At 32.4% G+C, this 72,089-nt stretch overlaps 5 protein-coding genes and 2 long non-coding RNA genes across 7 annotated transcripts; 2 read left to right on the plus strand and 5 right to left on the minus strand.

Annotated features, from left to right (window-relative positions):
• The first annotated feature begins 1,158 nt into the window (after positions 1-1,158).
• LOC142637224 (uncharacterized) lies at positions 1,159-2,863 on the plus strand. The gene is made up of 2 exons (XR_012844583.1): positions 1,159-1,476; positions 2,541-2,863. It is a non-coding gene; the product is annotated as an uncharacterized LOC142637224 (long non-coding RNA).
• Positions 2,864-7,599: 4,736 nt separating this feature from the next.
• LOC142635876 (uncharacterized) lies at positions 7,600-8,974 on the minus strand. The gene has a single exon (XM_075809935.1). The coding sequence runs from the start codon at positions 8,972-8,974 to the stop codon at positions 7,721-7,723; it is 1,254 nt and encodes a 417-aa protein (XP_075666050.1). The 3' UTR covers positions 7,600-7,720.
• Positions 8,975-9,798: 824 nt separating this feature from the next.
• LOC142636870 (uncharacterized) lies at positions 9,799-15,278 on the minus strand. Its single transcript, XM_075811159.1, has 3 exons — positions 14,562-15,278; positions 11,113-11,212; positions 9,799-10,159 (listed from the first exon to the last, which is right to left on the minus strand). Exons 1-2 carry the CDS (start codon positions 14,998-15,000, stop codon positions 11,142-11,144), a joined length of 510 nt encoding a protein of 169 aa, XP_075667274.1. The 5' UTR covers positions 15,001-15,278; the 3' UTR covers positions 9,799-10,159; positions 11,113-11,141.
• A 1,170-nt stretch (positions 15,279-16,448) lies between these two features.
• Positions 16,449-26,727, minus strand: LOC142636403 (uncharacterized). The gene is made up of 8 exons (XM_075810618.1): positions 26,574-26,727; positions 25,105-25,415; positions 24,812-24,897; positions 24,490-24,636; positions 23,258-23,360; positions 19,995-20,107; positions 17,762-17,886; positions 16,449-16,918 (listed from the first exon to the last, which is right to left on the minus strand). The coding sequence occupies exons 2-7, from the start codon at positions 25,325-25,327 to the stop codon at positions 17,794-17,796; spliced, it is 765 nt and encodes a 254-aa protein (XP_075666733.1). The 5' UTR covers positions 25,328-25,415; positions 26,574-26,727; the 3' UTR covers positions 16,449-16,918; positions 17,762-17,793.
• An 18,669-nt stretch (positions 26,728-45,396) lies between these two features.
• On the plus strand, positions 45,397-56,336 carry LOC142636289 (mediator of RNA polymerase II transcription subunit 8). Its single transcript, XM_075810459.1, has 12 exons — positions 45,397-45,691; positions 47,401-47,525; positions 48,773-48,897; positions 48,981-49,164; positions 50,273-50,380; positions 50,487-50,551; positions 50,936-51,235; positions 51,790-51,846; positions 53,306-53,515; positions 54,790-54,834; positions 55,696-55,756; positions 55,852-56,336. Exons 1-12 carry the CDS (start codon positions 45,447-45,449, stop codon positions 56,049-56,051), a joined length of 1,725 nt encoding a protein of 574 aa, XP_075666574.1. The 5' UTR covers positions 45,397-45,446; the 3' UTR covers positions 56,052-56,336.
• A 1,240-nt stretch (positions 56,337-57,576) lies between these two features.
• LOC142636290 (uncharacterized) lies at positions 57,577-59,298 on the minus strand. The gene is made up of 2 exons (XR_012844297.1): positions 58,833-59,298; positions 57,577-57,897 (listed from the first exon to the last, which is right to left on the minus strand). It is a non-coding gene; the product is annotated as an uncharacterized LOC142636290 (long non-coding RNA).
• Positions 59,299-68,350: 9,052 nt separating this feature from the next.
• On the minus strand, positions 68,351-69,101 carry LOC142635961 (large ribosomal subunit protein eL39x). Its single transcript, XM_075810010.1, has 3 exons — positions 68,994-69,101; positions 68,777-68,880; positions 68,351-68,644 (listed from the first exon to the last, which is right to left on the minus strand). The coding sequence occupies exons 1-3, from the start codon at positions 68,994-68,996 to the stop codon at positions 68,596-68,598; spliced, it is 156 nt and encodes a 51-aa protein (XP_075666125.1). The 5' UTR covers positions 68,997-69,101; the 3' UTR covers positions 68,351-68,595.
• Between the last annotated feature and the right edge of the window lie 2,988 nt (positions 69,102-72,089).

Raw genomic sequence — 72,089 nt, forward strand, 5'->3', positions numbered from 1 at the left:
GAGCCTTAACGGGTTCGTGTCATATTCGGGTTGACACGGCTAACCTATTTAATAAATGGGTTGGGTTAGTGTTGAACACATAGAACCCGTTTGACCCGTCTGACCCGTTTAATTAAATGATATTTTACCAATATACCCTTCAAACTCTGGGTATATAAACTTATTAGTTGTTGTGATTTATTTTCTTTGACATATTGTGATTGATTATTTGTGATATTGAGATATGCTTTAATTTTGAATGATTATTTGTGATGCAGTTACTCGTTAGTTCTGAATTTTATATTAAAAGTATTTATTTGTTTGTTTTTTCATTAATTTTTATTTTTCATTTTGATAAAATCTGATAAACAGGTTGGCATGACTGACCCGTTTAATAAATGGGTCGTGTTAGGGTTGAGGAATTTTGACCCGTTTAATAAACATGTTGGGTTAGTGTTGACTTATATAGTCGAATACTCATGACTTGACACGACACGAACCCGACACGCGAACACGAATTGCCACCCCTATTAAATACTGTGTTCCTGTTTTAAAATTCAATTTTCTAAAACTTGAGTTTCAATGGAACTCGATTTTCTAAAATATTTAGCACAAGGTCCCTGTTTTGAACCTATTAAATACCATTTCCTTGCTTTGAAACTCGATTTTTAGAAAATCGAGTTCTAAGTAAGTTCAATCACTTAAATTTTTTTGAAAATTTTAGTAGAACTCGACACTGTTAATGTTGAGTTACACTTAAAAAAAAAAAGTATACACATAACTCGATTTTGAGGATATCTTATTTTACACAAAACTCGATTTTGTTAAAATTGAGTTTTAAAAACTTGAGCATTTCAAAATAGAGGTATTTTAATGCACAATTTTAAAATTAGGAGCAAATACCCATTTTTCCCAACATATAACCTAACTAGGATAGAGTTCATGTAGGCTTTTTTATTTTGTGAAGTATAGTAGTTTTCACTTTTTAGCAAGTGAATAATTATTCAGTTTTCTCTCATTTACTGCACTGTAATTATAGTCCAAAAATGATTCTATAAAATAAATAAAAAATCGTGCTGTAATAATCTTTGCTAACGTGTACATCAACAAAAACCATGCGGAGGCCACGTTTTCGACAACAGTCCCTTGTTCTTTGGTGCACATCACAAACGTGTCCACAAACCATGACCTTTACAAAAGCCTCCTCTTCTTTATAATAATGCTCTTTGTCATTTATCTAAATCTAATGCTCCCAATAATAATGGATAGACTTGGGTGTTCTTCCATTTTCATTTTCTTCATTTTCACCACCTTTCTCTTTACAGTCGGAGATGGAGATCAGCAGAACTTGGAGGGCCATAAAAGATTACTATCTTTTCCTGCTGAGAGGCTAAGAAGTATGTTTTCTTTTCCTAAAACTACAAGTACAAGCTATTGGGAGAAGGTTAAAACGCTCATAAATCAAGCACATGCCTACTTCTTTCCTCCAAATTTAGAGTAAGTTTCCCAAATCACTAACACCGTTTTGTATTCACTACCTAAAATTATGAGTGATCTGTTTGATATTTGCAAAATGATAAAGAACTAGAAATAGCCCTGTCTAACATAAAGAGGAAAATTGCAATCGTTGGATGTCTCTAATAATTCAAATCTCCTTTTCTATCTTGTCAAAAACATTTCAAAAAAAAATTGAGAGGAAAAAAAATAAGAAAAAGAAAATTATATATACTCAATAAAGACTAACATATCTACTTGGCTGTATTGGTTAGTCCTCCTAATTTTTTAAACAAAAACATGTAAACAGAGTCTCAAAAAAAAAAATTCTAACACGAGCGTGTATAACTTATACTTATCTACCAAAAGAATAGTTTTTTATTATTATTATTTATTGTAAAACTATCTTCTTTCATCAATAATTTATACTATCAGGGTTGGTTTGTGTGAAAGAGTGGGAAGAGAGAAAAGAAACCCAAAATCAGTGTCAAATCATTAATCTGTGCCAACACAACATAAATAAAAAGGAAAAAAATAAAAATTTGTTCAATATCCTTAGAGCAATATTATTCATTGCTCCAAATGGATAATAGTGTTATAATGAATTAATAAAACTCAATATTATATATGTGGGAGGTGTTAATATTACTCCCAAATTACTGAATGAATAATTTACTCATGAAGAGAACTTCTTTCTCTAGAATTCACAATAATCCTTTTGGTTTTGAGCAGTTCAGAAAAATAAATTAAGCCCAATTTTGAATTTAAAATTTGTGCTTTATCTAACACAACCACTAGTGGTCAAATAATTAAAAATAAAAAATAAAAAATTAATGAGATAGTATCCTTCAAGATCTTTCACAGAATGTGTGTTTTGTACGTGGTCATATGAGACCGACTTATGAGATACTTTTCGCTTGATTTCTAGAAGCAAAAAGAACATATATACATGAAGCTTTTTTTTTTTTTTTTTCTTCTTCATGTTTTATTTTTATCCAGTGTTCATTTCTCAGCACCCACAACTGTGTGTGTGTGTTTCCAAAGTTGAAAGTTGTGGTGGGTTTTAGTTTTAGGGGTGGATACGAAGCTGAAGCCAATGAAGCTGCAGGTAGTGCTGGAGTGAAAGTGAAAGAGGCTGTTACCCAAAGTTTGGGTAAGATCAAAGCAACTGTGGAGGATTCTGCTAAAACTGCCGCAAAAGTAGTGGGTGAAACGGTGAAGAACACAAAAGAGAAGGTGAAGAACAGCTTGCTCGAGAGAGACGAGCTCTAGTAAGTTACAATATTCTTTAGGTCTTCTAAATATTGTAGAGGCAAGTTGTTTTTCTGTTTTATTTTTTAGTAGATATTATTGGTTTTGTTCATAATAAAACGCACGAGAGGGTATTCTATAATTTCTATTTCTTGTAATCGACTAGAGCTTTGTTTTATTTCTTGTAGTAAATTTGTTGATGGTGATGGATATATGTATATATAAATAATTTACCGTTTTATTCTGAATGTTTTAATTTATACTTTAAATATCACAATTTGTCACATATCCTTTTTATTTACTTTTTCTTCTTTATAGATTGAAGTTTAAAAAATCATATATATAGAGGGCGTTTGGATTGGCGTTCACGTCCACGTCTGAGTCCAATTTTTTTTTTTTTTTTTCCAAGCGCATCTGTCATTGTTCATTAGTCATGAACAGTGATTTTAGGCCAATGAACAGTAATTTTGACATGAACAGTGCTTTTTAGACATTAAAAAATTATTTTGATACAGTGTTTTCAGTTTTCAGCAATAAGTTCTATCTAAACAGACCCATAATATACTACATTTGGTGTAACGTAACATAATTAAAGTAAATTATAGTCAGCCTTACACGAAGGATTGTCATTCGAATGATGTATGGTTGTAATGAACAACATGACGGCTTTAGATGATTAGGACTGTTTTTTTTTTTTATGACAAAGTAGTTTTTTTTTCCTCAAAAAAATAAAATAATACAAACCTGTATATTTTAATACCGTAGTGTAATTGCAACGTAATTTAATAGCCATGTCAATCTTCTAGACATATGAAGATGTCTCAAGAAAACAATTTAGGGCATGTATTATTAGGGGTGTCACCGCAGACTAGACTCACCTGGCCAAACCGACCAGCCCCAATCCGTCTGCCGTTCGACCCGACAACCTGGTGGTCGGCGGTGGGTCCTTACCATCTCAAACTGATTCCGACGGGTTGAGGGGCAGGTCTTCTCTTCCAAAACCCGATCCACCCGACTTGATTGTGATATATAACCCAATACTTAACAAATCTCAATTCACCCATTCAGTTCTTTAAGTTCACTCAGTCTCTCTCACTCTTTCACTCTCTCGATCTCTCAATAGCCAAGAAGCTCCACCGATCTTTAGAACTTTAGATCTTCGAACCTCCACCAATTTGCGATTCTCCTCGATCTGTGATTCTCCTCCATCGCACCATCGCCGATCTGAAATTATCTCTCTCAGGTTTGATTTTCAGTCAATTGGTCTCTTTATTTCTTTGTTTCAATCTCTTGCATGTTTAGATCTGCTATCAGTTTTCTTATCTCTGTTTGTGTTTTTCGAATTTGTGGGCTATTGGTATTTGGGTTTGTAGATTTGTTCTTTTAGATTTGTGGAATTTGTTTCAAGTATGGTCTTTGATTTTTGTCATTTGGTTGGAGTTGGATCTGACCGTTGTTAACCCAAGCCCGATCTGACTCGATCCATGATATTTCACGGTTGTCAGCGGGTCCGCCATCCAACCACCCGACAAGATCGGGTCGGTCCTGGGTTGAGCCCAAACCCAGACCGACCCGATCCGTGGACACCCCTATGTATTATATATAGTATAATACATGAATAATTCATGTAATAAAAAGCAGGTTTAAACTTTAAACTCTATTTTGGTGCTAAAGTTTACCCAAGTTTTCAATTACATTCTTGTATTTTAAAATTTCTCAATTAATCCATGTATTTTCAAAAATTGTCTCAATGTCATCCTGACGTTAAAGAGACTTACAAAATGAGACTATATATGTGGTACAAAATTGTACTTTAACCTTCAAGGATGCTATAGGAAAGTTTGGCAGGTTTTCAATTCATCGTAACGCTAATAGCGTGGATTTGGTATTTTTCAAAAAGCGAATGAGATGGATTTGGTGGTTCTCCCTTTAAAACTCGATCGATATTGATAATTTGAGACGGATTTAGGTTTCAAGACTCCCAATTATAAAAATTGACTGATTTTTAATCCATAGAATAAATTTTTAGTGTTATATTCAAATGTGACAAGCAAGCAAAACATGAATTGGAATTGTTACATATTCCATTTCAACAACTTTTACTTTTTCAACAATGCTGATTCCTATTCAACGTATAATAAATGTTCACATTATAATCAATGTTCAAAGGGTAGTTTAAAATGGTGTTTACTATTTAGAGTAACGATATAATTACAAACTATTTTACAACATATTTACCAAATGTTGACGTGGCTAACCTCTTATTAGTTTTAATTTAGGTCCATCATTAATATCATTTTTTCATTTACCAATAATCAGTTAACTACTTACCACATCAGCAGTTTGTAAAATGGATTGTAGGCAAAAATGGGGATTTGCCCCTTTCTGGCAAAAATTCTAACAATATGCCCCATTTCTGAAACTATTTAGCTCCGTACCCCTGTTTTTGAAATTCGATTTTTTGAAAATTGAGTTATAGGTAAATTTAAAAACTTAGAGGGCGTTTGGATCCGCATTTGTGTGTCCACGTCGCGTTTTTGCTTTTTTTATTATTATTTTTTTTTACCCAGCAGCATATATTGACTTTTCAGCCATGAACAGTGCACAAATGCACTGTTCACGGGTCCCACAAATTTCACTTTTCAACAACTTTTTCATTAAAAATAGGTCCCACAGAACTATTCACACATTTAAAAATTATTTTGTTACAGTGTTTTCAGTTTCAGCAAAATAAGTTCTATCCAAACGGACCCTTAAAAAAAAAATTATGTGGAACTCGAGTTCCACTTAAAATTTTTCAATAAAACTTGATTTTGCAGAAATCGAATTTCAAAACAGAAGCATAAACCTAAATAGTTTTAGAAAATGGGTATTTTGCTGGAATGTTTGCTAAAAATGGGCAAATCCCCATTTTTGCCCAAATATGGATGATCAAAATCCACCCAACCCATTTTGGAAATCCAATATAAAGGCAATGGCTTAGCCTTGTCTCGTTTTGAGTTTAAGCGCCCAAAACTATTTCAACATAGATTTGGTAAGTAGAAGAGCATGTTTCCATTTTTAATGTCATGGACTTGAATTGAATGAAGTGATCGATCACCCATATATTTGGACTTAAAAATTATCAAAACCCACCCTACTAAAAAGACAATGACCTAGCTAGCCTTGTTGGGTTTTGAGTTTAATTAAGCCAGACCTATTTTATCAAGGATTAGTAAGTAGAAAAGCATGTTCCTTCTTCTTCTTTTGAATGCCATGGGATTTAATTAATTGAATGGAGTAATTAATAATTTGGCATTAAGGTTTTTCTGCTTCTAATGATCCTTAGGAAATAATCGTGTGAATTAGAATTTCATTGTTAGTACTGTCTGTTCATTGTTCATTGATATGATCATGCATTATTTGATCTTGCTAATGCATCATTTAGTATATTTTACATGATTATCAATTCGAAAAAATGATGAAGACAATGATAGCATGTAGGTATATTAGGGATTAATAGCAAGATGGTGAGTCAAAGAATTTCTAAAGCTTTTGCTTGAATTTTCTTCTAGATCTAACCTTGGGTTTGTTTATGATGATTTCAGGTTTTAATATAACATTTTCTTTATGATTCTTTATTTTCTTTATCCATTTCTTTAGTTTAGTATGTGGTGTGCATGAGATTGTCTATTGTTATTCTCTTTTTCTGATTATTTGATGGTTGTATATAGTAAGATTATTGATCTAAAATTTATGCTAATGTGATTTAGGATATGGGAGAATGGCTTCGGTTAAAAATCTGACAAAATCGAGATATGGGAAGGTTAAAAAAAAAGTTTAATATTGATAGCAGTATAAAAAAATATGGGTGATATATAGTATATTATTATATATATATATATATAACCACTTTGCCCAAGCATGGTGTACATAGTGAATAAATTTTATGATATTAAAAGTGCAAAATAAACTATAATACTGTATATAATTAATTAATTAATTAAAATAAATATTAAACTTACTTTAAATTACTTTAATTTTAATTGAAGTAGAACTTTAAATTTCTTAAAATTTAGGTAATAAATTAGTTTAATCTAAAATAGACTATTAGTATTACCACAAAAAATTCTCCATTTAGGTCAATAGTGATATATCGTGGTTTGTTTACAGTTGGATTTTTTTTTTTTTTTTGGTTAAACACCGTTGGATAAATAATATGTTATACCAAGGTATATTTGTTTTAGTTTACTAATCAATTATTGGCAAATTATTGGTTCTTTCCATGCTAAGAAAACATACGTTAATTTGTTCACATCATATAGTATTACTTAATAAAATTTGCAAGTATATAAGTTCATTAATTATTAATAATATAGTTTATGGTAAACTAAACTCTATTACCAACACTTTACTCTACATAAAACTCTATTACCTAAATTCAAAGAAATTTAAACTTTTATATCAACTAAAACTCTATCGCCAAAAGTTTGATTATTAAGATATTTTAATCTAAATTAAATTATATTTTTAATAGTTTAGTCTACATAAAACTCTATTACAAACTTTCAATAGATTTAAAATTCTATTTCGATTAAAATCCTATTAACAAAATTCAAGAACTCATAATTTTATATGTATATATATTATATAAGGTAAATTTTTTTTTAATGTGTTCATTAATTATTTATATAGTTCCAATTTATTTACATATAATTTTTAATTAAACTATACATCGTACATGCATGATGCTAGTTCACGTCTAAGGCTCTAAACATCGATAAATATTATTCATAAAAAAGCCACAACAATATCCTTATATTTTAAAAAAAAGTTCTAAACATCCATATATATTATTCATGAAAAAGCCTCCACAAATTCTAAATATCTAAAAAAAAGCCTTTGCAAGATCTAACTTTCCATAGATCATAGAACTACACTACCTAAAAAGAAAAACAAGAATTTGAGACACTAAATTAAACTTATTAGGCTTGCCTGATACTTTGAGAAGCTGCTGCTATGTGCTTTGCTTGTCATCACTATTATTATTAGCCTCTGAACTTCTAACAACAACGAGAGCCAGACAAAGTTGATCATCTTTCTCAAGCCGGAATGACCAAACTTGTACCACATCGTCTTCCTTAAGCTTATTAGCCATGACAATGTTATTCCAATTGTTCTTCAACACATACATTGAACTTTTTTTACCTGAAGCCTTTTTCATGTCCCATTGCCTTAAAAATGCCTTGTTGAATGTACCCGATGGCTCGATGAATGGAACTTCTAATTCCATTTGGTGTTGATCAAGATCTTGTTTCTCTTCCTCTCTCAAAAATTTTGCTCTAATTTGGCCTAGAGGCATTGATAAACGGTTCTCCATTTTTGCTATGTCAGTTGGGTATAGTGCCTTTTGTATCAGCAACAACTCTTCAAATCCATTCAATGCCTTGATAAAATTCTTGTATTCAAAAGGCAGGTTTAGTTCAACTGGCACACCTAACTTTGACCTCTTGTTCTTTCTATTATTGGGTTTTTCCTCAATCTTTGATGAACATTCCCCATCAAATTTACTTCTCTTTGCATTGATCATCTTTCTTTGGGCTTTCATGGCAACACCCATTATTTTTTCTCCCTCAAAACCCTTTTCTCTTTGACAAAACAAGAAGTCAGGACTCATGGATTTTTCCTCTTTCATTGCATGAAATCCCCCATCAAATTTAGTCATAGGTCGATGCCTTTTTATTTCATCCATCTTTCTTATGGCTTCTATGGTAGAACCCATTAATTTTTCTCTCTCAAAACCCTTTTCTTTGCGTAACAACGAGTCAGTCATGGGTTTCATCAAAGCCTTATTTCTCAACAATCTTTCTTGTTTAGACAACACAATTGTTTCACAGCTCTTAGTGATACTCCTTAATGAAGAACCCATTAGAGTGAGCTTTTCTTGTTCTGTTGTAGTCACATGATCATAGTCCTGTCTAGTATTGATCTTATCAACTTGAGTAGCAGAACCACACATATTTCCTATTTCAACTATGGGTTTCCTCAAAGCCTTTTCTTTCTCTTGTTTAGGCTGTGAAGCACAACCCTCAATGATGTTAGAAGAAAGGCCCTTTTTAAGCTTTAATTCTTCACATCTCTCAGCAGCAACACTTGAAAGCACCAGCAATCTTTTAAGTGAGAGACAATTTAGAGCAGCATATGCAGCATATTTCTTATTCTCGGAATCTTTGAGACCCTCAAAATCCTTGAGGGTCAACTTGGACTTCATGTTTTTACATAGGGAATTCAGGTTTTGATGGGGTTTAAAAGTTGGGGTTGAGGGTAGTATTTATAGTAGGCTAATAATGGCTAAAGAGAATGGATTCAATTGAGGTAAGGTAACGTTAAGTTGTATACTTTTAATAGATTACATTAAAGACTTAAAACTCTATTGGGAAACAAGCTCTTCTATTACCAATAGATTACATTAAAGTTAAAACTCTATTGCAAAATCCCATTAGATTTGAAATTCTATTTCAACTCAAATTCTATTAAACAAGATTCTCAAAAAAAAAAATTTAAAAAATCTATTAAACAAAAATTTCAAAGTACTCGTAATTTATGTTGAAAAGTGACTTAATATATGTACACATATTATGCATCGTAATTTTTGTTTTTTAAATGTGGCTCTGATTATTTATATAGTTTTAATTTATATTCATATAATTTTTAATTAAGCCATACATCATACATGACTTTTGCATCAGCAACAACTCTCCAAATCCATTCTTGCATTCAAAAGGCAGGTTTTGTTCTATTAGCACGTCTAACTTTGAGCTCTTGATCTTTCACACCAAATAATAATTGACCGCAATCATTGCACCTAATCCACATAAAAAAGTAGACGTAGAAGGAATGGTTTGAAACGGCTAATATTGCTTATGAACCACTGTAATTAACTTGATTTAATAATTGATGGCAGGCTCCTTTTGTAGTCAAATGAGTCTATATTAAGATGTATCACATTCTTATGGCCATTCTCCACTTTTTTGCAGTGAAAATAAATATGAGAAAGGGGAAAAGATGATTGATTTGAATGTAACAAAAAATAGATGAAAATCCAAATCCGACTTTAAAATTTTTAAATAAAAACAATTGCCAATGTGTTTAACTGTCATATATACATGTACCCCCAAAGAAAAGCAGGAGAAAAAAAATTGAGAAAAAGAAACTAACATAGTAGGGTGGATACACATAACATACAAGTACAGACAATTTATTCGATTTTTTTTTTCTAGACAATTTATTGACTTTATAACACACAAGTTATACAATCAGAAACTTAAGCTACTGAAAATTTGGAATGGAATTATTTGCTCCTTACTTAACTGGTTGCATCTGTACAGCTCCTCCCCATTGATTAAAAGGTTCTTTTATCCTTCTTTCTACATACAATATACATATCCGGATGAGCCTGCACATCCACAAAGGCAAGCTATCAATAGTATACAATCAATCTTTAATAAGACTTTACTTTTTTTATCCCTTCTAAATTAAAAGCAAGCAATGTCATATCAAGGATATTTTTACTAGATGCCTTTTTTTTTTTTAAGCTTTCATGTGAGGCTCAAAATAAGCTTCCAACAAACCAGTTCCACCCGACTAAAAGTGATCAGACTAATGCAGCAGGCTTCTTAGTTCTTGCATTACAAATAGGTTTCTTCATCATCACACAGGTCTGAGCCAAACTTATGTTTCTAATAAAGTTTTACTTGCTTTTAAAAAAACAAAGGGTCTGAGCCGAAGTTATTTATCTACTATTTCCAATTAAATCAAGAAAGAGTGCCTTTTTCCATTAAAAAGCTGCTGCCACTTAATAATCAGTCATTTAAGATGACAAAGACCCTTGAATATCTCTATCCTAAACATCCATTTTCGGAACAACTTCATAATCAAAAATTAAAATTATAAACTGTATTTGAAATTCAGTCCAGAGGTTACTGACAGTCTAATTCCAGAATCTAAACAAACAAAACACTTAATAACAGTACTTTTTTTTTTTTGCTGGTCATGCTGATTCAGTGCTCTTACAGTCTTGCACAACATGATATATAATCCATATATTATAACAATAGGCCCAAGAAAATTGCAATACCTACAATGTGGACAATATCTCCAATTTGTGTGTTTTACTCCTGAGAAAAGCCTAACCATTTGAGATAGTTGTTTGGGGGCTTCTCTCTCTATCGCTCAGTTGAATTAGTTTTCCTAGTCACAGGCCAAAGACATATGAACCAGAATTTCTATCTCTCTCTGTATTGGAAATCAATTTTTTCTCTAAATATTTTTTATGATTACCATAATTTGTACCACTTTAACAAATTTAAGTTCTATAGAAATAAAGACTACATAAAAAAGAAAACTCACCCTAGATGCCAGTAGAAAAAACTGTTACATCAATCCTCATCCTCAGGTTGAGATCCATTAATAAATATTGACTCTCCTTCCACAGGATGTGGTGATGCACCTAGAACCAAAGAAGAAAAAGCAGTGTAAGCAACATTATATAATATATCCACTGCTTTTTTCTTTTTTCTTTTCTTTTTTTGGGATAAAAGATTAGAACATTATATCTACAGCTTGATCATGCTAAGATTTGATTTTTGTAAATTGAAGTTGCAATGAAACTTTCAACCCTCAGAATTTTCTAGACTAGTACTAAAATCCCTGTGATTACAACAAATGCAGGTTAGATATCTTCCAATGTAGAAGAAAATCTAGACTAGTACTAACATCACTGTGATTTATACCGAGCACCAATTAAATACCTTTAAAATATGAATTTTCTCAACAACATTAAACAGCCATGTGTAACCAACACCAACTAATGGCGTAGAATGATGTTTAAGATATGTGAAACCCACGCCCCTACCCAAAATGAAATAAATGTCAATACAAGCCCTACCCAAAAAAAAAATACTTGTCAATACACAGATTTAAAATACCTGGAGACTTATCAAAGCACATATAAAATAGGTTAGAAATTGTTCAACGCTAAATGTTTCTATCACTTCTATAGCTTCTATTATCAAGAGCTTTTGGCACTCCTAGTACATGGGACAGAACTTTTCAGACACAAAATTCAACATCGAAAAATTTCATGAGACTTGAATAATGAAGAACCAGAAAACAGCTAAAACTGAAATTTCAAGGCATTTAGGTTCATCTTGCAAGAACCTTACAATTCAACTATCAGAAATTTAAAGGAATTATACACGTGTTGACTGTCAAGTGACCATGGAGAGAGAATATTTATCACAGAGAGAGAGAGAGAGAGCTTATATGAAAAACACTTCGTACTTTGTAGGAAAAATCAAGCATAAAAACCCCTGGTCATAAGCAGATGGGTCTTTTGGTTGAATTGGTTTATGAGAATGCTACTACCAGACTAAGAAGTCAGAACAATTCAATTTTTTTCTAATTTCCTGTCAAAAATACCAAAAAACAAAATGATCCGTCAATGGATATCCTTTTTACATACAACAGCAAAAAACAAAGCCTTTCATAATTTTGGGTCAACTATGGATCCTCAACTAGAACCTCAACATATTAGTTAGGGGCTGGTCATATGTATTCTTTGCCTCCATTCTACTATCTAAAGTCATTTTCTCTATTACTCCCTTAATTGACATGTCATTTTTTATTACTTCTAATGTGATTTTTGGTCTTCCTCTACCTTTTTCCTTTCCCTCAACTTGGATAATCCCACTCTTTCTTATTGGTACATTAGTTACTCTCATCTACACATGACCAAATCATTTTGACTCTTTTTTTGCATCAATAGGGGTGGGAGAGCAAGGGCCAAGGTTAAAGTTTCCAGGAGAGAACTTCACACACATAAACACTTAAATTAAACTAGAGTAGGATATTTATCTCACATCAAAATAATATTTAAAAGTCATAATTATATCAATTTTGACTCAAAAATGATCTTAAAATTCCTTTTTCCAACGGAGGAGCATTTAGAAGCCCAAAGTCCTAGCTTGAGTGGCATTCTTTGTATGGACAGCAGCATTAGGGCAAATCTTAACAATGGAGAATATGAGTAAGTGCAACAACAATGGAGAATATGAGTAAGTGCAATATTGTTGTTGATTGGTGCTGTATGTACATGAGAATAACAGTAAAGGTACAGACCATTTGCTTCTTTGTTGTGATATTGCTACAAAATCTTAGGGCCTTAGGCTATTGCATTTTTCCTATTTGGGGTCCAGTGAGATGTTCCTAAACGTGTGATTAATTTATTGGCGTGTTAGACATGGAATGCAATTCCTCTTTGCCTTGTGTGGTGTATTTGGAGGAATATATTCCAGAATCTTCAAAAAGTGTGAGAGATCACTTTTTGAAAGATATTGTTTCTACAATCATAATCTGAGTGAAAGTCTGCCAACATAAAGCTTTCTTTCACTAACTTACTCGAGCTTACAGATCTTTGTAATTTTAAGTGACATTTGTAGGTGTAACACTTCCCATGTATTTAGGTTGCACCCCTTTTGCATCTATTAATGAAATTGTCTGCTTATCTGAACTGCTTATCAGAAAAAATATATGTCACTTTTTTATTGTCCTATAAATCATGCATCACTAGAAAAAATTGGCACAGATTTTAACCCAGACACTCATCAAATGTAAAAATGTTAATCGTTATCACTTCCTAAACAACAAAAACAAGCAAAATGTTTGCTTTTTTTCCAGTTCAATCAGATCTTCATAATCGCTATATGGATAAGATAAGACCACAAACAAAGAAAAAAGTAACCATTTTCTTAATTTATAATGAGTATTTCACACACAAAAAGCTAATTCCACTGACTGCAGACAAAATACCTATCTAAACAATCAGGAAACAACAAAGATCAAAATAAAAGAAAAAAAAACCAGAAAGCGAAACAAAATAAAAACTAAAAAAAATACCAGCTTTATTAATTAAGACTCTTATACCATAGTCACTACATAAGTATGACATTTTGACAGAATTTCACATACAAATAGCCAACTTCACTAGCTGCAGATAATTCGTATCAATCTAAAAATCAGAACCCAGCAAAGATTAATTAAAAGCAAACCAACCCAGAAAGCCAAACAAAAGAAAAACTAAAAACCATAACTGCTTTTTTAATTAAGACTTTCATGTTTATAAGTATCAAATATACAGAGGATTCGTCATAAAAATGGTTAATTTCACTAAAAACACAAACACAAAGATAAACAATGAAAACCCAATAAAAATAAAAGGCATCCAGATAAGCATTATCACAATTTTTTATAGGTGAAATTGCTTGGAAATGATACAATGAGAATTTCACACACAATACAAACTAGCTGCAGATAAATATCTATCTAAGCAGTCAGAACCCAACAAAGATTAAGTAAGAGCAAACCAACCCAGAAAGACAAAGATGGCTAATTTAACTAAAAAAAATAAGAACCCAACAAAAATAAAAGTCACCCAGATGAGAAAAAAGAACAAAGCAACAATGAAAACAACCGCTTTCTCAATCAGACTCTCAAATCAAGTATCATATAAACAGAGGATATCTCATAAAAACGACTAATTTAACTAAAAACAATGAAAACCCAACAAAAATAAAAGTCACCCAGATGAGAAAAAATAGCAAGTATCTGGTAAAAATGATAAAAATGGCAAATTTCGCTGAAAACAAGGAAATCCCAACAAAAATAGAAGGCACCCATATGAGAAAAGTATCAAAATATACAGAGGATATCTCATAAAAATGGCTAATTTAGCTAAAATCAAAGGAAAACCCAACAAAAATGAAAGCCACCCAGATGAGAAAAAAAAGAAGCAAACAAACCATTGATGAAGTAAGAGGAAGAAGGCCAGCCACGTTGGGAAGCAGCGGTGGAAATGACGGTGGGGCCACCACCGACGACGACAGAGGAGGAAGATGAAGAGGCAAACGACACGTCGTTTTGCTTAGCGAAGTGGTGGACCAAGTGGTTGAGGCCGTGCGGAGGCGGCGGGACCCAGTAGGAGGAGCCCGGTAGGAAAGGGAGCCAATCGGGTGCGGAGCGCCGCACGATTATGCGGTGGATTGCGTCCTCGAGCTTGCGAAGCAGAGGATCTGAAGAAGAAGATGATGAAGATGATGCAGAGTCGGCAGCAGAGGGGTTGGGAGGTAGGAGGGGTTTAGAGGATTGGGTTCGGAGAGTGAGGAGGCGAGAGCTTGTGGAGAGACGAGGGAGGTGGTGGTGGTGTTGAGTTATGGAAGATAATGATCTTGCCATGCTCATACTCTGTCTCTCTCTCTCTCTCTGTTTTTCTCTCTGTTTTTTTCTCTCTCTAGAACTCTCTCCTCCCTCTAATTAACAAGAGATGGTAAAAAATGGGGGAATTGGAAAAGGGTGGAGAGATCTATGGGAGAGAGAGAGAGAGAGAGAATGTGGAATTGTGGATAGGTGAAGAGTTGTGTTTGTGTGTGATGCTTTTTATGAGGGAATGGGGGTTGATGGGGTGTGAGTTTTTTTTGTCAATGGATGGGTGGATTAGATCTATGGGAGGATTTTTTAGTGGTAAATAATTGACTCTTGACTTTGTTTTAAATAGGGAATGCTTATAATGATAGATATCTCTATTATTTTGGTGATGCAAAATTTGGATCATGTTTGATTTCTTGAATAAGTAATGAAATATTATTAAACACTTGTACACGACTTTTTTCTTTTTTTTTTTTCTTTTTTTTTGAGAAAGCACTTCTGCACGACTTGGACCAAGAAGATCAAAGGCTGTGAGAAAAGGGATTTTTAAAAAAAAAAATTAAGTGTGAAATGGGAGATTTGAGGGTTTGATGGGAATGAGTGAGAATAAAAGAATAAAAATATATTGGATGTTATTAGGTTGTTGCGTAGATGTGTAAAAATATAATGGATCATATATATGCATCATTTTCACTATCTGTATAATATACTAGGTGATTATAATAATAATAGTCAACATAAAAATAAATAAACACAACATTGTAAATTTTTTCTAAACTATAACAAAAAAGAAAAAAAAAATGGTGGATTGTATGTCACGATTGTGTTGTAACAATGATTGATTTTAGTATGCCAAAAACTTCTCAAATGACTTGTAGCTGCAGGGCAGCTATGGTGTTGCAGGTGGTTTTTGGTCATAAATACCTGCCTTTTATTATATGCAAAGATATCATATGCTTTCTTGTGTTGTCTACCTTATATGGAAGGAACTCGAGCACCTTTAGTAACGAACAGAAACCTGATATGCTATGCTACATGAGTTATATCTTGTGTGTGGATCAGATAGAGCAATCTTAACAGAGTACAGAAGGATGATAAGAACAGATGGTTGCAGAGATCTTGGCAATTCCCATATGCAGTGTTTGGCGATGTTAACACTTTATTCTTATTTTTTGGATACCATAGCCAAAGTCCACAACCATATCAGATAGGTACAAGTATAAAATCAGTAAACTCGGAAATACAAAAATAAGATAAGTTAAAAAAAGGAATTCAGTAGGAATCGTAGGATGCCAATGGAGTTGAGTGATTGAGTAAGAGGCTTCAACTGCTAATCTTCTCTGGTTCAGGTGAGGCACATTACAGGTAAAACAATGTTAAGAAAAGGTGCACTATTCTTATCTCTTAAAAGAGCACAATGTTGAGCAAATTTTTTTTACTAATTTTATGTGAATGTTTTGTCAAGCATGGAAAGAAACCAATAATTTTCCAGAGAATCAATGTGTAAATAAAACAATTGATAACTTGGTAACATTTTCTACTGGCAGGAAAAAAGAAAACATTCTGGTGCATTATGAAATTCATCAGGACAATTCACCAAGAAAAATGAACAACTTTAACCCATTTCAACTGTAATTCTCTCTACAAAGAAAGAATGTGTAACATCAGTCACAAAAAGGAATACACTAGCTGTTCTTTGTTGAATCTGTATATATTAATACTAAATATATATCACTGTAGAATTGAGGCCCAAGATAACACTGGGGAGTGCACTTGCAGGTATAGAAATTCGTGTGGTATATCACAAACCATGCACTCCTTATGTATATGCAGCCTGACATTAAGGACAATGCTGACAACATATCAAATACTTGGCAAAGAGAAAAAACCAATTGGCCACTTCAATATTCACACGCCACATCTGAAATGATACCAGCAACAGGGAACCCAAATCCTGAAAAGAAAGACAGGATTGTAGAGATTAGAGACTGATTCCAATGAAACTTCAATTCATGGAGCACGCATAGAGTGCATCCAAAAGTTACAAAACAGTCCACAGAGTGATATTGGTTTAATACATCAAGAAATGTACACATCACTCTAAAGTATTACCAGCCACAGCACAACAAACCCTGAAAATAAAATAAAAAATTCTTGAACTTCAGACTTCCTAATGACACAGTTTGTTGGGACATAAATGCAGAAATGGCATCTAAAAGTTTACAAACATTGGGCAACAAGAGCAGCTATCATAGTAAGCCCTTGTATACGGCAAAAAATTTACAATGGAAGGTTATGCAAACATATGTGCATCAAAGCATGTGTGTGTACGTGTTCATTTGCACGTCATTTAAAAAAGAAACTGCTTAAAATATTCAGATTTTCTAATTTGAAGCATTTTTCATCTTATTTCCTTTTCTTCTTCATGGGATTGAAATGGAGGCTTTCAGTAAATCAAAGCAAAATGTGAAAAGAAATTTAATGTACTGTCATATCTTCTGAATTCTTAATCACTCAGACAAACCTCAAGACACTCACAAAAGCAGAGTTCTTTGTTTTGCATTTTGTTCCCCGCTTTGAGAAAGTAGAGTCAATTATAGAGACACGAACAGAATATACATGCAAAATCAAACTCACAGCAGCTTGAAAAATGAAATGGCAAATGCAGCTTGAAAAATGAAATGGCAAATGCAGCTTGAAAAAAAGGGGTGTTTGGGGGGGAAGGGGGAGGAGGAGGAGAAAGTAATGGGTAGCAAGAGAGATTAGTATGAGGTATACTGAAGATAAAGTAGCTTACCAGAAAATAAGTGGGACATGTAGACTTCCAAATTAATAAAGGCCCAACATCCTGAGCTCTGTAACATGACTGGGGTCAAGTTCAGGGACATTCTTATTATCTTCTCGGTCTTCGACCACATACTCCTTATATTAAGAAATTATCAAAAACCATCAGTAGAATGACATATTAATGGTGTAAAGCTTTAAGATGAAGTTTTCAGTTAAACTTTGTAAAGGAGTATCACTCATTTGCAAAATTAATATGAATAAGATCTACATCTTAAAATCACAGTTTTTGAAGATCAAAGGGTATGCATGTTTTACAGATACATGAGACTTCCACAAGTTATTCCAGTGCTGCTAAACTGTAAAATCAGTAACTCAGCTAACCTCACTATGGAAGCCAACCAAATGCCTTGACTGCTAGCATATTTCTAACGCCTTGTTCCCAAATTGCTTCAAAAACATTTGGTTCAATTTGCTAAATTATTTTCATTATTAAAGACTATGGGCCTACTCAGCACTAAACTTAAGTTAGTAAATTAAAACATTCAGCCATCACATCCCACAGTAGTATCTCAAACCTTTTTTTTTTTTAAGTAATAAAAATATATTAAAAAGAAGAAGGGTGTCACCTGAGTATACAGGAGGTATACATCAGGGACAAAAACAAATCAAGTGCATAGAGTACAAAAGTCCATGAAACCATGGATTGAAGAAAAAGAACGAAAGCCTAACACTGCAACCCAATCCAGAAGAGTCTTAAGGAAGAAGAGTTTAAGATCTGAAATTGATCTCTCTAAATCTTCAAAATGTCAGTTATTCCTCTCCCGCCAAATGCACCACATCAAACAATGGGGCATAACCATCCAAATAGCAGCATTCCGATGCCTCCCAAACTTTCCTTGCCAGCAAGCCAATAACTCCACCACTGTTTTTGGCATAACCCAGCGAATGCCAAACAAAGTAAACACCATAGACCACAAATCAAAAGCAAGAGGGCAATGGATAAGGAGGTGGACTACTGATTCCCCACTTCTTTTACACATACAACACCAATCCAAAATCAAATCTTCCGTTTACACATACAACACCAATCTCAAACCTTAGCTGTTATGAAATCATTTAACCATGTGGAGCAAACATTGTCATGCATAAACTAGGAGACCTAGTATAACCAACCAAACAAAAATAGTATAAATTATTGTTCTTCAGGACTGTATTTTAATTTAAATGGGAAAGTTCGTAGTCCACTGTCCATCAAAGACAACACCATGAAAGAACATTTTACTGAGAGACCCTAACATGTTACACCCAAATATTATTCTCTCCTTGCCACCCAACAACTAAATATGTAAATTAAAAAAAAGGGGGGGGGGGGGTGGTGGGGGAAGAGATTAAACTCACTATAAAAAATTGGAGGATCTGTCAACAGCTTAATGGATCTTGGACCTCTGGTTTATTCAAGCCCAAACTAAATGTCAAATGTAAGCAATCCAACATGGCGAATGTCACAATCATACCGAAGAAACCATTCAAAGGAAGGAAGTAGCAGAAAACATCTTAGAAAGATGAATTCTTACAAATTAGTATGAGAGCCATTTAAAATGATCTAGCAGTGCAAATAACTACAGAAAACAGCCTATACATCCTCCACTTTACTTTGCAGTCAATAAAGTAATATTGAACCTTATACAATATGCTTTACATTGGCCAAACTTTTATGACTCTTCTCTTCCCACAAACCATAGCACTCATTTTGTTTTTTGTTTTTTTTTTCAAGTTTGATGTCCACGGAAAACTATATATAAGTGGTGGAACAAGGATTTTGCTTGAAGGGCCCAATGAGTTGATCTATCATAGCAAGTCATTCTGACATCCTTTTATCAGATTGATGTATATAACATAACTAAATATGATTTCAAGTAAACATAAAGTAATTATCCACAAGAAATCAAAGAAAAACAAATTTCAGACATATCAAAGAATATTGTAGTCATGGATTGGGAAAAAAAATCTTAAATATAGTTGAAAAGTCATGAAGAAATCCACAGTTAACTCCAGCTGTCTCTAGCACCATTAAGTTAATGCATCTCCAATTTAGTTCACTATCTTTTATGGAGCTCATCTAATTTGCATGCATTTTACCGAACATTATTCAACCAGAAATTTTACAATGAATTATGACTCTAGTCAATTTCAGTATGATGATTTGAAAAACAATTGTATGCTCTAAGAAAGAGGTACCATACTTTTGTTAGTTCTTGTTTGGCAAGAACATGGTAATGGCGTTCATTGATCCTCTGTCCGCATATTATCGCTATAAAGAAACCGTAGAGCAAACCCACCAAAACGATAGCTAAAACTGCACAATATCAAGTTGGTAAACTAAACCATAATCTGTTAAAGCATGCCAACCATAAATGTTCTTATAATCTTCTAATTACATCAACAAAATGGATCATAAATAAGCTAAAATAGTATTAAAAAAAAAATGATACATTACGTTATATAGAACATTGGTCAGGGGAATTAGAATGGGAATAATGAAGAGTTAGAGCCTTAGAGGTGGTGTGACACAATAGCACATAAGCATCAGTCTAAGGTCAAATATCAGCAGATTCCTAAGAGTATCACCCATTTCAGAATAAAAGTTGTCTAATCCAAAGAGGCACTTCATATGTTGCCATGTCGAAATGGCATTGTTTTGGGATTGATTAACAGGGGCAAATGTAACGGAGCATGAAAGAAGTGGCATATTGACATTGTGGTAATAGTTGAGGGTGTAAATTCTAAATTGCAAATTTTTAATAATTGAGAGAACGATCTAGAAGCAAGCACAAAGTTAAAGGGAGTAAAGTGCATTTTAGCCCTAAAACAACAAGAGACACCCAATAAGACTCTTCCTACCGAATATAGTATCAACGTGTATACTAAAGCTACAATAACTACTAGGAACACAGAAGCTCTCTCTCTCCCTCTCTCCCGCTCTGACTTTAAATTTGTTGTTTCTCAAACCTCAAAACATTCAGGTATTCCTTGATCAGGCAAATAAGCAAATGCATTAGCAATCCAGCACAGGCCATTTAACAGGCACAAAAGCTTAAGCTCTGATCTAATATTGGTGTAACTAGCGCTAAGGTCTTCAGAGCAAGGAAAGCAAACAAAACCTTGAACCATTGTGTATCATTGCATGTCTACATAAAATAGAAATATAGATATAAATATGACGAGAAGTAAAGAGAGAGCAGGCAGAAAAGATAAGCAATGCCAACAAGAAAGAGAAAGAAGATCTAGGGTTTGAGGTCCTGCTACACTACCTATTCAACAACCTGAATGATAGGATACTGCTGTACTCTAAGGCTTGTTCTCTTTTTTTCTTTTTCTTTTTTTAGTATAAGATGGCTCCAGCATCAGATTATTCTCATTTTACATTAAAAATGCTTTTGAGATCCTGCATAAAATTTTCAGAACAACCAGGTGCACCTTCAGGCCCTTCTTCTCCAACATAGTTACAAATTGAACTAAAATTACCTCATTAAAATGTGAAAACCACAAAATATATATGTATTATACAAGTATATGGGTATGGTTCATATACACTTGACATAACTCTTTGTTAATATTATACCACTCAATAACTAAAATTTTTATCCCCTCTTTTGGGGAATTTTTAGATTTGTGTTCTTTTGCTTAGTGTTTTGTTTCCTTTAGTACATGTCCTGTACCATAGGAACAGTCTGTATGCTTCTCTTCTTCTTTTAATAAAGTTTTTTTAAGTATCAAAAAAAAAAAAAAAAAAACCATCAATTGAATTATTGTTTTGACAATCCCACATTTATGTTACTTGTTCTCTTCATACTTAACACACAAATAAAGTTTTAAATCAGTCAAATGTCATTTACTATCTAATCCATATACTTATGTTTTTCATATAATCTTGCAATACAAAAAAACCTGAAATTTGTTCATTTTAGAGATCATATAGTTATTAACCCCAAATTATCTTGATATTTTGCAAGTATAAAGGGTATTAGGAGATAAAATAATCCAATATCAACTTGTCAAAATACTCATATAGTGAAAATTTATCAAGTGGTATAACATTGCAAAGAATTACAAGTGTTACTTGAACCCATCCTGATGTGTGTGTATGGAAATTATCAAATAGACTCTAAATTGGACCCAAATTGGCAATCAACATATCGAAAATACAGCAATCTTTCGCTGTGCCCACATTATTTAGGCTCAATTCAAACAATGGCCATGACAAGAGAAGCACAGGTTGCAAAATTTGGGAGAATTGATATTTTTAATGCAAAACAAATTTATACATGATGAAACCTGAAGACACCAGTGACTTAATTGCATATAATTTCCAAATGACATAACATCCAAAGCAATGATTCCCAGCTAAAACTAAGGTGGGTTGATTAGGTTGAATGGCGTAATTTGAGACAAGCCAAGATATTGAGAAAAGTTGGTTTACACTTTCTCATCCTCTGGTTGAGCCTGGGATGAAATCTTCAACCCATACTCTACTCAACTTGACTTGCCACTAGACTTTCATTGACCCAATCCTAGTTGAGCTTGCCATATTATCAAATTTCTTAAGTCTACATCCCTATGGTTGACCTTGTGAGGATCTCCAACCTAACCTGAGCTTCCCACACTGTGTTTTTAACTTACCATAACTCTAAATGATTTTAACTCACCACTCTCCCTTCCCCAAACACAAGAAGAAGAAAAAAGTGCCTATAATTCCTCAATCACTAAAATACTTCCACTTAAAAAATCAAAAGATTTAACATTAAATTATTTCCCATCAATTTATTATAGTTGATCTTCAACTGTTGCCCTTACCCCTAATTTATGTTCTCTTCCCCCCACCCCCAAAATGGGGTACTCAACTCAACTAAATCTTAATCCCAACTAAACTAAAGATAGCTCCAAGAATTCTTTGCAATTCTTTAAAGGATACATTCATTTCAAGTGACACTTGCCATCAACCTAATGCATACCCTCCTCCTTTATCCGGGCTTGGGACCGGCTGTGTAAAAAATTAAGGCAGTAAATACTAACACAGGCGGAGTTAATGTGGTGAGAAATGGTACTGCAGGAAATACACTTAAGTTTCTTTATTTTGTAATGGACAAATTTTTAAGGTAGCAGAAAAGGCAAAGCAGGACCATCTTCATTGGACTGGATTGTAATTCACTAACAATGATGGAAATGTTTGGAGACAACCCCAGACACAGAGAATGTCGTATATACTGTGTGAATGATTGACTTGTATCAGACATACTTAAAACAATTATAAATTAAGGTATTCAAGAATAATGCACCAGCTGGAGGGATTCTACCAACCATGGCATGAAGTCACACAAATATGTATATATTTGTTTATAAATTTTGTGTTTGTGCATCATATAATGTGTGTGTGTGTGTGTGTGTGTGTGTGTCCATATTTATGCAAGAGAGAGACACAGAGAGGTCATTTGGAGAGAAAGCATACCAGCCATTATGTAAAACCCATACGGGTGCTCTTCATATCCAAACATTTCCCTTAGTTCATCTCCATAAAATTTGTATACTAATACCCCCAAGCACGCCACAATCTGTTATAAGCATACGATCAAAAGAAATTATCAAACATTTGTTCTAACAAGAGCCATGGAACTTCAAGAACAAAATAACAAGTGATTCAGTAGCATGCATGAAACATGGGATAATATAAACACTGCATTTTGGACAATCAAGGGAGTTGAAATGTACAAAAACAACAAAAGAAGTTTGAGCATAAATCAGCAACCTCCAGATTAAAACTATTCAATTAATGGACCATCTGATTGTCATCCAGTTTTCTCAAGCAATCAACCTGACCTTAATGTTTTTTAGAAGCTCAGCCCAAATGAAATCATATTACGGAAATAACCATTTTCACAAATATTCAGTCTCTGAATCAGCCCGTATCAAATGGGAAAAATGTGTCTCTAACTCCAGGCTGCAATTAATATTCTTACATCAAGAGACTTATATTAATTGCCTCCCCCATAAAGCACACACGATTGACTGCATGGTCTTGATTAATTTACATATCTAATGTCATTAGTACTTGATGTACAAAATAACTAGAACAAGTCACAGTCAACATTTGACAGCACAGTCAAAAAAACATTAGCACCATGGGAAAAATACATTTGAAGCAATCTTGAGTTTGAATATCTCATTAAGAGAAGCCTTGGATCTCATTCCCAAGTTTAGGTTTCTGGTGGAACTTTTGCTTGTCAAAATACAAATAAGATCAAAGCTCTATTAGCTGGACTGCTTTACTATACAGCTATTTGTACAATCTAAAGCTGATCCATCTGAGTTTATGAAAAGACTCTTTTCTGTCAGAAAAGCAAAAACAAAAAAGTTAACTTTATCAGCTGTGTATTCTTCCATAAGATCTGCTTAACTTCATATCAGAACATACTTTTGTATAATACCACAGCAACTGCTGTGCACATCCAACTCCCATAAACAAATGCAGTCATCTAGATTTATTATCAGAGTTTGTAAGTACTGATTGGAGGAATAACAGATTCATATAGGGAAATTTCCAATTGTAGTACCGTCTAATAACTTCATTATGGAGATACACCAAATCCTACATGTGAACTTTATGCTAAACCAACAAAGGTGAATCAACATATATGCAAAAAGTACATAAAAAAAATTATGTGAAATAGTAAATTATCATACCAGCTGAACAATTATAAAAATGAGCGCATGGTCCCTAGCAACAAGAAACTGAAATTTCAATCTCAACCACCAGCGATCAGGTGGGACATTTGCACGTAATATGAACACGGCCCTACACTCTGTACAGTGAGCAAAAGCAAAACCCTCCTAAGACAATGAAGGGGATGAACAATCAGTTTGTGTGCCTCAATACCAGAAACATCATATCAATTCAATATTATCACAAACTACAAGTCAGATAAACAGCAATGGAAAGATTCACTGAATTATCTGCAATCTCATGATTCTAGAAGCAGCATTCTAAAATATCCAGAAAAATCACCTTAGTTGACCTCCAATTATCAAGACAAGATCTATGGACATACTTCTGGGTGCCTTTGCAATGGCATGGTGCAATTAAGTCTTCACCTGAAAATGTATAAAGATTTACCCAAGATAAGTACATTTCTTAGCACCCACGATCGTGTAGTAATTTAAGTTGAGATGTCATGTGTCAACCACACGTTATATATGCACCCACATAACCTTTTTTTTTTTTTACCTCAAACCATCTCAAATGATGAAATTAATACTCAAAAAACAAAAAAGACAACAAGAAAGATAGTTAGTAAAGACCTCCAATTTCAAGGCATATACGGCATTGCTGTTGGTCTGAATTCACTAGAGGACAATCTTCATCAAGTTGAAGATCTTGTAAATCATCATTAACAACAGCACAATCCCCTCCAATAGCCGTTATCTCACACAAAGATGAAGATTCTACAGAGCCCGCTTGATGTAGGATTGGTTCGCTTTCTGAAATACATTCCCTATGACTATCGTTTAAGACTAATTGCATGGCGAAGAATCCGAAATCAACACAACACTATGACTGTCATTGCCAGAGCAACAGTTACTAGTGACCATTCCAATAAAAATTAAGGAACCTACAAAAACAAAGGAAAAGTTGCATTAATTAGGAAAGATGGCCTGCATTAAACATCAAAATGTAATAGACAAACTGTCAGTAAGACAGGCCACATACAAAAATGTAAAGGACCAGCCACAGCCAATGAGATTGGCTGAAACGTCCCCCCACAATTGTAAGCAAGACAAATAAATGAAGGGTATAAACAGACTTCTCCAAAATGTTACACTATAAAATGTAAAAGTGAAGGAAATCACAAAAAGAATTACAATCTATGTTTCCAAGAACTAGTTTTTAGAACAATCAAGCAGGCAAAATCTATATAGGAAGAGCTCCTTGGTTATGAGCTCCATTAGCCATCCCTAAATTAGCATTGACATAAAATGGAACAAAATACAACACAATGAGCTTCATTGCAATATATAGCTGCACATCTCCTATTAAAATACCAACATTGCCAAATCCCTTACAGTTACCAATTCAGTACTAGGACGTGTATTATGACTTCACCAAGACTCTTGCATCCAATTCTCAAAATAGCACATTACTCTAAATTGATGTAAATCAACACACACACACACATACGCACACACATTCTTCACATAAACACAACCAAAAAACTGGACAAGTAATCATTCCATTCGACACATTAGAGACTAAAAGCGATCACTTTAAGTTTGTTAGAGACTAAAAGTAATCACTTTAAACGTTTGGGGCTAAAATTTAGGACCAACAGAGTATTTTGGCCACACAAAAAAAAAAATATATATATATATATATATATATATATATATATATATATATATATATCTCCCCAATGGTGTGGCTTCAAAAGCAAAAGCAGGCCAAAGGGTCCTCCATTTCACTCTCCAAAAATACATTTTTGAACAAATTACACAAATCCAAGAATACCCAGATGCTCAATTATGTAAAAAATACGAAATTTATTCATCAAACAAACAGAAAACAATTTACAAATACAAAGTACAGGATGTAGGCAGTTACCAACAAATACAGCCCATCAATCAAACTTTTACATTATCAACAATAACAAATACAAAGAAAGATTCAAAATTTAAATGACCCCTCAAAGATTTCAGCATCAGAAACGTATCTAATTCACAAAATCAAAACTCTAAAATCAATAAGAAAATTGAGAAAACAATCGTGAGCTTGCCTGATGCTTAGAAATCTAATACAGGCATGTCTTTTGGAAACAGTAATAAAATAAAGGGTTGCGTGAGAGAGAATGGTGAATGAATGAGAGAGAGAGAGAGAGAGAGAGAGACTTTGAACTTTTGTTTTCAGCTTTGGAAGAAAAAGGAAAATGTGGGTGAAATTTTAATTTTCTTATTATTATATTACAGAGTAATGCTATAGTGAAGTCATTCTCATTTTTAGTTTTTTTTTTTTTTTTAATTTGGGCATTAAGTTATTTTTCCCTCTTTATTTTTGGCAATTTATTTATGAAAAAAATATATTGGTATGAGAATTGAGAAGCTTGAATCATCCCTCTCAACTTTAAATAAATAAATTGAACATGGGGCCCGATGTCAAATTAGGGATGTCTTGTCCCCGTTCAATTCTCTCTTTTGAGTTAGACGTAAGGTAAGATCATAAAAGGTATAAATTGGAAGTATTTTGTCATCTTTAATGATATGAAATTTATAGGAAGATAATATTCTTGCTTTTATAAATAAATAAATAATGAAGAAATATGAGGAAGACTAACATTTTATCAATTTATGCAATGTAATTTATAAACTTATTATTCCCAAAAAATAAATTCTTTTTTATAATAAACCTAATGTTATATATATATATATATATATATATATAGTATTTCAAATTTATACCGTCTCTTTAATAATTTTTATTTATCGTTAGGTTAAGACATCAATTAGTTTTTTGTGTAGGTGAGAGATTGAATTTCAGATCTTTTATTTAACGATAATGAATTTTACTAATTGAACTAAATGAAACCTTGAACCATTGAATTTTATACAAGAGAGATTGATCATTGTTAACATAATAATAATAATAATATTAATAATAATAATAATAATAATGGATTTTAAAACCATCAATTCCATCAACAACAAAAAAGAAAAACATAGGAGGCAAGACATCAGAGGAGGCAAGACATCAGACATGACATATAGCACTCAAATTAGATATGAACAGGTCATGTGATAAAAGTGGGTTGGATTTATCTATAGAAAATCATGAAAATGATGGGCTCTCATGAAAAATGGGTCAACCTTGTCATGTAATGCACAACTTCGGCTTTTGCCTACTTCTTTTCCTTTTTTTGTGGGGGACAATTCCTTCTCTTTGCGACTTTGTAATTATTGGAAAACAGAAATGACACATGACCCTGTCTTTGTACAATGTACATACGGTCTCATAGTCCCATTTTTGTTGAGCTACTTTGGAGAAATGAATGTGCATTCAAGAAATTCTGCAACAATGTGAACATGCCTCACGACAACAATTAAACATAGACAAAAAGTACCATGTTTTCCTGCCAGAACACGAAAATTGAAATTAGGAGTCCAAGCTACTAGGCAGCATGACAATTATTTGGGTTTCTGCATTGGTAGAAAGGTGTAAGAAGCAAGCTTTTACAAACATAAAAGATCAATTTATCATCTCTGTTGTAACTATCAAATGAATATACATATATATATATATATATGGAGCATTGGTATGAAGGTCTAAGAAGCAAGTTTTTACCAACATAAAAAATCAGATGTGGCCAAAAACCTTATAACTCAACTGGTTTACACCTCCTAATATTTCCAAATTAAATATTTTAAATTCAAATCTCTCATCTCCATTATAATTATATATATATATACACACACACATACACATCCACACATTGATTAGTTCACATGAATAATACCATGTAAAATCTACATTGTAGGAAAAAAATGTGGCTAGTATTTGCCACTTAAGGAGAGAGTGTACAATCATTTTACCTATTCATGTAAACTCATACTCTCTCTCTCTCTCTCTCTCTCTCTCTAGCATCTTGATGCAATAATTTAAAATGCATGATTAGTAATTTTTGGTGGGGGGCAATGAGGGAAAAGAAAACGGATGCATTTGTTGAGATGAGATAGATTATGCAAGCTAAAAAGCATTTAAGGCAAAGTATATTGTCATACTCTTAATACTTTTAAGATTCCTTATTTCTCTAAATTTATTTTCTAAGCTTACTTTTAAACAATCAAATTTTATGTTTAGATTTCTTATATTTAAATTGATTTCTAATGTTAATTTTTTGTTAAATATATTTTGCTTTTAATAACTTTTAATTATATGAATTTATACCTATAAATAAAGTAGATCACAAAATAAGTTGCACTCAAATTCCAAATTAATTCATCCACGTAGATTTTGCTAATTATCTCTTGATTGTTTTTTTTTTTTTAACATCTCTTGATTGTTTAAGATAATTTCCTAGTTACTGTCTCAATAATAGATACCAAATTCTAAGAATCTATATACATACATACATGTGTGTGTGTGTATATATATATATATATATATATATAAAATTAATAGCCAAATCTTAAAGAAAATCCAATTAGATTTTAATTGGATTATCAATTCTGCAACACGTGTCAAATTTTTTTTTAATTTTGTGCTAAGTGAATTATTGAGTGTAAAAATCAAAGAGTCCAAATCCAATTAGATTCTGAATTGAATTTCAATTAGAATCTAATTTTCCACCCTGTATCTATCTAAGTTTTTAATTTTTGTGACAAGTGAATTATTTGGTGCAAAAACCATAGAGTATAATGAGAAACCATTACATATTTTAGAAATGTATGGTTTAAAAAAAAGTGTAAACTAATACCATGTATAATTTGAACATCTTCTAAAAAAAAGTGTATAATTTGAATTGTATAATTGTAATTATTTTTAATTATACCTGTGCATATAAGCGGGGTTATACACTAGTATATATTAATAGGTAAAACTTAGAGAAAATTCAATTAAAATTTGAAATTAGAATTTAATTTTGCGCCATGTATCTAAATTTATGTAGGGACCACACTATAATTATCCACTTAAGCTTATGCAATGTGTCTACTTAAGTTTTTTAATCTTTGTGTCAAGTGAGTACATGAGTGCAAAATACTAAGAATCTAATATTAATGAAATTTAAATTTTAAATAAATAAAAAATCAATCACATATGCTCAATAAAAATCACCACACAATAAAAATCATCACACGTTCTATTTTATTAAAAATTAGAAGAAAAAAATTTATAATAAGTAGTATTAAATTTAGATAAGAATTTTAATATGTGACTAATTACGTTTATTTAAAAAAAAATTAATTTGACTAATTATTTATATTTTTATGATAAAAATTGTATTTAATTTTAAATGTATCTATACGCATGCATGTGTTCCATGCTATTTTAAAAAATAATAATAATTTGACTAATAATTTGTATTTTTATAATAAAAATTGCATTTAATTTTAAATGCATCAATGCATTTGCATGGGTTACATGCTAATTTATATATAAAAAGGAGACCAAATTCTAAGAATTTATATGTATATATATATATATATATGTATGTATGTATATTAATAGCCACATTTTAAAGAAAATCCAATTAGATTTTAATTGAATTTGCAATATTACGCCACTTGTTGCATTCAATTTTTAATTTTGTGCCAAGTGAATTATTAAATGTAAAAATCGAAAAGTCTAAATCCAATTAGATTCTAAATTGAATTTCAATTGGAGTCCAAATCTATTTATATATATATATATATATATATATATATATATAAAATATGAGAAACCATTACATATTTTAAAAATGTATGAATTAAAAAAAATGTAAACTAATACTATGTCTAATTTGTATCTCTTAAAAAAAAAAAAAATTATAATTGTAATTATTTTATGCATATGGTATCAATGTCATTGTCAACCTGTCATTCATAATTTTCCACAAACAAGTTGACAAAATATGGTATCAATCAAAACCAACATATAGCTCAAAAACCGTACTATCTTGTTGGAATATAGTTTTATAAAAGATGTTACATATTGCTTGTATTATTATCTTCTTCTTTTTTTTAATCTCAAATAGAACAATTACATTTTTATTAAGTTGTATATTATATTGAATATTTTTATAGAATTAATTTTGCTCAATCTTTTTTTTTTTTTTTAATTTTGCTCCTCTCAAGCCAAATTCTGGCTCTGTAACATGAATATGATACTATCACACTGTTGTCATGATATTTTTACACATGCATGCAAAACCAAATCAGTGAGGTGGAATTTGATTGTTACCTAGAGTTTGCCTTGGGTTATTATTATAACAAGATTATTATAGTAGTCAAGCTAGGAGCATATATATATATATATGATTTGACCTCCTAAAATAAAAATTTGAACACCTTGAGACTCTAAATCTAAATCTTTTTTAAGGCCAAGTTCAACTGAAATAAACTTGAATATAATCCCTCTAACAATCTATTCTTACAAATAAAGTTACAATTAATTAAAACTTTTAATCGAATATGCGAGTGGAGTGGCTGAATTTGAATGTATTTTTAATTGTTATTTATTAAGTGGGGATTGGGGCATGAGCAAGTCAGTCAATCGGTAGTTAGTAAATGTTAACACTAAAAGACAATTAAACATTTAGACAATGGATGATTCTGAAAAAAATTAGACAAGAGGCGTGAAACAGAGAAGTGATTGAGTGAAGACAAAAACAAATGTTAGCACAACAAAATTGTTTTTTAATAGACTCACAAAGACTAGTTGTTGTTCAAGTTAAGTTAAATTATTAATTAAAGTTACAATTAAATTTATACTTGTGAGCGGAGAGGTTGAATTTGAATGTGTTTTTTATTTGTTATTTGTTAAGTGGGGATTGAGACATGGGTCAATAAGTAGTTAGTAAATGTTAACACTAAAAGATAATTAAACAATTAAATAAGGCCTAAGGGGTGGTTCTAAATAAATAATTAGATAAGAAGCAAGGACAGGGGAGTGGCTAAGTGAAGACAAAAACATCAATAACTAATAGTTGTTAAAGTTGAGTTGAATTATTAAGTAAACGAATTGTACAAAGTAAATGTTTATTGTATTTTTACATTTTTAATATGAGATAAAAATCTCACTCTATCATAATCTAAGTGTATATATGCATGAAGCTTCCTCCTAGAGACTTGAATCACAGCCTTTGTCTCCCTACCCCACAAGAACTTGTACTTATAAATTGATTATCACGCCAAGGGTGTGCAATGGTATTGTATTTAGAAACAATAGATTATTTCCATGATTTAATCTTAGCAATCATAATTAGTATGCTCATTATATAAAGAAACAATATACTAAATGAACTTATAGTTTATCTTTTAAGTACTATGGACAAATTTGTAATAAAACTATATAGACCACAAAATTCATCTCCTGCTCAAGATTCATCTTCTTATTGATCCCCTTGGAACCTTGAGCTGCCAAGAAGAAAACAAACAATTTGAAGCAGAATTAGCACTTGCTCTCTGAAGAGAAGGGCATGTCTATGCCTGGTGACAACAATTTGAAGCAGAATTGGATCTTGTGGGGTACAGTTTAAAGTAGAAACCATAAACATGTACTCTCTCAAAAAAAAAAGAAAAAAAGAAACCTTTAACATGTACTATTGGATTTCATCAGAGGGATGTTTCCTTATCATAATTTTGTAGCAACTTAGTTATTGAAATTGTAACTGCAGCAACATGTAGCAATTTCATAAATTCCACTTTGTCATAATTCAGTCTGGGATAAGTTGACTGAATCTGATTACAAATCTTTGTTTTTTTTAAATTGTAGTTTACAGTTAATATATTATGATTTAGTAAAAAATTAGTCTCACCTATAGCTTGCTTTAAAAAATGAGCAGCCAGAAATTGTCTTTTTGGTTTTCTTAGTTTTACTTGCTGATGGGTATTCATTCTTTGTACCATATGATGCTTTTTATTTGGTTATGTTTTGCAGGTACTTTGGAAACAATATGGTTTAGGATAAAATCAGAATGTGGCATTCAAGACTTCAAAGGGAAATTTAAAAGGTGTTTACAGCTCCTAAAAAAGTAACCTATAATTGGTATACTTTCTCCTTGACTGATAATTAATAGAAATTATTCAACTAGTACACCAAATAGTGATAAAAACACACAAGCAGGAGAGGCATTCAACTATTTCTATTCAATTTGCAAACACACAAAAATCTGTCATCAGAGCATCTAAATTCAGAAAAAGAAGACAGACAAAAGACAAACTGTCTATAAACATATAAACCATCCTTAAAACCCCAACTTCCAATCCAAATGAAGTCATAACATGAAGACTCTTAATTGACTCAAAAAGAAAAACCAAACCAAAGTCAAGTAATGCATACCCTAATAGCTCACATCATACAACAATTAACCGGCTTTTCTTCACGATGTCTAAGGACCACTGGCGCTGATGGTGGTGGTGGTGGTGGTGGTCGTGGTGTTGCATGAGGAGAGGGAAGAGCCATCATCTCAGAGTGTGGATTGTGTTCATATGGATATGATTTATAAGGATCATCCTCATAATACCCCAGTCTTGCAGGTTGATTATTTCCATAGTCATAGCCTAGTCTTCCACCTCCATATTGAGTATTTCCATAGTCATAGCCTAGTGTTGCATATTGAGTAGTTCCACGGTCATCATGGTAACCATCTCCTTGCACAATTGGTTTTTTCCTTTGATATCTAGAGTCCACCCAACATAGTTCTGTATGTTTCCCTGCTTTTGCTAGCATTGTCAGAAGCATGCCTGGGTCTACATTGCCGGATACATATGCCAACCCTTGTTGAACATCAAAGGTATAGGATACTCCTAGTGAAATAAAATGGTACATAAATCAAACAAATTTTTTAATACAAAATAAACCGTTTGTATACTTTCTCGACAATACATGTGATCGACCCTAATTGGTATGTTAAGTATTCATTGTCGACCCCAAAATTTTGAGAATAAGACCTAGTTGTTGTTATTGTACTTTCTCATCAAAATGAAGTTAAAATAATGGCAAAACATGGATAATGAAAATGGAGAAGGATATACCTTGGATGCTACCCAACACTTTGATCATTGATTTGTGCCATCCAGGAGTTTGGGTATCCACCCTCAAAGCACAAGTCTGTCAAAACAAAACCACAATTAAAAAATAAATACAGAATAAAATAAGTAAAAAAGAGCAACTGGAAGACGAAAACAAAAGACAAAAAACTGAAACCATGAAAATTGAGGATAGTAGAGTACCATATACGAAGAAGGCTCCATTGAATCAAAACTATTGCTGAGACCACAAAAATAAAAATATGTGTCTTTCTCTTTGATATGAAACCTCAAAGGTTTCTTGTCAATTGAAGTAGAAAAATAAAAAATAAAAAATAAACTTTCTGTACGCAAAAAAGTGATTGATAAGAAGGGTCTTGAATTGGTTTCAAGGAAGATTTTGGCACGTAATTAATGATTAGCTAAACTCTCTTTTCCAATATATATATATATATATATTTGGGAATGACTTTCTACTAAGGAAACTATCAATCATATCACAATATTATGGTAAACTTTTATTTGAATCTATTTTTATTTTCGATTTTGGGAAGAAAAAAAAAACTGTTATCAATCAACCTATAATTACTGCAATATAACCGGTTAGTCCAATCAGAAAACGCCACTTACAATTACTGCAAGTAATAAGATCTAGAATTTACTTTGTTTTCTTCTCTCCTCAGTGCTCTCAAAATTTTTTTTGATAAAATGTGTTTCCTCCCAAAAAAAAAAAAAATTAATTCTTGAAGTGAAGGAGGAGGATTTGAACTTAGATACGTTCCTGGAAAATACCAAATAGTGTCAGTTACGTACCTTCTCATATTTGGTTTTTTTTTTTTTTTTCCAACACCTTTTAACACTTAGTATTTTTTTTATAACCACCTTTTAGTACTAAGTTGATTTTCCATATTAAAAAAAAAAAAAACCAACATTGGGATTTTCTTTTCTTTTCTTGGAATGCAATGCAATTCATTATGACTTCTTATTCTTTGCATGTACCTCTCCTATGTCTAGCAACCAATCTAGCTAGCATTTATTTCTTCCCCATATGTATGTTTGTCTGTTTTACTTGGAAGAATATCTAAGCAACTCTTTTAAGGCAAAGATTTCAACGTTTCCAAAACTCTAGGTCCTGTTTAGTTCCCCCAAGTACTCCTTTTTTTCTTTTCTTTTTTCAATAATGAAAACATGTATGTATCCAATTTTTGAATCTGAAACCAGGAAAAAGAACACAATCTGAAACTAGAGTTCCATAGTCAGTTTCCAAAATTGTTCGACTTTCTTCTTATGTATTTGAGCTTTCCTCTCTACTTCGTGCCTCTTCATCGTACCTAACTACTGTCACTCTAAAATATGTGCACTTTTGATTGTGAAAATACTAGTGTTATTTTCTATGCACATGAATCTGTCTGGTGTAGTCATCTTGATTGATTACATTAGCTTTGTGGCTCAGAATAATGTCGTTTAAAAGTGGCTCAGTCCAACCAAGTGTCCATAATCTAGATGCCTTTCCATGCATACTAGGAATTGTGTCTTTCTTTGGCCTCCATAATCAAGCATTTTGGGAAGCATTTGGCTTTGTAGACTCTAGCACAAAGTAAATTTGGTCCCGTTAATGGCGAAAATATCGAGCTACAACAGCGTTTTTAAACCAGGATAGCCCACGTTTTTTGTACAAACGTTGTATCTCCACTCCTGCCTTTCCCATTTGACCTAGTTTTCATGGTCTAAGACCCTTATTAAAGAAAGACCCACAAATAAATGTAATTAATAAGTATGTTCCGAATTAATACAGTTGCATGGTGCTTACTCTTCTCACATTAATGATGAATCCCACCAATTAAGTTCATGGTAGACCAAAGAACCTTTACTTATCCAAAAAAAAAAAGTTATCAAAGAGTACCTAATAATTTTTCGCAAAATATAGGGAGCAATAAGTGATTTTCTTAAATAAATAAAAATGAATTATACATTTTCTCTCCTTAATTCTTAAGAAATCTCAAAAAATTAAGTGATATTGGAGACACTACAAATTGTGTTACATAGGTCTTATAAATTGATGTTAACCCTTATCATGACGTAATTCAAATAATAATTTATTATCTTGTGGAAATGCTAAAAGTTATATTAATTATTACATCAATTTGTAAGCTTTTTATAGTAAAATTTGTAGGAGTTTTAGTATTTTCTCAAAAAAATTATGAATTTATGAAAATCCAACCCAATCACTAGTGAATTAGTCATGTTAGGAAAAATAAGAATAATATATTTTGTATAAAAAAATTATAACATAAAGCATTATTTAAATATAAAAAAAGGCTTATTTAAAGTTTTCGCCTTAGGTCACAAACTGTATAATGATGGAAAAAAAGTTATATATGTTAGATATATTTAAACAATTTACTTTTGTGATTAAGCAAAAGGGAATAACACACAGATCTGATTATAAGCAATATTAACACAAAAAAAGTAATAGGCAAAACAATAAATATATACTGCATATATAAAAGAAATCTACAATATAATTAAAAAATCACAGACCAAATGCATGACGAATGAATGAATCAGATCAAGTCTTGTGTTTGACACAATCTCCTTAAAATAGATTTCATCCTTCACACACATTGTGGTGCTTTGAGACTCACGGACGTCTGTCTCCCAAGATAAAATGATCTACAGCATGAAAACGAAGCACACATGGTTGTACTCTGTGAATTACTCAATGTTTCTTTCTCTCTCTTTGACACAAAAATGAAATGCACAAAATATTTTCACTGTGAGAGTTTTCTAAAAAGTAGTTTTTTTTATGAATGGGGGACTATGAAAAATTATACGTTACTCAACAGACACTCTGTTTTAGTAATAACTGTTGTGCACAGACCAACTGACTCAAAAATTAAAATAATAAAATATTATTATTTGGACAAGTAGGCCAAGTCTACATATGCCAAAAGTCCAACCCAATGTCCAACTCATAAGCATATAAACTCATATATTATATCTTTCATTTCCTATGTGGGACTCAGAATTTTCGTCACTTTAATAACATCTTCAAGTGAACATATAAAACATCAATTTTTTATTCACTCCATGCTATTTTTCCAACAATCCCCCACATGAATAGAAATTGATAAATACAATGCAAATGATGATGCAAACGCAGAGAGAGTAGAAGAAAAGTTATTGTATTGGGAGAAGTATCTTGGGCTTTCAACTTTCCTTTGTGAAAGACTATCGGATATACTAGCTAACTAGTGAACATGATGTCTTGAACTGTTCTACCGTTTGTGTATACTAAGACAATAGTATTCACATAGCTCATTTTCGAATATATTTCGTTCTTATAGTTGTGTTCATTTCGGCCCTAAACATATCCTAGTAAATTCATGAAGTGCTTTAGAGAATTCAACCTTAAAACTCTCATGAAAATGGCCCATTTCACACTCATATAGGTGACTCTTATTAGGAGTATCCAGCTATACCCCACTTGGAATTCCAAGATATATAAGAATCATTAAAAGCAAAGCTTACTCTGAACATTACTTACATGCATCACTATTTCATCATTGGAATGGGCGGGAGATGTAATCTCCATAATGATAAAAACTAGTCTCCACAATTTTGTTGTCTCTTTGAAAACCTAGATCTTGGGTTCTCTAGTCAACTAGATGGGGTTACCGTCATGGAAACTTTAGGTTATAGGCTTTAACATTATTCCCCTCGATAAGCAATTTACTTGCTCTCCACTCAAACAATTGATTACGGATCTATTTTATAATTTGGAATCACTTCCATTTGAGAGCAACTGTCTCATGGTATTATGTTTCCAACAAATATGTTGAGACTTATCATAACTCTGTGCCCTACCAATATATACAAATAGGAGGCACAAGTATCCAACAATGCATGTCTGTTTAGATTTATTAACTTCCCAAAAATACATATGCTCTTTGCATAAGGTGTTCTTGCTAGACTGTTGTCATATTCTCATATAATTGAAACAAGACAAGTTCATTAGATGTATTAGAAATTTTCATTTCTTCTATCACATCTACAGCACTTACATGAATATATCCCACAACAACATAGCCTCTTGTGATATATTTCACATCACACACTAGTTGCATTAAATCTAAACTCATTTGAGATCATCTCATTGTCAAATTTCTCGTGACATTGGATTGAACTTGCTTCAATCTATACAAAGATTTAACAAGTTTAAGCACTTTGTTTCCTTGTACAAGAACCATAAACCCCTTTGGTTTATTGTGTATAAAGAAAACTCACATCTTCCTTTTATTTGTAGCCTTCTAACAAGTCTCACATTGTAATAGTCAATAATTCCATCAACTCTCAAATTTCCAAGTGGTAGATCTACCAACTACTATGCATAGATTTCTAAGATGAATTTATTGTACTATTGACAATCTATTTTCCAAGAAGACACCTCTGGATATTGCTTCTTTGAAGTTTTAAGTTCATCTTCTAACATATGAATTAGAAAATCTGGATAAAACGAATATGGTGTTTGTCCTAATACTACGCTTAGGCTCAACATCTCTTCCATCAACTCTTGATCATGAGAGATACTAAACGTAGACTCAAACTTTCTTTTAAGAAAGTTTAACACTTGAAATATATTCTAATTAATTTTCATGCATATAAGAATAATAAATTCACAAATTAGAAAGAACCATGCACTACTGTTATAACCATAACCAATGAAAACACAATCAATAGTTTTTTAGCATTTAGGAATAGGAACCACCACCTTCATCAAACACCCCCACATTCAAAGAATTTATGGAAAGACGATCACTCTTTCCATTATTCACAAGGTGTCTTAGTGGTTTCTTTTAAGACATCTCAATGAACAAATAATTGGTGAAAATAATAGCTTCCCTCCACAAGTTCTATGGTAATCAAGAATTATTGCATTTATTGAGTAATTCTCAACTTCATTCTTATTAATGAATGAAACTCTAATACCTCATTCTTGCTTACTGGTAAGCACTCATAACAGACTCTTATGCATACCACATTTTAGACAACCCAAATATGTCAAGTAATACATGTAACATATATTTCATCCAAAGAAATATTACAAAACATATATTAGGATTAAACACATTAATATCCAATCAATTTCACACATGCTCAAAAAATATATATACATGTATGTATATACATACATATCTACATGTGCTCAAATACAATAATCATGTGTCCTTCATATCAATACAAACAATTGTACCTTAAACTTTATAAATAAATAACACTGTTGGCCAAGGGGTGAACTGTACACTCTCTAACTTAGAGTGAAACCCCATAACTACAGCCTCACTAGTGTGCAATTGGTCTCATTGTTGGGCTTATATCCACAAATTTGAAATTATTAATAACAACTCTCATAATGCTATTTTAATTATCAAATAGAGGATCACTTAATGAATTAGTAAAGGCTAACCAAAAACTAAAAGATGGCAGCCACACCCAAAATGAGTGCAATTAAATGGATTCAAAAAATTTGTCTCCAGTGAAATTTCCAATTTTATTTATTTATTTATTCATCAATCCCAGACACCATTGCACATAAAAGGCCGAGGACATGTTTAATTGCTATCTACGTCTACCCTTGATATAAAATAAATACCATATTATCAAAAATTAGTACTACTGCCAATATTAAAGTTCACATTACAATGCAAACTTTCATAACATATGAATTGTATATGGTATTCCCAAATACGCAACTAATATATTAACAAATGATATCAACCATAGTGTCCATATGACCATATATATATATATATATATATGTATGTATGTATTATTCATAAATTACATGCCATGAACTAGTGTTATTACAATCTTCCCAGGATTTAATACTTCCTCTTTTAGCCCATTGCAAACATAGCAAATAATTCTTACACAGTAGAACGAATCATGCTTGTGTAATATTACAATCAACCAAAAAACAATTATAATAGTTAAATAATTATAGTTCAATCGGCTAAACTCTAAATATAACAGTTATTTATATAAACATATATATAAGCCACCTTTGCAAAAAGTATTCACATAGTATGTAATTGTACTTCTACACTATTGTTATTACGCTACACGTATCTGGCAATCAAAGAATTTCACACAATAAAAAACTTTAATTGAATGTGTTGTTACACAAAAACCCAATCACAATACTACAACAGTTATAGGAATCTTACCGACTCAATAGCCGTAACCATCATCAACATTAGCAAGACCAAATTAGCCTATTATAATATAATTTAATTAAACCCACCACTACTATGCAGCATGAAATCAACTTTATCAAATGCTTAGAAAATATCTAAGACACATAGCAGACACTAGCAAACAAGACAAAAAGTCCAATCTAATATAATAATCAAGAAGAAAAAGATCAATACCAAAACAGTACATACAAACCAAATTCTGCAGTCAAACACAAAATTATGTTTTCAAAATATTAAAGTTCACATTTTTAACTTCATAAAATAACCAAGTAGATAGATGTACATGTCAACCAATAAACACAAACCCAGTTTAGCCAAATATTTTGCGCAGAGTAAAAACAAATGCCGATATAGTGTTTTCTAACCATCACAAAATTCATTTTCCCGTGAATCACAAAAATAAATTAAAATGTATTTAAATCTACTTTAAAACTGTTGGATATATTTCAACAATTTACTTTTGTGATTAAGTAAAAGGGAATAACACACAGATCTACTTGTAAGCAATATTAACACAAAAGAAGTAATAGGCAAAACAACAAATATATACTGCATATATAAAAGAAATTTGCAATATAATTAAAAACTCACATACCAACTTTATGAAGGATGAATGAATTAGATTAAGGAGTGTTTGACATAGTCTCCTTAAAGTAGATTTTGCCCCTTAGACCATCACTGTGGTGCTTTGAGACTCACGAACGTTTGCTTCTCAGGATGAAATGATCTACAGCATGAAAACGAAGCACACAAGGTCGTGCTCTGCGAACTACTCAATGTCTCTATCTCTCTCTCTTTGATACAAAAATGAAATGCACAAAATATTATCACCGGGAGAGTTTCTGAAAAATAGTTTTTATGAATAAGGGACTATGAAAAATTATACATTACTAAATATGCACTCTGTTTCAGTAATAACTGTTGTGCATAGACTAACTGACTCAAAAATTAAAATAATAAAATATTATTACTTGGACAAGTAGGCTCAGTTCACATATGCCAAAAGCTCAGCCCAATGTTCAACTCATGAGCATATAAACTCATATATTATCTTTTTTATTTCCTATATGGGACTCATGATTTTCACCACTTTAATAACATCTTCAAATGAACTTAGAAAATATTAATTTCTTATTCACTCCATCATATTTTCCCAACAATATATGACTGACCTTAATTAGTTTGTTAAAAATCCATTCCTGTATTTCTTGACCTATAGTTTTATGACTAAAACTTAATTGTTATTATTATACTTTCTCATCAAATGAAGTCATATTAATGGCAAAACATGGATAATGAAATTGGAAAAGGATAAAATACCTTGGAAGCTACCCAAAACTTTGACGATTGACTTGTGCCATCCACAAATTTGGGCATCCACCCTCAAAGCACAAGTCTATCAAAACAAAATAATAATAATAATACTAATACTCCTTTTTTTAAATATGTATGAAGAAGGTTCCATTGAATCAAATCTATTGCTGAGACCACAAAAAAAAAAAAAAAATTGAGAAACCCCACAAAAATAAATTAAAAGAAAAAGTTTAGTTACAAAATCGATTGTAACCTTAGGCTACAAACTCACTCAATAAAATAAATATTACTGTATATTTTGAAAATCTAACCGTTGAATTACATGTTCTTTACATTCTTAATACATATGTCAAATTTTATGTCAATTGGATATTATTTACAATATAATCTATAAACTTATATTTTATATATAATTTTAAATTACAAAAACTTGCAATTTAAAAATGTATTGATGACATAGTTATTGATCTTTAATTTTCTTGAAATTTTGAAAACATGTAGGATATAAGAAAAAGATGTAATCCAATGGGGGATTTGTCAATATTCACCTCTAATAAAAAGATATTGAGTGAGTTTGTAGTCTAAGACTACAATCGATTTTGTAGCTAAATTTTGTCCTAAATTAAAACATGTTTGTCTTAACCTTTGGCATTTGATATGAAAACACAGGGTTGTATCATTATCAAATGCAAGATTCCTCATCAAAAAAAGAAAAAAAAAATGCAAGATTTTGGTTTGACATGTAATGATTAGCTAAACCCTGATTTTCTAATGCATTTGGGGAATAACTTGCAATTTAGGTAACTAAGTCATATCACAATATTATGGTAAACTTTTATTTTTTCAATCTTTATTTTCCGTTTTGTCAGGGAAATTATTGTGTACTCCCGGAATACCATAAATGTGTACTCCTTCCTCTTACATGAATGATGAGCCACACTAATTAAATTCATGGTAGGATCCATCATTTATGTGAGAGAGAGGAGTACGTATTTATGATACTCCGAAAGTACCTAATAATTTTCCGTTTTGTCATATCAATTGCAGTCAATCAACCTATATTACTGCGGCATAACCGATTAGTCTAATTAGGAAAACACTACGTTTTTAAACCATGACCATGCGCAAATTACTTTTGACTTTTTGAGAGATTATTATGTGAGAAAATTCTAATAAAAAAAAATTGAGTCATGCTATAGACACAAAAAATTTTGACACCCAATATTGACTCTACTTTTATATCTATAATAACTAGTTTGTAATTCCATGCATATGCATGAATACACTTAAAGATATACAATAAGATGCATAATATAATTCATATATATAATTTAAATACTATTAATTTGATAGTCATTTTTATATTTTGTTAACTCTTTAAAAAATTTTGTAAGGATATTATTAGGTATAAAATGTAAATTGTCTATCTTTTAAAAATTATTGTGAAGCATTTTTTTTTATGATTAATTTATTTTAAACTCTTTGGTTTTTGTACTTAATAACTCACTTGAATGAATATTTATGTTGTGGTCCCACATTTGATTATAAAATTAAGAAATAAAACTCTTTAAGAATAAATAATTTAGGAATATGACACAAAATTGGAATTCTAATTTAGAATTCTAATTTGAGTTTCTTACATTTGCCATCCAGACATCTGCAGCCGGGTCCTCTTTAATTCGCATGAGATTCCATTGATCATTAAGTTCCATTGCAGCTTGCAAAAAGTATCATCCATCGGTCCACAGCAGAGCTTTCTTCATTGTTATAAGTGCCAAACTTGAACAAAAGCCAAATATAAAGGTAGTGAAATTTAGGCATAAAGTGCATCTAATCACATATTAGCAACTTATAACAAATGTAAAGATGCAAACTTTTTAAGTGAATAGTAAACTAAACTGATTGCCAAAACCAAGAAGAAAGCACTTTAATCCGAAACTCAATGCAAATGTAAAGATGCAAACTTTGTAAGCAATTTATAACAAAGATACAAACTCTAGCTCTATTATCATTTTGGAAATTCCTTGCGTTCACTTTTTTTTTTTTACTTAATAGTAAACTCAGTGCATTTCATCCTTATAAAAATAGTCATGTGTTACCATCCTAATGGCTAGATGCAATGTACCCAAACCAAGTTCATATGTAATCGCTTTGGTTTTTTCGTTTAGCAGCAAAATTAAGAAAACTTAATTGATACAATAACTCACTTAATACAAAAATTCAAAAACTTATACGAGACATGTGGCATAAAATTGGAACTCTAATTTAGAATTTTAATTTGACTTTATCTCAGTTTCACCTATTATTATATATATAGATATATAGACTAGTTTATAACCTCATGTATATGCATAGATATACTTAAAGATATACAATAAAATGTATAATATAATTTAAATACTATTGATAATTATTTTTATATTTTGTTAACTCTTTAAAAAATTTTGTAACGATATTATTAGGTATATAATGTAAATTGTCAATGTTTTTTTTTTTTTATTGTTATTGTGAAACACTTTTTTTTTTTTTACGATTCAATTATTTTAGACTCTTTGGCTTTTGTATTTAATAACTCACTTGGATGAATATTTATGATGCGATCCCACATTTGATTCTAAAATTAAGAAAAAAAACTCTTTAAAAATAAATAATTTAGGACACATGGCGCAAAATTAGAACTCTTATTTGAAATTCTAATTTGAGTTTCCCTCAGTTTCACCTATTATATATATATATATATATATATATATATAGATAATATGACACAAACTAGTTGCTTTAAACTTAATAAGAAATTTTTTATAAGCTTCTAATCTTGAATTTGTGAGCTCAAGCATTTGACTGTTCTTACAATCCAACTTAAAAAATGACAAGATAGACTAGTCACATTATGTCCTACACTAAAAGTCCTCAAACATTTTATTTCCAAGGATTCGCTTAGCAGTTTTTAGGGACTTATGATATCCATGAAATCCTCAATTTGAAATCTCTAGCTAAGATTAATCCTAAGCGATTTTTCTCTATAATAACCAATTTTTTTTTTTTCTGTGTGAGAATGCTATCTATAATAATATGATGTGTGAGAGATGAGAGACTTATGACATCTATGAAATTATGAGTTTAAAATCTATAGCTAAAATCACTATTAAGGAATTTATCTTTGCAATAACTAGGGCTGTCCTCAGGATAGTCTGGGTTCGGGATTGTGCCCAAACCAAAACCAACCTGACTACTTTAAGTGGCAGGGTAGCTAACTTGTTGCCAAATGTTGGAAACCACGGGTCTAGTCGATTTTGGTTTGAGTGGATGGTAATTGCTTTTGGTCGAAACCAACGAAGGAGTAGTGATCTTAATAGTGGTGGAGATCTTGCCGGACCTCAATGGATCTGGTTGAGATTTAGTTCAATCTTGATAGATTTGGGCAAGTCCTCACCGGATCTACTTGAGATCTTGCCAAATCTAAGACTAAGAGAGAGGGAGAGGGCGATGAATAGCAAGATGTTGGAATGGAGGTTGGTTGGGCCAATCAGAATCGATTTTTCATGCGAAGACCCACCAATTGACTCGCCGATTTTAGTTCATGGAGGTGGAGATCCATCACTGCCATTGTCGGAGTCAGGTTAGACAGTTTTCAATCTGGCCCAGACGGTTTGGGTAGGTTAATCAATTGGTGGGTTTGGTTGGACACCTCTAGTAATAATCTTCGATCTATCAGAGAAGCTGGAACACACACACCTTATAAAATAATTAGGTAGTATAAGAGATGTAGTCAAATTTACCATAATCATAATAAATCACAAGAATTTTTCAATAAGTAATTAACCTGAAAGGTGATGGTTGATAACAGACATTTTTTGCCAAATAGCATAATTTCAAGAATAATATAAGAAAAAAAAATATTGGATCAAAATTATTTAGTTACGTTGCATCTTTTTAAAACTCGAGTTTGTCAAACTTGAAATCTCAAGTTAAATTTGAGTTTTAAGAATTATGATAATCTAATTAAACACGAGTTCCAAAAAAGATGCCGCCTAACTAAATATCTTTGGTCATATCTATTTAGCAAAATTTTTCTAAAAATAAGGTCTTATTTGATAACGGTGTTTAAACAACAAAAACTATTGTCTAACCATCTCACTTTTTCATTCCCATATGCTTCCACAAAATTTAAACAAGGCCAAAATAGTATTTAGCAATTTCCGAGTTCTTCCGTACCCAAAACAAAAACGAAACAGAGAAAGAGAGGTTCATCCAAAAAAAAAAAAAAAACCAGAGAAAGAGAGAACCTTCGTTTATCAGTTCCACTTTCAAAAACACTTCACTACTCTCTCTCTCTCTGCGTTGTTGTGTTCAGCCATGGAGGGAGTAGTAGTACAAAACCAAATTCAACCACAACAACAACAACAAGGTCAAAACCAAAACCAAAACCAACAGCAACAGCAACAGCAGCAGCAGCAACAAGTGGAGAGGCTGAACCAAGCGGTGCAGCAGCAACTGAACCTGGACGCGGTGAAGACTCGAGCCGTTAGTCTCTTCAAGGCCATCTCTCGCATCCTCGACGACTTCGACGCCTACGCTCGCACCAACACCACTCCCAAATGGTCCCTCCCTCTCTCACTTCCTTCTTTGTTTCTTTGTTCAAATTGTTCACTTTTCAGCACTGTAAAGATTTCTTAGGGTTTTGTTTAAATTCGAGGCTCGATTTTCTAGAAATTGAGTGCATTTTAGTTTGCATTTTGGATTTGAGGGTTTACAAATTGAGGTATTTGAAGAACAACAATTTGCTAGTGTAACCGAGAAACTAAAAGCGATTCAATTTCTAGAAAAATTGAGCTTTGAGTTCTTATTCTTTGCTATTTGTTTGGCTACTGAGAAAGCTAAGGATTCGATAATTTCACCATTCATGTTATTAATTTTGTTCTGCATTATAGATTTTTCCTAGGGTTTTGTTTTTGGTTTAAAGAGAAATAGGAGAAATTTAGAAAAAAAAGAAAAAGAAAAATTTGAAGCACTGTTTTCTAGAAATCGAGTGGCTTTAGTTTAGTTTGCATTTGGATTTGAAGAACAATTGCTAGTAGAACTGAGAAACTAAAAGCGATTCAATTTCTAGAAAACTGAGCTTCAAATTCTTATTCTTTGTTATTTGTTTCATTACTGAGAAACTGAACTTTCAATAATTTTGCGATTCAGGTTTAATTTTGTTCTGCATTGTAGATTTCTAGGGTTTTGTTCTTGTTTTCTGTTTTTTGTTTTTTGATTTTTTTTTCCTGTTTAAAGAGAAATAGAAGAAAATTTATAAAAATTTATAAAATTTGAAGCTCAATTTTTTAGAAATTGAGTGGCTTTAGTTTGCATTTGGATTTGAGGGTTTAAAAATTGAGGTATTTGAAGAAGAACAATTGCTAGTGTAACTGAGAAACTAAAGCAATTCAATTTCTAGAAAATTGAGCTTCGAATTCTTATTGTTCGTTATTTGTTTCGTTGCCGAGAAACTGAGGGTTCAATAATTTTGCGATTTAGATTGTTAATTTTGTTCTGCATTGTAGTTTTCTAGGGCTTTGTTTTCCTGTTTTTTTTAAAATAATAAGTTTTGAAGCTTAGATTTGTAGAATTTGAGTTGCTTTAGGTTACATTTAGATTTGAGGATTTGTAATTGAAGAACAATTGTTAGTGTAGCTGAGAAATCATCACACTCTAGCTTTCTCTTCGACAGTTCGAATTCTTAATTGTTGTCATTTGTTTCGATACTGAGAAAGCTGAGGATTCAATAATTTCTTCACCATTCATATCATTGATTTTTCTGCATTGTAAAGATTTCCTAGGGTTTTGTTCTTCTGTTTCAATATTAATAGAAGGAAATTTAGAAAAATAGTAAAATTTGAAGCTAGTTTTATAGAAATTGAGCCGCTTTAGTTTCTCAGTTATACTAGCAATTCCTAGAAAACTGAAAATACTCATGCAGGAGCAATACCTGAAGTACCAACATTTGCTTGAATTGTTAAGAGAAAGGATATGAATATCTTAAATGTCAATCCTCAATGCAGTTGATTTTGAGATTTAAATAGGATAATATGATTTGATGGGTTACTTAACCAAAAAAAAAAAAAATGATCTGATGGGTTAATATTTGAGTAGTAGGTTTGTGTATGTAGAAACCTTAGAAAGCAAAAGAGAGGCATATATTGCAATATTGCGCATCCATTGACATAATGATGGTTTATTGCTGGTTATTTTTTAGATTTAATTTTGCCAACATACCCCTTTTTATTGGTGATTGTAATTGTGTTAACATACTTGTGTTGTGTATCAGGCAAGATATTTTAGGGCAATATTCTATGGTGAATCTTGAGCTTTTCAACATTGTTGATGACATTAAGAAGGTTTCGAAGGCTTTTGTAGTACATCCAAAGAATGTAAATGCAGAGAATTCTACAAGTATGCACTTGTCTTCTTAACATGAGTAAGGCACATGTAGAAAGACTTAGGAACATGCATTGATAGCCACACTAAACCCTGTAAGACAATACACCTTACTTATAATTAATATATTTATCTGGTGAAATGCAATGACTGAAGATGCAACTGTGCACATATATCTGGCTGGGAATAATTCCATGGGCCAAGCGCTTATGTCAATGTGTCTAACTTTGTTATTACACCAACATAGACATGTATATATTATACTTTTGTTGTCTTGTATCCCATTCTAGACAGTTTCAGAATCACTATTCCTATAATCTGGACCTTTAACTTATTCCATGGGTCTATGAATCCTCTTTGCTTAATGATCTCATAACAGCCAAATCTCTTATAAAGATTTCCTTAGATGCACCATCATCACCATTTTTCTCCATCTGTATATCTAAGATAAGTACTGAAGTTTTCTCCATCTGTATATCTAAAGTTAAGTACCGAAGTTGTATGTTATGTCTGATTTATCAACATCTCCAGCTGGTCTCCCCATGCTGGCAGTAATTTGAGCTCCAGAATTTACTTATGACCTTCAACAAATGGGTTGTATTACTGATATTAATGATTGGATTAATGGTCCATGGTACCCCTTGTTAATGGTACTACAATCAGGTATTAACTGAGAGAATTTGACAAATAGCTACAGTAATAAATGTAGAGGCTCCATTATGTGAGCCTCCTCTTATCTAATTAAATTATTGATTACTCATCCAAATTGGGAAAAAGGGTTAAGGTTTGATATGGTAGCTTGCATTGAATGCACTTTCCTTTGTTTCAACTATTGTGAAAACAATGTTACTATTTGCTCATAGCATTTCAATAAGTAAGTAGCCTACACAATCGCACTCTCTGAGACTTCAAACTGCATATCATCAAGGTTTCATAATGATTATTTAATTGATTGTTATATTGACCTTTTTTTTTGTTGTTGTTGGATTATCTACCTCTTGTTAACTCAAATACACCTTACCTGTATAACCAGAAGGGGAAGGGGGGGGGGGGATTATTGTGCTGTATTATGAGATGTACTTGCTTTTGTGATGCTAATGTAATTTTAAGTCTTCGAACACATTTTAAGTCTTCGAACACAATTACCATGGTCACTTTTGGTCTAATTAGGTCTTTGAACACATTTTGTGAATATTTTCCAATGAAACACATTATATAGCTATCAAAGTTTATAATTAATTTGTGGGATTCTGTGATTACAGTACTACCAGTTATGCTATCTTCAAAACTGTTGCCTGAGATGGAAGTGGAGGACAACTCCAAGAGAGAGCAGTTGCTTCTTGGGATGCAAAACTTGCCATTATCCTCACAAATTGAGAAGTTAAAGGTTTGTCAAAGTTCATTGAGTCCAAATTTCAGTATTTATTTATTTTCATGAATTCCATGCATTTAGAAATCTCCATTTTACAGGCTAGAATTGATATGATTGGAGCAGCTTGTGAAAGTGCAGAAAAAATGTTAGCTGACATGCGTAAAGCCTATTTGATTGGAACCCGTCAAGGGCTGACAATTGCCCCAACTTTGGATAAGGGTCAGGCTGCAAAAATTCAAGAACAAGAGAATTTACTCCGAGCTGCTGTAAATTATGGCGAAGGCATTACTCTCAACTGTCTCTTTACGTTCAATGCCTTTTAGGTTATCTGCTTTTCATCTAGCTCTAAATTTATATTGGTTTTTTGCTTTCTTGTATCTTGATATGAAAGGCCTTCTCATGCAGTCTAGTCTTGTAACTTTGTTTCAGCAATTTGTCGTCAAATATTAACACCTCTATGATAAAGAAAAAGTTCAACAGAAACGATTTACTGTATGTTGCTTGTCACTAAGGATGGTTTCACAGATGCTTTGTGTATTAGAGTAGCTGCAGATGCTTTGGCACTTTTTCTATTATTAATAATATTCTTACGTTACTTATCAAAAAAAAAAGTTAGTAACATTCTTAAACATTGACACAGATTGCTGCTTCCATTGCGTTCATAAATAAATTTAATTTCCTTAACCCCTCACCTCCCCCCCGATATAAGCTACTTTTGTGATGTATGCTATTGTAGCAATGACAAAAGGATTGAGAATTTTAAGGGCCTCATTTGGTGTTCTTAATTAAGCACATTCTTTTCTGGCACCAGCCCTTTGGCTTAGTCATTTGATTGATGATTAATGGGAGACACATTAAACTTCCATATAGAATTGATTGCTTAGGTTTCTGGAGTTTCTCCAAATTGTCCAGACAAAAGTTGGTTGATGAATCAATTCCATCCCCTGTCAAAGTTTTGTGTCCTCATTTTGAGGATTGGTTGGTCTAGACCTGCTTGAAATGATCATAATTGTTGATCTAGAGTCCAAGTTGCAAATTATTCTTTCATCACATTAAATTTGGGCTTTACTTTCTAAGATAGTCTTTACATTTGCATATAATTAAGGGTTCCTTGGTCTGCTTAAAATTTAGAGCTAGTACATAATTTAGTAATAATGTGTTGGTGAGTGTGGCTGCTTGTCAAAATGAACATTGAGGTGCAAGATCAGTTGCATATTAAGGACAGTGGGCCAAAGCATATTTTCAGAGGGTTTGACTATAGCAATCCAGAGTATATCTTGAATATAATATAACCTCTAATAAAAGCTTCAAGTTTTTGTGCCGGAAAGATGTATTTGGTCTAGGCATACTTGTAAGTTTACATTTAGAAATGATTGGTTTATGCATGTAGGATTACGAATACCAGGAGACCAGAGGCAGATCACACCTGCACTTCCATTGCATTTGGTGGATGTGATCACTGTAGGTGATGGAGTGCAAAGTTTTGCTGATGCATCTGGTAATAATTAGTCACTTGTTGAAGCATGATCTTTTTATTTTTGAAATTTATATATTGGATTGAATATCATTTTTAATTTGGTGGCTTTTGTTAAAAATTGTTCTAGGCATGTATTCAAAGAATGCCCCTCTGTCGTCAAATAACATCAGTGGACAGGGAACTTTGTTGCAGGTACGATCTTTGACTTTATTTTTAAGTTTCACATCGTGAAGTATTACATGATTCATTCATTTTTTCTCAAATTGTGAATTAAAGAGGCTGGCATACTTATGTTAAAGCCTAAACATCATTCATGTGGTTGTCCTCTAATTTTTATTATTATTGTTGATTATTTTAGTACGATTACTGATATCCTACACACACTAGTGCGCATAAGTGGGGCATGCTATGCTTTTATCCTTATCTTGCTATGTTTGTGTTAACAAATTGTAGATAAAGGTTTGGGGTTTGTGTCAGCCTGTTGTGGCTTGATATTCTGCATCTGTAGGATGAGAATTAAGGTCTTCTTTTCTGAAGGTGTGTGTTTTGTCTAATTACCAAAAACTTTTTAAGCAGGCTTCTGCACCACAACTTATTGGAAGATCAGCTGCATCTCCTAGTGCCACAACTGCTACTTCCTTTGATAACACAACAACATCTCCACTACAGTATGCCAATTCTCCTAGGTCAGGTACAAACATGATGAACACACCATCTCCTCAGCAACATACCCCTCAGCAGCTGCAGCAGCAACAACAACAGCAGCAGCAGCAGCAGCAGCAAAGGCAGAAACTGATGCAACTACCTCAGCATCAGCAGCAGCAACTCCTTGCACAGCAACAGTTCAGGCAATCTGCGATGCAAGGACTGGGACAGGTGAGGAATAATACTACAATATATGAATTTGAAGTGGTTGCATCTTTTAGTTGATTCAATGAACGATACTGAATTGCTAGTTATGTTTACTTCCATTGTTCTATCCAAAGTTGAGGATGTTTATGGAAGTTTGGACATATAATTTCTTGCACTAGAACATGCTTAATTATATGTATGTTTGTAAATGAACTTTCACATCAACTTCGGTTCTATTTAGGATAAAATTTAAATTTTGGAGATCTGATGCGTTTTCAGGACTTAGTGGAGGTAAGAAAATCCTTGTATTGAAAATGGGTGAAAAAAAATGATGTAAGCTATTTTGAGAATGAAAAGGAAAAATCTTCTCCCTTGGTATCTGCCTCCATCTAATATCACACAATCTGTTCCAGAGCCTTGAATATTGTCTTATGTTAATCTCTCCGAATGCTTTCCTTCTTAGGAAGTTCTGCTCTAGCATTTGAGTAGGACTTATATAAGTCTGTGTTGCAATTGATAATGTTTGTTGCTAGATAATTTTCATTACTAACCATTTGACTGTCATATTTCTTATGCAGAACCAGCTGCCTCAGCTGCATGATTTGCAGGGCCAGGCTCAGCAGAAGTTTCAGCCGGTAAATTTTCAACTGGCTACATTTTTCCTTAGTTATGTGAAAACTTATAGATACATGCACACACATGAGCGTGCACACACATGAGCGTGCACACACCTCCACATACATTGACAATTAAAACATGTATGCCTTTGTATATCTAAGCTTGTCATTATTAATGGTGTCTTTGTTACCAAAGCCTTCCAAGAAATTTGGGGTCCATTTGGATGGAGGAAAGGAGAGTGATGCAGGACAACCTAAGCTTCCCACCTAGATTAGTCCTACCGTAGACCTTAGGCTTCCCACCTAAGATGTTTGGATTCACCACCAAACAAACACAATGCAATCTTTGCAAATAATCTCAATAATAATAATAATCGTAGTCTATCCAATACAAAAGAAATCATCTGGAGCTTTATATGCTGTTTCCAGGAATCACAAAGATAAGGGTAAACTCTCCTAAAAAAATCCTAAATAATTTCAAATATTAATCTGATAATTCTAAACAATTTCAAATACTAATCCAATAATCCTAAACAAAGGATAATGATGAACTAATCCTAACCAAACTCAAATATCAATCCAAACTAAACAAAAAGCTACGTTACAATATGAAATTATCCGCGGAAAATCTAAAATGAAATATTGAAATAACTTTTGGTTATGCTCCTACATTAGAGAGGATAAATGGTGAGGGGTTCCTCTTTTCCTTGTTTGGATGTACTCTCTTACACATTGTTTGGATGGAAAGAAAAAAGAGAGAAAGGAAAGATGAAGAGAGAAAGGATTGCATTTCCTTGATTTGGTTGACATGAGAGAAAGGAAATTAGGATGATGTGGAAGGAAACATTTTCCATGGGGCCCACACTTTTGCTATCTTCCCAATTTGGACTGAAAGAGAGGGGAGGGAGAGAGAGTTTGAGGTGATTTTTAACTTTTTATTTTTAAATTACCAATGTGCGCATATATTCTTCTTACAAGTCATACATTTAAGGTTTTAAAAGTAAAAATATTTATTTTCCTTTCCGTTTTCTATGAAATTCAAACAAGGGGAATAATTTGTTTCCTTTATTTTCCTTCCTACATACAAACTCACATAGAGAAAGATTTTTTCTTTTTTCCTTTCACTTTCCCTTCCCTTGGTATTTTCTTTTCTCTTCGCTTTGCCTAGGTGCAACCAAACATAGTGTTAGTGTAAACAAGAGAATTTGAGGGGGATTTGAAGGAGTTCTGTCCCCTTTAAGCTCATGTTTTCAAATTCCTCAAATTGGGGGGTTTAAATTAAAAGGGAGAGGATACTAGGTTTAATGAGTTTTCTATAGTTTGTTTTAAAATTTTGGATAAATAAGTTTTCTATAGTTATCTTTATATACTTAAAACTGTTTATTAAAGTTTCAACAATGACTTGGCAAACCTATATCACATATATCTCTATATTGTCAATTTACGTGGTCACCATTTAAGCCAGTTTTCTCCCCAGTTACATGGTCAACATCAGATGCAATTTTCTCAGTCGATGGGGCACCCACAATTTCAGGGTCGACAATTGCCCTCAGGACATGTTCAGCATGGCATTGGTCAAAGTCAACTCAACCAGGGAAATCAGATGAATCGCCATTTAAGCCAGTTTTCTGGCACTGCTAATAGTGCATTATTTAATGCAGCTCAGGCGACATCGAATGCCCAAATGGTCAGATATACAAGTCCATTGATTCACTTTCTATTTTTTTTTTCCTTTTCATGCTCTTTAATATTAGTTAATTGCAATAATCAGGAAATCCAGCTTCTGTACAGACAAAGAACATTTTGTGAATTGTGTGTTTCTTTCATGATGGTTGCATCTGTATTAATAAATCTTGTGTTGGTTGTTCTGTTACTAGATAGCGTAAAGCTCTAACTGTATTTTGCTTTTCAGATTCTTTGACACATTCAGGAGTTCATTGAGTTTATATTTGACTTTAAAGTGATGTTTCTGGTTTCGCAGAACTATTTTCAGGTTTGACTGTGTTTCATTCGGTCAGCTTTATAGTACAAGTGCCCAATTCAGATCCAGAGGACTGTAGGTTGATATTCTTTAAATGTGAAGTATAATGTTTATCCTGCTATATTTATGCTTGGGCCAATATGGTGCACCTACATTCCTATGGATCCTGCTATATTCTGCAAGAGGGCTATTTCTCATTAAAGAGATTATCTTAGAATCTATAGATAATCTTTGCAGACTTTTTGTACTCCATCCCATGTTACTTGTCCTTTCTTTTTTGGGATGGACTATGTGATATTCCTAAATTACCCTTATTTAATGATGTATCCTTTAAATTATTGGGGTTAGGTTGGGAAAGTGATTGCTATTTGAATGTGAAGTTAATCTCCTTGAAATGTTGAGTTCATGAGAATACTATTGGGGGGGGGGGGGGGGGGGGAATTAAGTGTTTACTAATTGGGTCTAAATCTTCTTCTCCACAAAAACTGGGAGCTGATACATACCTTACTTCAGGGGGAGGATAAAATAATACCCTATCATAACTTTGGAACAAAATAGTTTACATGCAAGCAGCACTATGCATTTGGTGATGGGCTGGCATGGAGAGCCTCCTTTTAATGTCTCATGTGGTGCATTTGGTTGGAGAGAAACAAGGGGGGTTTGAAGGTTTAGAGAAGTCCATAGAAAAAATGAAATAATTGCCTCCACCCTCTCCTGAGAAGTAATAGATTGACATTTGATCTCTAGTATGTTGATTAGTGGTTTTTCCTTTTGGGTTTTTTTGTTCTTTATTTTGAGTTGGTGAAGCATATTTTGTACTTCACTCATATTTTCAGCTCTTGTTCATAATTTATAATGTGCATTTGTATTTATTGCTGTTTCCTAGTTATATTTGTTTGTTCCCTTTCGTTGAAGTTAGTTTCTTGTATCCTTTGCGACATTATATTTGATACTTGGTCCTTTTGTTTGTCCTGTTTCAGATTCCAAACATGTCAGCCACGATGCCATCACTACCACGAATGCAGGTCTGCTTCCAATGTTCTTTGCCAATGTTGTTTCCCTTTTATTTTATTAATTTGCCAATATTGGATTCATAAGCATGTCTTCATCAAATTGAAAGTCTATTGAATTGTACCAATAAAAAAAAAAAAAAAAGTCTATTGAATTCCATTTGACTCACTGGGGTTGGCATATTTTTACACTCCGAACTCCATAAATTTAAACAGAGCTAAAGTTTGGGCCAAAGCTGCTTGATCTAAAATTGGATTGGAAAGGATTGATGTTAAGTTGTTAATTCAATGTACTGATAGAAGAATGTAATTTCAACAGTTCAAGGTTATTAGGTTACTGCAAACAGTCATTCAAGGAACTAATGATGTTGTAAATGTTAGTTGTCATCCTGATTTGCAAGCAGAAATACGATATAATTTTACTTAATATATAATAAGCTTATGCATTCTTGCTAATCCAGAAAAGAATTACTTCATTTTATGTAATTAGAGATTGGTATGGCAATTTTGATTCAATGTATAAGTATTCATTCAATCTTCTTTTCTTCCTTGATGCCTGCATGCAGCTCAATTTTTAAAAAAAAATGTAGTTTCAAGTATACATGACTGAGCTGCTTTCTCTTATGTTGCTTGCTGTATAATTGTTCATGATAGTCGTTCTTAATTTATGTTTGTTTTTGCACTGTATTGTTATATTACCATTTGATGGTATTGTGATTACTTTTTCTGTTTAAATTACTTCTCAGTTTGGATTATCTGCTTGCTGTATAATTGTTCATGGTAGTTGTTCTTAATTTATGTTTGTTTTTGCGTTGTATTGTTATATTACCATTTGATGGTATTGTGATTACTTCTTCTGTTTAAATTACTTCTCAGTTTGGAATATCTGGTAGCAACCCCCAACGAAGTCATGCTTCACCAATTTTGGGTGATCAGAGTAAGAATTCTGTCCTCTTGTTTCTATGTGAAATATGGTGTGTATTTGGATATGGACTCGATATGCTAAACTACATCTCGGACTTTTTCTTGCAGTGTTTAATATGGGAGCCGCAAATCCCAGCGGTATGATGCCTATACAGCAACAGCAGCAACAACAGCAACATGGTTCACAAAGTGCATTTGGAAACATGCCGACAAATGCTCAGAATCTACAACCTGGTATGGTAGGACTTCAGAACACGTCACAGAATCTTCCCAATTATGCACAACAGAGACAGCAAAATCCACAGTGATACAATAATGCCATCTAATTCTAATATACCAAAAACTCACCTGATTCTAATATATTATTGTTTATGAATTTATTTTCAAACCATTTTTTGTAGATAACAATGCTGTTCGTTCTGGAAATTGAATATGTTGGGTAATATCTCAACTGTTTTGGTTGGACTTTGGTGTAGGAACAGAGTGGGTTGTAATTTTCATCTTTTTGGGCGAAAACTTGTACAGATTTTCGAGTTTTTACTTTATAGTTTAAAAATATTCTTTTCAATGGCATTGGACATAGTTTCCATTTACTTTTGAGCTATCTCACTCTAGATCTTTCTTGTTATTCCACTTCATGGTTGGTCTTTGTGGTAAAAAACTATGCCTTTCTTGTCCAAAGTCCAGTGTTTGCTGATTGTATGCTTGATTATTCGCAGTCCTTAATTTTCTTGCTACACATCAAAGTCAGTCTTATACTGCGTATGTTTTATTGAATTGAGAAGGCTATGTTTATTTGTGCATCAGAATATAAACCTTAAAGTTCTGTTTTGTTTACTACATCAGAATCTTCAGTTGAAAGCAGGTTGGGGTTATTATATGTCACCCCCTCCCTTAATGTGTGCATCAGATACTAGAGTCTAGATATTGTAACAATTTTTCAACTTTATTTTATTTTATTTTATTTTTTTCACTTTTAATGCTCTTGTTCGTACTAGCTGTTATCTGGAACTTACCACTAAAGTTCGAGGTTCCATCACTGCTTTAGAGTGCAGTGACCAAGAGGGATTTTTATTTCAAATCATATTAAGGAACACATTTGCATGCATAAAAGTAATCAAAGATAAAATCACTGGCTGTAGGATTTGCCACATTAACTTCTTGTGAGACCAAGATTTTACTGAACTCCAGTACTCCACTATTAGATTGTGCTTTCTCTCAATGTCTCTATCTGTGCCAAAATCCAAAAATTTCCCCAGTTTATTTGCCTGCCTTTTTCTGTTCAAATTCTTGCTTATATCAAGTTGATCTAAGAATGGTTCTCTATGTCGTTTTCACTTTTTTTTTTTTTTTTTTTTTTTTTGTATTTCAATAAGAAAAATGCTAGTTTGAGATTGATGCTTGGATTTTTTCCCAGTAGGAAAACTGACATTCTGACGTTTAAACTTGACCAAATCTCACTGACAGTGTACCAGAAAGTCGGAAATGCAAAAGGGTTGTTTTAACTTTGAAGTTCATATGATTGCTTACGTCTTCATATAAGGATAAGAAATTTGGGAATATGTAATGTTCAGTGAAAAAGTTAATTTTGAATATGGATATTTATTGCAAATATTTTTAAAAAAAAATTGAAGAATGGTTTCGAGAGAGAAAGCTATGCTTGCAAAGAAATCGGTATAATCACTGAGTTCAACATAATAAGGTGTTTTTTATACAGACAGTTACATCTGTGAATAGATTGAGAACCAAAAGAAACGAAAAGAGACGTGTTGTTAAGGTTTCTTTTTTGTTATGAGAAAGTTTGATACTTTGATATAATGTTTAAACTGGGATGTTTCAAGAATTTCTTCACCCATTGACTTGTGCTAGCTATAGTTCAGGTAGCAGAGATCCCCAAAAATTGTGATAGAATCAATTGAGGTCTGTCCAAAGACAAAAACAGAACGAAAAAAAGAAATGAAAAAGAAACAATACATGACTTGTAATGGGTTAGAAGATATGTTAGCAATGAGGTGAAGTCACTGCTCTATAATATTAGGGAGGAGCTCTGCATTGTTGACTGCTTCCAGATTTTCAGCAAAATTGTGTTGCATTTGTAAAATTCAGAGAATTCTGGAACAGCAAGTGCAGCACTTCTGTATAAACCATTCTATTCTGTTTCCAAATGAAAAATACAAATATTTTGTTAATAAATATTAAGATTTAGTACCTTATATCTAAAAACAAGTTACCTAGTATAAAATTAACTTTTTCACATCACTTTCTAAGCTTGTTTTATTTTCAAATTAGGTGGTCTGTTTTTACAGGTCTTTTACTAGTAGAGTTTTTGCTAAAACTTGTTGAAGTAGTCTATGGTAAACAATAATTTTTATGATCCTGAGTTTTTTCTGTACCGCTTTAAAAATGGGTTGACTTTATTCTGTTTTTATTGGGGCGGGGTTATCGGGTAATGTTATGGGCATATAAAAATACATAATTTTGTGCCATAACTCGCCATGTAGTGAGTAATGATTGGTAGATGTATGATGGTGGGTCATGTGGAGACGCACTTTCATCACTCACAACTTACCACATGGCGAGTTATGATACAAAATTATATATTTTTACGTGTTCTTAACATTACTCGGGCTTATCACCTCAACTGTACATTGGGAGTACTTTATATCGACCTATGTATAGGGGAAGGTTTCCTTTTCTGTTGGGTCTGGTGGCCTACATTGATTTGACTGTTTGGTAAATGCTTTGCATGTTCAAACTGAACCTCAATTTTAAAGTGAAAGAAAGTGAAATACCTACCAGTCAAAAGCTTCCCTCAAAGTCAATGGGCAACCTTTGTTTTGTGTAAGACAGGGCAAATAGATTTATGGCCATAGAAATGAAGGAGATACTTGGTCATCTAATTCCTAATGAAATAGTGGACAGTGACTAGAAATTTTAATGGGGATAAGGGGGGTCTAAAGTTGAAATTAAAGATGACATTGAAATGCTATGCAAAAACACAAAGGATTCAATCACATTTCTACAAATAATTGTTTCATCACAAACATAAAAATGCAATTTGAAACATTGATGAGTGAAGAAGGGCTTACAAGTCTTTAAGGCAAGAGCTCTTAGAATCCAAATCCTCCGGCTGTCGTTGCCGATCCAATGAGAATGCCAATGGCACTGAAGGAGTAAGCAATCTTTCATGCAGAAGAGGGAGATTCTCAGCTGATGTGTGGCTTGAAGGTTGTGGTGAGAATGGTGGCGAAGGAGATGGTGATGGAGAAAAGTTGTATTTTTCGTTGCCTGGTCCTACACTAATGGGAAGAGGTGAGGGAGGTGTTGGAGGAGATGATGTTGGAGAAAAATTACCATTCTTGATTTCCTCCATTGGAATTTGACAGATAAAAATTGAAACATATGCACACCTATTTCTCTTGAAAGATATGGTAGCTATGTGTGTTTTAGGACAAAGTCTTTTGCAAAAGTACTTTCCCGGGAGTTTTTTTTTTGTTTGAATCTTAGGTATAAACCTAACGGTCATGTGCCAACCCGTCAGCGGCTTCTCATTCTTTGATCGGGGAATCACATGCCCATCTTCCAAGCTTGTCAAATTGCTATTAGGGTCTTCTTTTTATGATTTGACCAAGCAGTATACCATTTTTTTTTCTGTCTTTTCTTTTATTAATTCTAGGATTACACCATTCACTTGTACTTTTTCTTCAACATTCACAATTTGTTACATTAGAGTTATAGAATTTTTAATGCCGAGACGCAATAATTTTCACATCCGTTACACATTATCTTATTGTAATAACATTCACAACTTACCATCTCTACACTTGTGAAAAATAGTACGAAAAAAATTTGTGCATCCAGATTTAAAAAGGTTAAGTACTCATTGTTTTTGAACAAAGTTCTGTAAAAAATTTATTTATATATATATTTTTTAAATATGTTCTTTTGCCCATAAAAATATGATTGAAAATAGCATCCTAGTACCATATTCTACAAGTGTTATTTATTTATTTGTTTGTTATTTTTTTTAATGGCTATGGGTCTATGGCACAGAGATGGGGTAAGTGCTGTTGTCTCATATATATATATATATATTATTGGTGAACAGTGTTGTAGTCATTCATTCAGAAGGTAGACCCAGATGGATCCAAAATTCAGGTATGTCTAACTGTGTACACAACTAAACTGTCTGCACATTGGCGTGGAAGCTTTTGTTAGAATTAATGTATAGGAGAAAGTACGATTCCATTTGATATGATTTTTATATGAAACATTCTTTCTAGCTTTGGCCAAGCAAGAAAGACAACAAAGAAAGCTGAGCTAAAAAAAAAGAAAAAAAAAAAAAGAAATCTTCTTTTGAAAAGTATGAACTCCGTAACACCCAAGAAATCCTCCAAACAAGAAAAAGTAATTTCCCCATGGAAAATTCATGTCCATCCAACATAATGCTTAGCAGATTAATTTGACCAAGTCCTCTCTATACACTGCTGGACACAGTCTTTCCCTTAAAAAATACTCTAAAAAGTTTTTCATTTTAACTTATAATTACTATGAAAGACCTCATCTTATTTTTTTCATTCTGCTATAGTTGGATACACTGTTTTTGTTGCCATCGAGTTTATTGTGTCACTTCGTTGAAATTTTATTGTTGGAACAAGAATTATATATATTGACCAGAAGAGCCATTCCACCTTATTGCATTTTTTTAACACTAGAGTTTAAGGTGTTGACTTATCACTAGATGTGTATTATTTTGCTTTGATCTAACACTAGATTCACATTTCCTTAAATTTCTTATTGTTGAATAAAAGATCTGGGGGGTTTGATCCCTGCCTACATCAAAACTAATTAATGTCTAATGATAAAGAACAATTATCAATAGTGAACACTTAGGAGTCCCTAAATTGAAGAAAAAGATGCCTAAAGGGTCAAAAAATGAGTAAGTTTATTAGCACATATGTGAATTAATAGCTAACATTGAAAGTTTAATATTCAGTTTTAAGTCTCTAACATTTTGGGTCAAAATAACCTTTCAATTTTTTAAATTTTAAATTTTTTTCCTTTCTAGTCTTTGAACATCACACCGGCATAGTAATTACAAGGTGCAATTATTGCATCAAATTCAAATCCTTTTGGGTTGTAGGTGAATTTAGTGTTTGAGTTTGTGAATTTAGTTTGTAAAATTGTTATAAAATAATTTGTGTCTGTAACATTACTCTTCAGTATTTTACTTTTGCATCCTTTTTCACGCCAACTGACTGTGATATCTAGATAAGCATCACTTTGTTAGAGAAAAGAAATGTTCCACTTAAACATAGATAAAAGAAAATGTTGAATGCACTTTACACGCATCAAAATTAGCATCACCATTATAAATCAGTTTTTCGATTTTCCAAACGTGTAATCTATAACATCAATTATATAACAATGTCAATGTATCGCTTCCCTTGTAGTTCGTCACATTTTTATCATTAACCCACCTAAAATCAATATTTATATTCTCAAATTGTGTTGATTAATGGTAAAACTGCAATAGAAATTGAGGAAAATGACATCTCTTCCTTCACCTTCCCCTTTTGCACATATTTACTTCAATACATTTTAGCCTATTAATCACCATGCTCATAAATAATAAAGGAGTCTCTCCTTTTGTTACAACTCTCACTTTGCTTCCCAACGCTAAGTTTTGATGGAATGCATAAATCTTATCCTTTAGGCCAAAAAAGGAGTACAATCTACTTATTCGCTTCTTAAGTTACTACAACATTTGAAAAAGAAGACATGGAAGGAAGACAATATGGGAGTCAAACTCAATAATCGCCTTCCTTCAAGACTCACACTCCTTGGCAGAATGAAACATAGTTGGAAAAAATCGAAAACTAGATCGTGGCCTTTGATTGCTCAGTTGCTTGTGATTAGATGGCTTAGCTCATCAATCCATATTGATTTCTTTCATGACCAAACATTCTACCACCTGAGCTAACCAAAGAATGGACTTAGGACTACTTAATGGAACTAGACTCACAAAATAAGCCAACCGACCTTAAGCTAGAAGAGATTCTATTTTCTTTGGACAAAACATTAATGAGCTTTGGGAATTGATAGTAACAAAACATCACATAAGTCTCGCTTGTACTTACAAAAGTCAGCCCTTTTGTAAGTGCTAGTGTTGTCTTCCTACTCTCTCCTTTATCATTCCCTGTCATCTGTCTATATTATCTCAAAAAAAAAAAAACATCACGTAAATTACATGATGGTCTTAATCTATATTCGGAAGTGGTGTCAAATTCTTTTACTAGACTATTCCACTGCTTACCAATGAGATGTTAACCTAAATCACATAAATTAGAAGGAAAGGAGATGGATGAATTTGATTGAAACCCTCGTTGAAAAATAGATTACCCTGCATATAAATTCTTTATTAAGGTTTTATTTTAATGTAGACAAGATTCAAACCCAAATTATTTTTTACACTATAAGAAACATTAATAATTGAGTTAACCGAAACTTCATATTTTATTACTTTGGGTAATGGATTATGGACAACATTTTCTATTGTAATCAAGAATATTCTAATAGGTTAATCTAATTATTAAAAGACTTAAAAATAAATTTAATATACCTATATGTGTTGATTAAATTGGTCATTAATTGAATATACAGCTGTTACAAATTCTTTTCCCTTTTTCCCTATCTACATTGAATGTGCAAGGTGCCTAACCTTAAACACATAATCATGCACCCTAAATCTGTTGAAACTAAACTTAAAATTGATCACTGCATAGTGAAAGACTAAAAGAATGACCATCGCTATGAACTTTCATTTTACTACCAAAATGTTCCAATATTGGTAGGGGCTCCTTTGCTAAGGAAGTCGAAAACCATCCTGAAGTTGGTCCATCTTCTGCAACTAAACAAAGATTTTCTTTTGCTAGCTTGTAATGCTACTACAGCCTTTAGTATTGAGACCAAATGACAGCAGAACACAATATAAAATAGCAGAATCCACTCCTCAATCTTTAAGATTGCAACATGAAGATGGGTTCTTCTCCCAAACCCAAAAAAAGAGAGGATTATGAGACATGGAGGCACCAAACTCATCTCTAAGCACTAAGGTCATGTTTGGTACACTGTAATAATTATTACAATGTAATAGGAATAAGTATTATAGGTAATACAGGAAGTTGGAATGGCATAACTATTATTATTCATTTGTTTGGTGATAACACTGTAATGGAAGTCTGGATATATGTTAGGATAGTGAAATGTCATTATATTTTAGTCAAATTTCCTAAAATACCATTTTTAAAAAGAAATATAATATAATTGATTAGTATTATTTTTATAAATTAATCTTAATAAATATAGAACAAAAGTGATAACATCATCTCATAGTAATATATATTTTTTATTAGAACATATACATACCAATTTATAAATACAAATAATATAAAAACTAAGTACAATCTATAATTTTCAAAATTTTAATACCAAATCATAACAAAGAACATGATAGCACAGTGGGTTCTTTTAACTCTTTTCACATCATTGAACTTTGAATGTAGAACCAACGGTGAGAATAATAGTGGGAAAAAGAATTAACAGCAAGAATAACGAAGACAAAAAAAGTTTTAAAAAAAATTGTGATTGATTCATATGAGAGAGAGAGAGAGAGAGTTATTAGGGTTTAGGGTCTTTTAAGAAATTTTATTTTTGTATTTATTATGCAAGTTAAAGAATGGTTATTACAACCATTTTGGTAAGGAATAGTTATTCTTCATTTTAAAGAATAGCTATTCCTAAGGAATGACTATTACTTTGTAATAAAAATACAACCAAACAACCAAATAATTATTCCTAAAGAATAACTATTACATTACAGTCTATTACAGTGTACTAAACGTACCCTAAGTTTTTTTTTTTTTTTTTTTAACAATATAGCATTTCTACTCTAGCCTACTCTAAGTGTATATGTGTGTAAAACTTTTTCCTGGAGACTTAAACCTTGGCCATTGCTCCCCACACCTCACAATTTTTTTAACATGCTAGAATCACTTCCTAAAATATTACATAACAGCAGCTTGCATGGATTTAGTTTATGAGTTAAGGTGTTTCTCAAAATGTAATTTAACGCATTGCATGCAATTATTTTCAGGCAGATTTGTTTCTAGCGCCTCAGATTCATGCAGCAATTAAAAGGTTCAATGTTGACATGGTAGTGCTCATTCTATAATTAATGTGCCAGTTACATTTGATTTGTAGACTATATATATATATATATAAATAATTTATATTAATGGGCATGGTCGTCAAAATCTCGATTTAGATCCTACGATCATATGATTTTACGATCCCTCCTGCCCAAAACGATTCTGATCTTTCAAGGATCTTTGCGATCGTTTAGGATCAGTAGGATCATACGATTCCAATGATCCCAAACGACCTTGGTTTCTTGTAATCTTCTTTAACTTGACAAAAGGCTCAATTGGAGCTAAATGAAAAATAAAATCTCAATAGATCAAGTTTTTCCACTCTAATGTAGAGGGTGTCAGTTGGACCTAAATAAAAAATATTTCAATAGAGTATCACGTTCTGAGGTTTTTGGCCTCTTTAAATGATACTTATAAATGGATATAGTGATGTATGGTAATTATATCAATGAATGTATAATTTATGTAATTATTTAACATACCAATGTGTATTTTTTGTTTTTTTCTCAAATAATTTAAGATCTTACGATCTATGATCCGATCCTATAATCCACGACCCCACCTACTTCCCACGATCCTACGTAGAATCCCGATTTTGACAACTTTATTAATGGGTATATAAAACTGTTGCAGTATTGAGTCTTGTAACAATAATTTTTCCTTCAGAAAAACCACTAACAAAAGATAAAGGTTCGGGGTTGAGTTTCAATGTTCTCATTACATATATTAACTTTATCTTCAAACTGCTTTGATGCCAAATTGTTCTTTGACCTCGGCCATCAAGAGTTTGTTCCTTGAGCACCAAACCAACAGTGTTACATGGACCAAGTATATGGGTAAAATTTGGGAGAGATTCAAGTGTAGTGGTTTAGTGGATATGAAGAGCTAGTTCAGTAGCTTGTCATGGATCCCAAGGGTGATTGCACGGGTGGGGCTTAGAGTCATGAGCCCACGTGAGCCCATGACAAGTGCTTGCTGGAAAACCAAGTTTAATTAGGCTCATTTGTTTCATTATAAAATATTTTTAGATGCAAGATGTAAAATGTTTTCGAGGAAAATATTTTCTTTTGTTTGTTTGGTTTCTTGGGATTAATTGTATTTAACAAAAATTTTGTAATATAGTTTTGTCATGGTCATGGAATTGCCAAAGTGGAAGATTGTTAAGTTTAGAGTTGGCAAGTTCTAAGATAATGTAATTGTCAAATGGATTTCTGATCAATTCATACTAGTTCATTTAAGTTGAAAATCTTAAATCGATCTAAGCTCATTTGCCTCTTGATTGAGACTCAAATTGGTCATGAATTGAGGGACTTGTGTCTAACATGTTTTTATTGAATTCAGTCTTGTGAATCTATTGAACCTTAATTGAAAACCTATAAAAGTGGCCTTTATGTGTGACTTCACTATCCCAACCTATGAGTACAAAAAGCAAATAGAGAAGACATTTTGAGGTATTCTGTTGCCAAAATACAATCATACATAAACTGATGTGTGTCACTTTTAGACAAAACTATGTAAATTCTACTCTTTCTTTTATATACGAATTGATATAAATACTCTTAAGTTGGAAAAATCAAAAACTCTAGCTCAAGCTACGTTATGACCCTTTATACAGTGGCCTGCCTAATGCTTTTGATCAAATGGCCTAACTCCTCAATCCATATTGATTTCTTTCATATCCATATTGATTTCTTTCATGACCAAGCGTTCTACCACCTGAGCCAACCTACGAAAGGGCTTCATGAACTACTCAATGGAACTAGACTCACAAAATAAGCCAACCAACCTTAAGGTAGAAGAGATTCTGATTTCTTTGTACAAACATTAATGAGCTTTTGCTAATTGAAAGTAACAAAACATCATGAAAGTTACACGATGGTCTTAATGTTTATAATGGAGTGGCGTCCAAGTCTTTTACTAGGTTAACTTGTTTTAGAATAGCTAATAATTTTCCTCATATAAGGTACTATATCTAAATATTTATTAACAAAAGATTTTTATTTTTCATTTGGAAACAGACTAGAATGGTTTGTACAGAAGTGCTGCACTTGCTGTTCCAGAATTCTCTGAATTTACAAATGCAACACAAGTCATTTATTGTTTCTTTTTCATTTCTTTTTCTCGTTCTGTTTTTGTCTTTGGACAGTCCTCAAATGATTCTATCACAATTTTTGGGGATCTCTGCCACCTGAACTATAGCTAGCACAAGTCAATGGGTATTCTTGAAACATCCCAGTTTAAACATTATATCAAAGTATCAAACTTTCTCATAACAAAAAAGAAACCTTAACAATACGTGTCTCTTTTCGTTTCTTTTGGTTCTCAATCTATTCACAGATGTAACTGTCTGTATAAAAACACCTTATAATGTTGAACTCAATGATTATACCGATTTCTTTGCAAGCATAGCTTTCTCTATCGAAACCATTCTTCAATTTTTCAAAAAATTTTGCAATAATTATCCATATTCAAGCTTACCTTTTTCACTGAACATTACACGTTCCCAAATTTCTTATCCCTATATGAAGACATAAGCAATCATATGAGATATGAAGAGAATGCATAATCTAATAGTGGAGTTCAGTAAAATCTGGGTCTCACAAGAAGTTAATGTAGCAAATCCTACACCCAGTGATATTTTATCTTTGATTACTTATATGCATGCAAATGTGTTTCTTAATATGATTTGACATAAAAATCCCTCTTGGTTCACTGCACTCTAAAGCAGTGGTAGAACCTTATACTTTAGTGGTAAGTTCCAGGTAAAAGCTAGTACGAACAAGAGCATTAAAAGCGAAAAATAAATAAAGTTGAAAATTGTTACAATATCCAGTATCTGATGCACACATTAAGGGAAGGGGTGACATATAATAACCCTAACCTGCTTTCAACCGAAGAAAGTTGATGTAGTAAACAAAACAGAACTTTAAGGTTTATATTCTGATGCACAAATAAACATAGCCTTCTCAATTCAATAAAACATACACAGTATAAGACTGACTTTGATGTGTTGCAAGAAAATTAAGGACTATGAATAATCAAGCATACAATCAGCAAACACTGGACTTTGAACAAGAAAGGTATAGTTTTTTGCCACAAAGACCAACCATGATGTGGAATAACATGAAAGATCTAGAGTGAGATAGCTCAAAAGTAAATGGAAACTATGTCCAATGCCATTGAAGAGAATATTTTTACACTATAAAGTAAAAATTGGACAATATGTACAAGTTTTCACCCAAACAGATGAAAATTACAACCCACTCTGTTCCTACACCAAATTCCAACCAAAACAGTTGAGATATTACCCGACATATTCAATTTCCAGAACAAACAGCATTGTTATCTACAAAAAATGGTTTGGAAATAAATTCGTAAACAATAGTATATTAGAATCAGGTGAGTTTTTGGTAAATTAGAATTAGATGGCATTATTGTATCACTGTGGATTTTGCTGTCTCTGTTGCATTCCTTCCCAATGAGACGTTAATTTGAAAATAAAACAAGCTTAGAAAGTTACGTGAAAAAGTTGATTTTACTAGACTATTACATTCCTTATCAATGAGACGTTAACCTAATCCAAATCCTTCAATCTAAATCAAAAGTATTCAACCAAATACAGGGAAGAAAAAGAAGAAAATTGAATTGGATTAAAACCCTCAGACAAAAGAACTTCTAAATTCCGTATATTGTTTTAAAGAATTGTTGGATACAATAAAATCAGGACCTATAACAAATGATTGCTCTGTACTATCATATCAAAAACCAGCCCAGAAAACGGGAGACATTGCACATCTTTTGTTCTGACATCTTTTTTTGGCAGACAATAACTCAGAAGGGGGATTCAAACCCAGCTTCTCCTCAATACAATAACTATGCAATGCTACTAAACGACAAGGCTTGTAGCCTATTGTACCATCAAATTTAAACAGATAGAAACAGTAAAATGAAATGGTGCAAGCCAAAACAAATGGAACAAAAACCTATGTCCAATCATCAGACAGATTGCAATCTAGACCTACATGCAGTTCATATCTCAACCCCAACCCAATATGGATTTGAGGTGACAAAGATTCAACCCTCAAAAAGTGGCAACTACATACAGTTTAACTGTAATTAGGCATATGGGCGAAGCCAAATTGTTTGCCAGTCACAGAACAAGAGGAACAACTACTGACTAACAATAAGTTCGTCTAGAACAGCCTAACAAAATGATCTCACAACATAATGACTAACAATACCTAAACAAAAAGCTAAGAACAACCATACCCTGATATGAATTAGCAAGCAATGAATACAGGCACACCCTTTCAAAACTGAATAAAAAGGAATCACACTCTAGTCTGAAATCACATATGTAGACAAAGCAAAACCTCATAAACAACAGGCCTTATAAGTAGCTTGGAATCAGAAACTCATAGAAATCCATAATCAAGCTCTCTTCATCAACCACCACTATCAATCCAATCCAAGAAAACACTAGTCAAAAACAGTAAATAAACAATCTGGGAAAGTGACTCTTATGAATTCCATACAAATTGGATTCTTAAGGAAATGGAAAACACGAAAAGTCCTATAACATCATCATCTTCGCAAACACTATGCTAAAGAAGCAATGACAAATAAAACAACAAAAAACACCTCAGAATCCAAGCTTGGTACGGCGCCAGTGCCTGCGCTTTGCATTGTACCTGAAACAAAAAAAAACAAACACAACCAATAGAAACAGTTAAGAGTTAAACAGAGAATCAGAGACACAAAAACTATAAATAAATAAATAAAAAAAAGAGAAGAAAAACGAAGAAGTGGGAAATAGAGAGAACCTGATGGTGTTGTCAGTCCTCATGCGGATCCAGTGAGGGATGGGCCTATTCTGCCTCATCTTCTTAGCCAGCTTCTTCTTGATCATGAAGGTCTTGTGGGAAGGCTAAGAACACAGTAATAATAATTATTCATTCAGACCCATATCATAAAAGTTACTTAGCTTTCAAAAATGGTGAGAGAGAGAGAGAGAGAGAGAGAGAGAGAGAGAGAGAGTACCATTTTTGGTGTTGGAGGTCGGCGCTGGGAAAGAGAGTAAAACCCTGAACGAAGAAGAAGATGATGAAGAAAGTGAAACCCTATGTAGGGTTGGAGTTTTTATATGACACGTGTATTTCTGGCTGGGCCGGACAAAACTTCTAGGTCTGTTGCGCAACATTGTTCAAGGTCCAAGATTTTGTTACATATGATTGAAGAAGCCCAAGATAGAACCATGGTAGCTGAATGCAAAGACCCAATAAAGGAGGACCCAAATTGGAAAGGAAATCATATGGGCCCATGGGCCACTGACCCTATCCACTAGAATTAGTTGCCAAGAGATTCAAGGGCTAAACAAGTAGTTTATGCTCATGCCCCACATAATGGGTAATTATTGAGTATTCTTACGCTCAGTTTGTTTCAGCAATGATGTTTTCTAGAAAATGAGTTATTTTCTAAAAAGCATTTTCTATAAAACTATCTCATTTTCTAATGTTTGGTAGCAACTTTAAATGAGTTGAAAAACAACCTCATAACTTCCCTTATTTAGCTTGCTATGAGATAGAGTTGTTTTCCAAAAAAATTTAATGGAAAACAATCTCCAAAAATAAGCCATACTTTTTATGTTGACCAAAGATAGTTTTCCTTTGACTTATCTTTTTTTATGCTACCAAACACTGGAAAACAAGGAAAACTATATTTACACCAGGTTTTCCATTGAAACAAACGGAGCGTTAGAATACAATAAATGTGTACTTTTTATTCTCACATAACTGTGGGTTTTATTAATTAAATTTATGGTAGGACCCCATAATTCATGTGAAAATGAGGAGTATGTATTTATGATACTACCGGAGTATTCAATAATTTTCCCTACAGAATATTCATAATCATATTGATATATTGATATTGATATTGGTTTTCTCCTTGTTGAAGCTCAAGATACCACCTCCAAGCTTGAATCTTCCCTGCTCAAATCCACAACATGATATTTTGGTCCTTTAAAACTTTAATATAATTTCTAATAAATTTTGGGTATTTTCTAGATAATTGGGGGGGGGGGGGAGGGGGAATATAAAAAAAGAGAAATGGAAAATTAGCATTAGACTTAGTACCTTTAGGTTTTTAGGAACTGAAAGTGAGGCAGTTAGAGAGGCCTAAGCTAGAGAAAGCATCGTCAAAGTCATCTGAATCAATAGTATTAAGACGATTAGATCAGACAATACTTGAAAAAAATTAACGGTTTGTCTTACTTCTAGTACTTTTTTTAATTGGAATCTTCTTTTGTTTTAATGAGAAATTGTCATATCACATACTAACTAAATAAAAGGTGGAGATTAAAACTCACTACCACTTTCAATTATGTATTTAAAATAAAAGACCACCTCTAATTAAAAAAGTATTGGAAGTCAGCCAAAGCCAAAAATTAATGCCCAAAACCAAGCATTTCAACTATGAGAAGAAGAAGAAGAAAATATGTGGATTTTGTGAAATGGTTGGAATATTCGAAGTTTGATGCAAAACTCACTGACACTATGGGAGAAACAGAGTACGACGATTACGAAGTGGTAGTGTTGGATTTTAGAATTTTATTATTAAAGTCTGTTTGGGATTCGCTTATTTTGCTGAAATTGAAAACTTTTTGTTGAAAGTATTGTAGATAAAAGTAAAATTTAACTGAAATAATACAGTGGGATAGATAAATAGTACCAAAAAGTGCAGTGAGATCCAAGAATAATAGCAAAAATAAGCTGAATAGTAAAATAAGTTGGCAAAAATAATTCATGCCAAACGCACACTTAGTTTAGTTTTGGAAGAGCGAATCCTTGTTTATACTTCATTTTATAGTGCTGATGTAGGGGTTGAGATTTTTTTAAAAATATTTTATTATAAGGGTATGGTCATTCTCAATTGTAAAGTTGTGGTTCTGTGGCGAACATCATAGGTTGAAACTTGAAAATATCTCTAAAAAGGTTTGTTTGGTATGTGATTTCAAATAACAGTTTAAACACCCGAAAACTTTGGTTCTAAAAAAAAATAACACGTTTGATAAGGGTGTTTTTTTAGGAGTTTTTAAGTTACATTGCTCATTTTAGGGTGTTTAAACATTGAATTTGGAAAACTCTTCTTACTAGTTTTCGGATTTCAAACAACGTTGATTAACGATACTTTTGTAAATATTTTGAAAAACATGAGGCCCACTTGATTAAATAACACATAAAACTTCCTTCTTCAATTCCAACTAGAGGCCTGCTTGTTAGCTTCTAAAAACACACACACCCATACACAAACACACATCAAACATATAATTATATTTTTTCACATATTCAAACATGGTCCAAACACATTTTTTGCTTTATAAATGTTGCAAACATGTATTTTAACACTTTTATAAACCACAATTTTCACATCATTTTAAACAATGATACTATAAATCTCCCACCAATCGGCCAGATTCACTTTAACTTGACTTGTAGTTATATAAGTTTGTCATGTCTTCTTCATTACTCCATTGTTAAAACTAGATTAGGGTCCCTTCATTGGTATTTTGGGCTTTGGGTTGGTTTTTTTTTTTTTTTTTTTTTTTTTTTTTTTTTTTTTTTTTTTTCAGGCCTCAGAGTCGACCAGTAGTCGCTAGTCCATTGTTGGGCTGGTGTCGATTTCTGAGCAACACTCCTAAAACACTTACAGGCCCAACAAAGATCTCCTCTAGCAATTGACAAGTGTCCCTGCCCAAACATCAACCCCAAAATTAGTTAACTATTAACACTAGTTCCCTTCAAAAATGTAATATAAATATTTTAATAAAATATAATGTAAATTTTGTAAATTAAATAGTGCAAGTGTTATATAAATTATTATTTTATTTTTATTTTTATGAGTTTTATGTAATGATATTTTGCATTTAACAACAATCAATAGTGATATATATGAAAATCGTAGTTTAATGAAAATATTTATATTGTTTTATATAAATGGAGAAGGTGGTATTAAAATGACTTATTTTTTATAAAAAAAATATACCATTATCTGTTGACCAATTTGAACATATTCAAGAATATTTAAAAAAAAAAATATACACTCCCATTCCATGGAACACATGTGACATGTTGCATT

Source organism: Castanea sativa, chromosome 5, assembly GCF_040712315.1.
Source record: "Castanea sativa cultivar Marrone di Chiusa Pesio chromosome 5, ASM4071231v1".
Taxonomy (NCBI): Eukaryota; Viridiplantae; Streptophyta; class Magnoliopsida; order Fagales; family Fagaceae; genus Castanea; species Castanea sativa.

Excerpts from the sequence above, each read along its gene's own strand:
- LOC142635876 (XM_075809935.1), bottom strand. The coding sequence starts at position 8,974 with ATGAAGTCCAAGTTGACCCTCAAGGATTTTGAGGGTCTCAAAGATTCC.
- LOC142636870 (XM_075811159.1), bottom strand. The coding sequence starts at position 15,000 with ATGAGCATGGCAAGATCATTATCTTCCATAACTCAACACCACCACCAC. Across the intron at positions 11,213-14,561 it reads TTCCTCTTACTTCATCAATG|GTGCATCACCACATCCTGTG; the intron begins GTTTGTTTGCTT and ends CTTTGGTTCTAG.
- LOC142636403 (XM_075810618.1), bottom strand. The coding sequence starts at position 25,327 with ATGCAATTAGTCTTAAACGATAGTCATAGGGAATGTATTTCAGAAAGC. Across the intron at positions 23,361-24,489 it reads TTTTTATAATTGTTCAGCTG|ATTGTGGCGTGCTTGGGGGT; the intron begins GTATGATAATTT and ends TGCTTATAACAG. Across the intron at positions 20,108-23,257 it reads TGGGTTTTACATAATGGCTG|TTTTAGCTATCGTTTTGGTG; the intron begins GTATGCTTTCTC and ends GATATTGTGCAG.
- LOC142636289 (XM_075810459.1), top strand. The coding sequence starts at position 45,447 with ATGGAGGGAGTAGTAGTACAAAACCAAATTCAACCACAACAACAACAA. Across the intron at positions 49,165-50,272 it reads TGCTGTAAATTATGGCGAAG|GATTACGAATACCAGGAGAC; the intron begins GCATTACTCTCA and ends TTATGCATGTAG. Across the intron at positions 51,236-51,789 it reads CGATGCAAGGACTGGGACAG|AACCAGCTGCCTCAGCTGCA; the intron begins GTGAGGAATAAT and ends TTTCTTATGCAG.
- LOC142635961 (XM_075810010.1), bottom strand. Across the intron at positions 68,645-68,776 it reads AGGACTGACAACACCATCAG|GTACAATGCAAAGCGCAGGC; the intron begins GTTCTCTCTATT and ends TTTTTGTTTCAG.